Raw genomic sequence first — 53,744 nt, forward strand, 5'->3', positions numbered from 1 at the left:
AGTACTGATAAGGCCTCTGATGGGACAGACGACCAGAAGAGAGGCAAATGGATGATCAACAGATGGAAGAAGGAGATAGGAAGATGAAGACTATATAAGTAAAGCAAGTAAAGTAAAGAGGGGGGGAAAAAAGAAAGAAGGAGAACAAAAAGGCCTCCTCGGCCACAGGCCGAGGAGCATTCTCCCATTTGTAAAGAAACTCTTAGTATTTTTTATAAAGAAAGTTCATGCATGGTGATCGAGGGCCAGTGCCTAAACCTTTAACCCACTCTCTACAAATTTATTGTTTGGGCTTGATTGGGCTAAAAACCCATTCACACTCAAGGTCAATCCAAACTGAGTCCCTACATATGCCTTTAATGTACACATTAACATCTATTTTGAGAAAATTTTTATGAGGAATTGAAAAAACTGTCAAAACAGTTAATTACTTTTTATTTTTACATAAAAAATTTCTTAAAATGATTTGCTAATGTATACTTGAAGAGCACACATTAATAAATTGCGCGCGCGCGCGCACACACATGCACATATATATATATATATATATAAGTTCAAATCCTCTATCTCATTAATTGTGCTCTACTTCATGCTCCATCAATAAAATTTGGACAGTTAACATTTTTCATTAAATGAGATATCTCATTAAATGAGACAACCGGTTTCTCTTATTAAAGTCAGAGTTATCTTATTTAATGAGAGAGGTTAGTTGTCCAAGTTTTATTAATGGAGCATGAAGTGGAGTATAATTGATGATACAGAAGATTTCATATATATATATATATATATAGTGAAGTAAAGGGAGTAACTGCATGGTGCAATTATCTGAATCCATAAAATCCAAGCCCAATACCTATCGTTGCAATAAATATTTTCTGCAACCTTACAAGTACGTGGGCTCCACACATATGGGATGCACAGACTAATGAGAGGCCCATTCCAGGGGAGGTACTATTTCTTCACTAAAAATCTTATTTTATTTTTCATTATTTATCTAGGAGAAAAATTATGGATTTAGATCTCAGCCCTTAAATTAAAAAAAAAAAATCTTTTTTATTTTTAAAAAATCTGATCCAAGGATTGAAATTGAAAATTAAATTCTCAATTAATTATTATTTTAGCCCTAACGTTTTTCATGTATGTCAAATAATCTATAACGTTTTAAATGTGTTAATTTAGTGAGTGTTTAGATTCGTGTTTCCTTACATGTGTATTTTTATGCGTTTTTTTTTAATGCGTATGAACAGTAACCGCACTGTTCATGCATATGGATTTACTGTGCAGGAAACAAAGTGCATTGTTTATGCACTGTTTATACACTGTTCACGGCACTATTTATATATTTAAAAATTATTTTGCTACAGTATTTTCAGTTTTTAGTTTCTAGTTTCAATAAAAATAAGTTATATCTAAATAGACCCTTAGTCTTTAATCTTTCAATTATGTGTCAAAATAATCTCTATCATTAATAGCTAGATAAAAAATACTGACCCTAGAATGCATAATTCATAACTACATCTTGATTAAATTTGACACCATTTAGATAATCATGTTGATCTCGTCTAGTTCTTCAAGCTTCTCCAAATTCACATACACCGACACCAAGGCCTCCTCTACTTTCCAATGCCCTATAACTTAAAACATGCCGTTGTCGTTAGTACCCCACTCCTTACATGGCCCCACTCCTCCCCCTATCATCTACGCCACTGTCGCACCTTCCCCTACTTTTGCTACTCCCTTACTGTCACCAGGTTTCGTCTACATGGGTTTTAATTCTTTGGTTTAGTTTTATTTTCAATTCAAGCCATGTCGTGATCTACCTAGAATCCCGGGTGGCATAAAACTTTTTTTTTTTAATTATCACATTAGTTATGTGAGCATATTTTATCCACCACTTAAAAAGTAATGACTATTTTAATTTAATGTCAAAATGTTAGTGACTAAATTGACACATTAAAAATGTTTGGAACCATTTTAACATATAGGGCAAACATTAAGAACCTAAATGGTAATTAAATTGTTGAAGATTCACTCGAATGTATTTCGATTTCATTTGAAGTGAAAAAATTGATGAAGATTTCATATTTTCCTTTTCTTTTTTCCTCAACAAACTTAATTAATAAAATATCAAGTTGAATAAAGCAGATGGTTGTAAGGAAAATACTCTCCCACATAGTGTGTAAATTTTACACACTGTGTTATTATAGATTGAAAACATGATTTAAACCAAAGTTTTCAATTATATAAGTACATAGTGTGTAAAACCCACTGTGGAATAAACAATCCCCAAGGTTCTGGGTCCACAAAAGGTTCTCATGACAAGGATAAAGGAAAAGACCTAGTCAATCTAGAACCATTACACCCGAGCAAAATTAGCAAAAACCTACTAAGCCGAGGTAAGGTCCCACCCCATCATTCTTGACCCAAAAAGCTGCCGAAGGAGGAATAACCCAGAATGCAGTCGAAGAACCAAGAAGAGTAGCACACAATCAAAGCAATAGTAACCTCTGCATTAATTTAGTGTTCCGACCTAATACATGCCACATTTAATGATGAATAACTGATCTGAATAGTGTTATTAGACACCCCAAAAGACCATTGTCATCATAAAATTAGGGGAGGAGACATCTAATGGGACAAGGATATGCTGACATCTAGCCTGGTAATCCACTAAGGAGAAAGATGATCTGAGGGTATAAATAACATGTTCCCACTTACTAAAAGGGGGACTAAAAAGAGAGAGGAGGAGAGTTAGTCTAAAAAAGGGTTCTTGCTTAGGTTTATCTTACTTGTAATCTCGGTAGAAGTTCAGTTACACCCTGTGTGTGTGTGTGTGTGTGTGTGTGTGTGTGTCATTTCAATCCTTGATCTTACTTGTTCAGTCTTCCCATTGTGGATTACCCATTTATTAACAAATTAATTGTGATTATTAAATTTGTAGAACCTTCTTTGAGGTCTCAAGTGTGTAGAACACTCTATTTGTTTTACACATAGTGTGTAAAACATACAATGTGAAATAAACAACCCCCGAGGTTCTGGGTCCACAAAAGGTTCTCATGACAAGGATAAAGGAAAAGGCTCAATCAATCTGGATCCATTACACCCAAGCAAAGTTGGCGAAAACCTGCTAAGCCAAGGTAAGGTCCCACCTGATTATTCTTGACCTTAGAAAGTCGCCAAGGGAGGAATTGCCTAGAATGTAGCCAAGGAACTGGGAAGAGTGGCACACAATCCAAGCAATAGTCACCTCTGCATTAATTCAATGTTCCTACCTAATACATGTCGCACTTGATGATAAATAACTAATCTAAACAGTTTTATTAGACACCCTAAAAGACCATTTTCATCATAAAATTAGGGGAGGAGACACCCGATGGGACAAGAATTTGCCGACATCTAGCTTGATCATCCATTAAGGAGAAAGATGATCTGAGGATATAAATAACATGTTCCCACTTACTAAAAGGGGGACTAAAAAAAGAGAGGAGGAGAGTTAGTCTAAAATATTTATCTTGCTTATGTTTATCTTGCTTGTAATCTCAGCAAAAGTTCAGTTACGTCCTATATGTGTGTGTGTGTGTGTGTGCGCGCGCGCATTCTCATTTCAATCCTTGATCTTACTTATTTAGTCTTCCCATTGTGGATTACCCATTTATTAACAAATTAGTTGTGACGATTAAATTTGTAGAACCTTCCTTGAGGCCTAAAGTGTTTTTGACCCCCACAATTATTGCTGTTGTTGTTGTTATTGTTGTTGTGTATACGAAAGAAAATTTTAGAAAGAGAGGGACAGCTAGGAAGGAGAAAACCGCAAATTTATTTATTTTTATATGACGTAAAATTTATGGACAACTAACCCCACCAGCCAGAACCAGTTACCAAAAAACTCAAGGGTATTCACACCTAACGGACTAAGTAATTTATGCTCATGTCCAAGAGCATAAACTTAGTGAAAAACTGAAGATAAACCTTTAAACTTAGGATTTTTTAATGTTTCCATTAGGTTTTTAATTTCTATGAAGATCTTATAGAAACCTTGTTGTTCTTTGTATTTAAATCATCATCAACATTATAAAAAAGAAGGTTTAAAAGGCTTCAAGATTCGTTTTTGGGTGATACAAGAAAATCTAAAAGCCATTCAAGGTGAGAAGCTCTAAACATAATAAGGGTTGTTTAGATTATAATTCTATATGCTATTTTGACGATTTTTGGACATAGGGATTTATTCCAAGATGGATTAGGAATCAAGACATATAAAATAATCAAGGAACAATTAATATATTCTAGCAAAATCTTAAGGGAGGAATAAATTAAACTAGAAAACATATTATGTCTAAGAATCTGACAGATTTGACCTTTCTAGCTTGTACCCTATATAATGCAAGGAATTTAATTTCTCATTGATTTTTTTGGATATTTGTAGTTCGGATATTAAGGGTCTGTTTGTTTTGGCTTCCAATTACTTCCGAAAATGCTTTTCCATAAAACTTGAGTGTTTGGTTGAACCAGTAAATTCAGTCAACTGAAATGCTTTTCCCCTTTGACCGTAAAATAACCCAAAACACCCATAAAATCATTTCCGTTCATATTTTCACTTTAAATCATTTCTGGATCACAGACACCTATAGAGAGAGAGAGAGAGAGAGAGAGAGAGAGAGAGAGAGAGAGAGAAGAGGGAGTGGAGATTGTGACCCAACCCCCAGACGCGCCGGGGAGATCGTCCCGCCAAGATTGTCCTACCAAGATTGTCTCGTTGTCGATCGCAGCACCGTGCCGATCGCACTGGTCTTGTCGATTGCAGCATCGCGTCAATCAAGCAAAGATCAAACCTAGTCACCTCAAGCGCCTTCGCCGTTGCCTTCACCTTTGAACCCACACGCCTTCACCTCAAGCAAAGATCGCAGCACAGCACCGACCCACACACCTTCGCCTTTTGACTGGATTTGAATATTTTTTTGTTTGGGTTTTGTTTCTTTTGTGTTTGTGGACTGAGCAATGATATTATATATTTGTTTGAAAACTAAGAAAATGTGAGCAACAAGTAGAAAATGTGTTTTCTATAGTATTTTCAAGAATATAGCCAAACACCAAAAAATATTTTTCAAAGCATTTTTTGAAATGCAACCAAACAGCCTGAATACATTTTCCTTTCTCGAAAATAGCATTTTCGGAAAATATTTATTTTCCAGAAAATATTTTACATGAACCAAACACAGCCTAAAATTTCATTTTGGAAAATTTCGTGATTTCTCATAGTCAAAAAGGGGGTCAACTTTTAAGCAAAACTTGACAAAAGTGCTGGAATTTTCAGTACTAATTAGTGCACTACGTGAGATTTAGTTAACTCAATTGGTAAAGTCTTTGATAGTTGTATAAGAGATTTGGGGTTCAATCCCCACTTACACCAAAAGCCAATTGGTATCTTGGTCTGATGATAAAGAGGTATAATTAGGAATGGACGCCATAAGTTGAAACGCTCTCCCAAAAAAAAAAAAAAAAAATTAATGCATTATATTGATCCCTCATTTGATATGACTTATTGACTCGCAAATTGATTTAGGGATTAAAACTTTTCATGTGATAAGATTAAGCATATTAGATTAATACAGGAATATATCAAAATTTAGTTAGTTTCCTAAGGGGTTTAACCATTCATGAATATGAGTGAGTATAGTTGCGAATTCAAAATTGGCACCGTTGATTTCATCCTCCAACAAGGGCGAGCTCCAACGGAAAGAGAGTTTTCTTCATGGCTCCGATGAGCACAGTAAATTAGAGAGCTAAGCTAAGATGAGAGAGATGTTGGAATAAAATATGACTTTTTAAGTTTTAGATGTTGCTACAGTANGTGGGTTACACAGCTCTTTACAATGAGGTCATGGCTATGATGGTGGATGGGTATAACGAAGTCATGCTCGCAATTGCGTTTGACCATCTTTGTGAAAATGAGAAGACAGCACGGGGATTTATAACCAAGAATGCTAGGCTGAGAAAGCTGTGTTTGGATGGTTTTTTGTTCTTACAACTTTGACTTGTCTGTTTCATGTTAACTGTGATGGTAGCTTTAGGAATTAACTTTTGTTGTAGTACTAGTATTGACTTACCATTGTATTATATATGTAGTATTTTGTATTATTGGGACAATACAATTGCCCAAATTATGTATTTGTACTGTTCAGATACCACGAGTAGGTATCATTTTTGTACACCATGGAGGTGTAATACCAATGGTGAACGATTGATGTGGCTATTTTTATATAAATATTATAGGTATATTCAAATGATTAGTTTTGATGTTGAAGTGGATGATTATTTTTGTACTGTTACAGATATGTCTAACAATGCAGGTGCTTAAATTTGGATGATTATTTTTGATGTTGAAGTGGATGATTAGTTTTGTACTGTTAAAGGTTTGTCTAGGAAATGCAAGTGCTTGAATTTGTAAGGCATTTCATATTTTCCGAAAAATGATCCACAAACCAAACATGGGAATTGATTTTTTGTAAAAAATGAATTCAATTTGTAAGGTTGAAATTTATCAACCATCTTGTTGGTTTTATTTCGTGCCAATTTGCTTGTAATTTAGCACTTAGTAATCTTGTATTTAGGTAGGATTATTGTAAGGGTAGTGTGTAAGAAGATGTGAAGAAAAGCTTAAGTATGTGCAAGAAGGCAGAGTTTTGCGGCTAGGACTTGCGGCTGACTTGCGACTAGCAAGCCACCAAATGCAGGCACGTGAGATGCACACAGGGGAGCTGAAGGGTCGCGCTAGCTGTCGCACTACAGGACAAAAGTCCTAGGCTAGCCAGGCCATTACGTCGCGACTTGAACTCGCGATTTGGACAAGCCGCGAGGTTAAGCAGCCAATCAGCCTTGTTTGGCAAAAACTGTCTCTTTGTATTTCAAACACACACTACTATATATAGACCCTTATACTTACTAAATTGAGAGAGTTTCCAGGGAGAAAAATTGAGAGAGAAACCCTAGAGAAAAACAAGATTGCCTTATCCCCAATCTTCACTAAGAGACTCCTTAAATTCCTCTACTCTCTTCCTCTTCATTGTCATACATTTGAGAGGTTCTTTGCCAAATCCTTATCTCACCACACCCATGTCTGTGAGAATGTTCATTTGGTGCTAAGGGAAGCAGTTTGGAAGGAACCAATATACATTGGTTGATGCTATGGTATAGTAGCGGAATCCGGGAAGCTAAAAAAGAAACAGGTTCGGCGTAACCTTGTTAGAGCAAGAAACTTGGAGGGCTTAGGTACTTGGGTAGATTAGGCTTGGAGGGTCTTCTGCTGTTCATATATCCCAACTACATTCTTTAGTGGATTATTTACCACTTGGAGGATGGCGGTGAGGTTTTACGCCAAGGACTTCGGTTTCCTCTTCAATAACACATCGTGTATTGTTCGTGTGTTTGCATCTTCCTTCTCTTTATCTTTACTTTATATTTACTACTGTGAATGTGTTTATATTTGGCTTAGATTGTTTATCATTTCTGTTATAAGTTTGTTATCATATTCCGCACATTAATTGTTTGATATAAAGCTTGAATTGGTAATTTTGTAATTGAGGGTCCAAACGTTCAAAGGTGTTTTACACACATATTGAACTTTCACCATTTTTCGTAAAATGTTTGACCGAACCAAACATGGGAATTGATTTTCCGTAAAACGGAAAGCATTTTCCGTAAAATGTTTGAACGAACTAAACACCAGAATTGATTCTCTGTAAAATGAATTCCGAGGCAGCCAAACAGCCTGAATACATTTTCGTTTCTTAAAAATAGCATTTTCAAAAAATATTTATTTTCCAGAAAATATTTTACATGAACCAAACACAGCATAAAATCCCAAATAGGTGGATGTATTGCAAAAGGAATGTAACCAAAACAATATAAAGATCCATAAAAGGTAATGTCTACATGAAAAGTCTAGGAAAGGTAACGGATAACTAAAGTTAATAAATAAAAAGCCACAAAAGGGCAAGTGTTTCAAATTTAAGAGAAGGCAGAAGAAATACAACTTAATAAAAAAAATACAATTTACAGGAAAAGGAAGAACTACTGATTGATGGGGGGGAGGGGTTCTTCATCCCTTTCCTCCATAATCTGCACGTCGTCAGGTTGATGGGCACCACACTCGACGGATTGGATTTGGCCTTCAACAGGAACAAACTCACCGTCACCATGAGGATCATCAGCAAGGGCGTCATCAGCAAATAGCTTATCAGTGCTCTTGGAGCGAACGGTCTGGGCTGGGGTCTGGACCAGGAGATCAATAGAAACATGAGATAGGTCCAAGTCTGGAAAAGAAGCTTTAACTTGTCAAGGGTAGTCATCAAATCCGTCAGTGTAAGAGCCTTTGAGCTTTACTAGAAGAGCGTCAGAATCACGATACTCTCGTATCGCATCTTCCTTCACCTGATGGAGCCTATCCTTGGCATCACTGATCTCTTTTTCCTTATCTTCAAGGACTTGCCTCAACATCTCCATCTACTTCTCCAGCTCCCCCCTTTCTTGCTCTGAGTAAGCAAGTTTCTTCTCCTGGACCATCTTCTAGGCCTTTAACTCATTCAGCTCGTCCTCCGTCAACCTCACCTTCGCTGTAATATGGTCCAGCGCCATCTTGTGGTTTAGGCAACGACCCATCAACCCTTTCATCATTAGCATCGCCTGGAAGAAAAAGATGGGTTAGTAGTACCTAGGCAAGATGAAGGAAAGAAAAAGAGAAAAGGGACGGACACAATTACCTGCGCAATGCTAAAAAGACCCATCTCCCCTATTGCTTCTGTTGTGTGGTTGCTCAGGTCTTCATAGTCCTTAGATGTGATTATAGAAGAAAGCTACTCCAACGCATACTTAGAATCCTCGCAGAAGATGACGGGTGGTTTTTCAATGACGGGGACAGGGCCCGTCATAAGTCCTTTGCCCCTTCCTTGATCAAGCAGAGTGGCCGTCTTCTTGGTTTCAACTTTTATCCCACGACGGACTCGGGGCAACTTTGGGCTTTTTTGGAAGACGGTTAGTCTTCTTTGACGGTTTCCTTTTGGTCGACGGGTTTGCCAGACCCCTGCCTTTAGGCCCTTCTTTTGCGGTAGCTTTCTTTGCAGCAGCTTGTTGCTTGATGTAGGCCATTCTCTTGCTGCCTTCCATTTCTGTGCAAAGGTGGACGGATATCAGGAGTTAGAAAATGTAAAAACAAAGAAAGAAACCAGTATTGGGCAACGGACTTCCGTTGGCGAACTTGGTGGTCGTAGCGACGGGCTATTGCTGTGGGTTCTAGTCCGTCACAATACTAGTAGAGAGTATCTAAGTTGATTAACTTAGCCCATGTCCTCTCTGACAGCTTGGTTTTGTTAAATTTTTTTTCCAAAAAGCTCCACTATTCAAGAGAGACTTGTGGACAATCCTGAGTTGCAAAAGGAGATGATTAAAGTAACAAAAGGTTGAAATAATTTAAAACCTAAATATGGACAGATGCATACTAGATGGGGCATTATACCCCATGTTTTGTCGACGGGCATAAACTCTTGGTCACCAGGGTGACACATTCACTTGTCACCTTCTATAAAAAAATAGTGACTCTTCCAGTTCCTGTTAGAATTAGGGGTATCAAACACGAGCCTCAACAACGGGCTCCTGGGCACAAAATTATACGTGCCCTTGGACTGAACAATCTTAGTCAGACGGTAACAATGAAAAAAATCGTCCACTGTTAACCTATGCGCCTCGTCGGACATGGCCCCATACAAGACCTCCACACCAAGAAAAACCTTTTAGGTGTTTGGGGCGACTTGGGTGATAGCCAACCCCAAGTATTAAAGGAGGCGACAGTGGAGAGCGCTCAGGGGGAATCTGAGCCCTGCTTTTAGATTTGCTCATAGACTCTGACACCTTCGTAGTAACACTTCTCTAATTTGTAAGGTAGACGGAGGGGTATGTGGTCGGGTATCTAGTACTTCTCCCTAAGCATTTTGAAGTGACTCTTTGATGGTAGAAATGAAGTCGTTAACCATCCACAAGGGAAGCGTTATAAACTCTCTAAGTTCATCAGGACCTATAACGGATTGGGTTGGGGGTTTAGCACCAATTAGGCCATCAGTAGAATCACCGTCTAACTTATCCGTCTCCAAATCCTCATCCCTTATGGAAGGTGAGGTGGCCGACAGATTTCTTTCTTCACTCGAGGTGCTAGGGTTGTTCTAACCTAACGGGAACACCTCATCGTATCCCGCTCCCTCGCGGACACACGATTGGTTACTTAACGCATAGACATCTGTCATCTACATGTGAGGGTAAACCCTAAGACATTGACGGATCTACATAGACAATAAGTGTGCAAAGTCTAAAGAATGACAAATAGAATTCAACAGAAGGTAAAAAGTACTTACCAGTTGAAGATGAGCAACAGGAAAGGTGTAGATGACGAATGCACCAAGTAGACGGTATGCTGGTTTAATAAGGTAGATGGTAGCGCTTTGATTATGAATTCACTGCGGAAAGTAAAAAATGAGAAGTAAAAGAACATGTTTATATAGAGGGAACAATGTGAAAGAAGAAAGGATGCTTCGTTCCAAGAGATTGGCCACTATGGGAGTGACACGTGCCCCTACAACATTAATGAACCTAGGCTAGCCTGTCAATCTGTGCATATTTCTCAGGAGACAAGTCAAACCATCACTCCACGGGTCAATCTAAGGGAGGTGACGAACCCATGGAGTGAGGGGGCAACTGAAGAGTATAAAATTAGGGATGACAGATCCATTTAATCAGACTTGACGATACTAGATTAGTGGATGGTTAGTGTTTCTACATGGACGGATCCAAGATACATGGACACGAGGTGGACTGATCTCAAGGCCACGTGGCACCCACATGTTAAGTGGCCTCCAAGGAATCTTAAATGGAAACAACTTGCATCCCACGATTAACTCTAGTCAACAGAATCCCAACATGATAGAACCCAACATGGGAAGATCCCGTAATATACGCGCATTTATGATGATCTTTTCCCGTAAGGAAACACCTTCTTACGCAAGAAACGGAGGTCGATTCTACACTACTATAAAAACCCAAGATCCTCAAAAAATAAGGTACGCATAATTCACCACAGCTTTGCCACTCTAAAGTTGTGAAAACTTCTCTAACTTAACCTTCGGAGTTTTGGCCGGTACCACATTGGCACTCTCTCCTAAGGTCTTCTTTTTGTGTTGTGCAATTGTTGTCTTGATCGCGTGAGGATTGTGCAACTAATTGATGATTTTCGGCATCATCACTTGATATCAAAACATGACTAAGATTCTGTGATGGAAGAAGATTAATTACTTGAAAAATAGTTGATTTTGTTTTTTTTTTTTTTTTTTTTTTTTTTTTTTAATTTTTTTTGCAATTGTTTGACTTTTTTCCACCTTTTTACGTAATTGAATGTATATTTTGCGATTTTGGCTCTAATTCCTTTTTTGCTACTATACCATAGCATCAACCAATGTATATTGGTTCCTTCCAAACTGCTTCCCTTAGCACCAAATGAACATTCTCACAGACATGGGTGTGGTGAGATAAGGATTTGGCAAAGAACCTCTCAAATGTATGACAATGAAGAGGAAGAGAGTAGAGGAATTTAAGGAGTCTCTTAGTGAAGATTGGGGATAAGGCAATCTTGTTTTTCTCTAGGGTTTCTCTCTCAATTTATCTCCCTGGAAACTCTCTCAATTTAGTAAGTATAAGGGTCTATATATAGTAGTGTGTGTTTGAAATACAAAGAGACAGTTTTTGCCAAACAAGGCTGATTGGCGGCTTAACCTCGCGGCTTGTCCAAATCGCGAGTTCAAGTCGCGACGTAATGGCCTGGCTAGCCTAGGACTTTTGTCCTGTAGTGCGACAGCTAGCGCGACCCTTCAGCTCCCCTGTGTGCATCTCACGTGCCTGCATTTGGTGGCTTGCTAGTCGCAAGTCAGCCGCAAGTCCTAGCCGCAAAACTCTGCCTTCTTGCACATACTTAAGCTTTTCTTCACATCTTCTTACACACTACCCTTACAATAATCCTACCTAAATACAAGATTACTAAGTGCTAAATTTCAATCAAATTGGCACGAAATAAAACCAACAAGATGGTTGATAAATTTCAACCTTACAAATGGAATTCATTTTTTACAAAAAATCAATTCCCATGTTTGGTTTGTGGATCATTTTTCGGAAAATATGAAATGCCTTACAAATTCAAGCACTTGCATTTCCTAGACAAACCTTTAACAGTACAAAACTAATCATCCACTTCAACATCAAAAATAATCATCCAAATTTAAGCACCTGCATTGTTAGACATATCTGTAACAGTACAAAAATAATCATCCACTTCAACATCAAAACTAATCATTTGAATATACCTATAATATTTATATAAAAATAGCCACATCAATCGTTCACCATTGGTATTACACCTCCATGGTGTACAAAAATGATACCTACTCGTGGTATCTGAACAGTACAAATACATAATTTGGGCAATTGTATTGTCCCAATAATACAAAATACTACATATATAATACAATGGTAAGTCAATACTAGTACTACAACAAAAGTTAATTCCTAAAGCTACCATCACAGTTAACATGAAACAGACAAGTCAAAGTTGTAAGAACAAAAAACCATCCAAACACAGCTTTCTCAGCCTAGCATTCTTGGTTATAAATCCCCGTGCTGTCTTCTCATTTTCACAAAGATGGTCAAACGCAATTGCGAGCATGACTTCGTTATACCCATCCACCATCATAGCCATGACCTCATTGTAAAGAGCTGTGTAACCCACCAGGCCTCGGTTGATTTCTTTCAGAGCCACAGCTATTTCCTACAGCTGATCAGATAGATCAGTTAGCACACTATCATCAGCATTAGAAGGTGCACGCCTTCTTTTGCGGGACTTGGAAATTCCCGACCCAGTGATGGATAACTCAACTGCATTCTTCCCTTTCTCGACCACACCTTCCTCCACATTGTCTGCAACAAACTCAGCACTGTCCCCATTGTCTGGCTCATTCTCAATATCCACATAGGATTTAGAAAAGCCACCTATGGCTATGTCCTTCCCCACAACAATAGCTAATTCATCATACATCTCAATTTTTTTGTTTAGATATTCTGCATGCTTTCGATACGCCTGTAAGGGAGAAAGGAACGTATAATAACAATGTAATAATCACTTCACTCATAAATTCAATATTCAATTCAATATAAATGCCATTGAATGATTTAGGTCAATGATAAACAAAAAAATCTGTTAGGGAATAAGAGACATAACCCATCACATTGATAACTACACATTGATACCATCACAATACCATCACATTGCATTCTATTTACAATCAATATTTACACCATCACAGTACCAACACATTGATAACTGCACATTGATACCATCACAATACCATCACATTGCATTCTATTTCTGTATAATTGTAACACCAACAATAATTAAATTCTTAAATCAATAATTACAAAATAGATAATTAAAAAAAGTAAATAAATGAATAAATAAATAAATAAATAATTATATGAAGTAAATAATTATATAAATAAATAAACAAACAAATAAATAAATAAATATATATATATATATATATTTAGATCGGATCCTAGAGGGTGGGGTAGGAGGTTGGGTTGTTTATGGGTTTGAGGGAATGTGGATCGAAGGTCAGGTTTTGGTTGGAGGTGTGTGGATTAGACTGAGAAACTCACTCACTGTGGATTTTGGCTAGATGGGTTTGAGGGAATGTGGATCGGAGGTCAAGTTTTGGTCGGAGGTGTGTGGATCGGAAGTGTATTCATCGGACTGAGAAACTCACTCACCGTGGGTCGGATCGGGACTAAGAAATGGAAAGGAAACTCACCGTGGGTCGGATCGAGACTAAGAAATGGAAAAGAAACTCACCATGGGTCTACGTTTGGCACTCGTTAGATTGTGGGTGGAGTTGTGAGGAGTGCGCTACTGTAAGGAGTGTGTATGAGAGCTTGTGCTGCTATGAGAGAGCTCAAACAGTGTTGTGTGAGGAGTGGGAATGGTTTGAAGTGAAAATATGAACGGAAATGATTTTATGGGTGTTTTGGGTTATTTTACGGTCAAAGGGGAAAAGCATTTCAGTTGACTGAATTTACTGGTTCAACCAAACAATCAAGTTTTATGGAAAAGCATTTCTGAAAGTAATTTAAAGCCAAAACAAACACATCTTAATGTTTGCAAATGAATTCTTGTAATGAATCTGACCTTTTTGATGAATATGAGTTGTCCGTCCATTTTATGGGCTTTTCAATGGTAACCTGTCCACTTTGTGGAAAAAATATGAGTTATCCTTTTATTATGAACCTGTCCACCCAGTGAACTTTATGGATTTAAGAATTTGAGTTACCCGTTGGGGCGAGCCCAGCCATTGTATGGACTTACCATTGGGATGAGTCCTTTTGGGATGAGCCCGTCCTCTTTGGACTAATGATTTAAGTTACCCCTTTTGGGTTGTGTTCATCTTCTTTAGGCTTGCCATTTTAAATCACCCCCTTATGATGAACTCGTCCACTATATGAATTTCACAATTTCAAATCACCCCTTTGGGATGAACCTATCCACTTGGACTTAACACTTCAAATCACCCCCCTTTAGGATGAGCCCGTCCACTTGGACTTAATATTTCGAATCACCACTTTAGGATGAGACTCGTCCACTTTGTGGACTCGATAACTTGAATCTATCCATTTTATGGACGTATCATTAGTCATCCTTTAGGAACGAGACCTATCCACTTTGTGGACTCGATGACTTGAATCCGTCCATTTTATGGACTTGCCACTTTGTGGACTTGATAACTTGAATCCGTCCACTTTATGGACTTATCATTAGTTATCCTTTAGGAATGAAACTCGTCCACTTTGTGGACTTGATATTGTAGAAATGTAGATATAAAAACATGTGGCATTTCTAAATAACTCCTCTTATTATTATGGTAATTCATGTGTAAAAATTGTTCTTTAAAAGATAAAAAACCTGCTCTTGGGCTTAAAAGAAACTTTAGATAGTAAAAATTAAACTAAAAAGAAATAAATTGAAAATAAAGAGTGTCGTTGCTCGTCTACTGGTAGTACTTTTTTAGATGCTTTGTGTTCTATGAGTGATGCAACTTTTGCCCGTCCAGTGTCTCCAGGTGGTAGGTTACCTTCCTATGCCATAATGCAACTCTGTATGATCCCTCCTAATTAGGTCCTAGCTTCCTCTAGGAGGTGTCTTTTGTGGTGCCAATCACCTTTCTCAAGACAAGATCTCCAACCTGGAAGTCCCTATGCCTGACCTTAGAGATGTAGTGCTTCGCAATGAGATTCTGGTACTGTACTAATCTCTACTCAGTTATTGCTCTTACTTCATCCACTAGATCAAGCTACAGGTGCATAGCTTCATCATTCTTACTTTCGTCATGGTCATGGTTCCCTACCCTATAGCTTGTAAGTCCCACTTCAGCTGAGATGACTTCCTTGCTTCCGTATGCTAGTTGAAACGAGGTTTCCCCTGTAGGCATTCTCGCCGTTGTCCTATACGCCTACAGAACACTTGGTAGTTCGTTCGGCCATATACCCTTTACCCCCCGAGCCGAGTCTTGATGATTTTGAGCAAGGATCAGTTCGTGACTTTAACTTGTCATTGGCTTACGGGTGGGCGGGTGATAGGTAATAGTTCTTGATCCCTAGTTGTGAGCAAAAGTATCTGAATGTGTCGTTGTCGAACAGCTTCCCGTTGTTCGAGACCAGCACCCTAGGTATACCGTACTTGCAAATGATGTTCTTCCATACAAAGTTTCGCACATTCTTCTCCATGATGGTGGCCAGGGCTTCTGCTTCTACCCACTTGGTGAATAGTCAATGCTAACTACCAAGAACTTCAATTGTTTGACCACTGTTAGGAAGGACCCCATGATATCCAACCCCCATTGAGCGAATGGCCATGGGGCCGTCATTGGGGTGAGCTCCTCTGTTGGTTGCCTTATGAGGTTACCAAATCTCTGACACTTGTCACAAGCTTTGACGTATGCATGGGCATCCTTCTACATGGTTGGCCAGTAATACCTCGCCCAGACTAATTTATGCACCAATAATCGTGATCCAAAGTGATTTCCATAGACTCCTTCATGGACTTCTCTCATGACATAGTCTACCTCCTCAAGGACGAGGCACCTCAGGTATAGTCAGGAGAAGCCCTTATTGTATAGAACATCTTTAATCATAATGAAGTGAGCTGCTTGAACTTTCAACTTCCTTGCAGCCTCCTTGTCGTCTGGTAGCACTTCGTCCTTCAAGTAAAAGGCTATCGGTGTCGTCCAGTAGTTCTTTGAACCTATCTCTTATACACAGGCATCATCTATTAATGATAAGTTTTGAACAAAGGATAATACCTGACCAGGGATGAACACATGCTTTGCTAAAGTAGCTTTCGCAAGTCAATTGGCGTGCTCACTCTCCTCTCTTGGGATTTGTACAAAATTTACTTGGAGGTTGCTAACTCAATCCTTCACTTGCTCGAGGTACTTCTTCATTAGTTCATTCTTGCATTCATAGTCTCCATTAACCTTATTGGTTATTACTTGGGAATCGTAGTATATGACCAAATTTTCAACTCCTACTGCCTTGGCAAGGTCAAGCCTCGCTATCATGGTTTCGTACTCTACTTCGTTATTGGTCGTAGGGAAGTCTAGATAGATTATGCATTCGATCTTATCTCCTTCCGGGCTATAGAGTACTATGCCTACCTGACCTGCTTACCTATTAGAGGATCCGCCTATGTGGATGCTCCATTGTAGGACATCTTTTGCCCCCTGGCCTTCTACGAGAGTGAATTTTATGATGAAGTCAACTACCACTTACCCCTTTATAGTCATGCACGGTTGATACTGTATGTCGAGTTCACTCAACTCGACTGCACATAATGTCATATGTCCCGCAGCTTCTGGGCTACTCAGAGCTTTACGCAAGGGTTTATCTATCAGAACGACCACAGTGTGTGCTTGGAAATACGGCTTGAGCTTTCATGCCACAGTTACCAACATAAAAGCTAGCTTTTCCATCTGAGGGTACCTCTCTTCCGCTCCTCGGAGTGCTCAGCTCGTGAAGTATACGGTCTTTTGTACCCCATCCTCTTCTCTATCCAAAGCTATGCTGACAACGGCCAGGGAGACGGCAAGGTATAAGAACAGTTCTTCTCCTGGCTTAGATGGGCTTAGTAATGGCAGAGAAGAAAGATATGCCTTTAGATTTTCAAACGCTTGCCAGCATTCGGTCATCCACTCAAAAGACTTCCTCAATGTGCAAAAGAAAGGTAGGCATTTATCCGTTGCTCTTGAAACAAACCTGTTTAATGCAGCTACCTTGTCGTTCAAGCTTTGAACTTCCTTAACCGTCTTTGGTGAAGCTAACTCCATTATGGCTTGTATTTTTTCTAGGTTAACCTCAATACCCCTTTAGAATACCATGAATCCTAGGAACTTTCTTGCCGTTACCCCGAACACATACTTGTTTAGATTTAGTTTCATGTTGTACAACCACAAGGTGTCAAAGGTCTCTTGGAGGTCGCTCAAGTGTTCATCCTCCCGTATGCTTCTTACCAACATGTCGTCCATGTAAACTTGCACATTCCTTCCAATCTGATGCATGAACATCCTGTTCATCAGCCTTTAGTATGTGGCGCCCACATTCTTAAGTCCAAACGGCATCACTTTGTAGCAAAAGAGCCTATGGCTGGTGATAAATAAGGTCTTCTCTTGATCAGCCTCATTTAGTTTGATCTGGTTGTAACCATAGAACGCGTCCATGAAGTTTAGCAGTTGATATCTTGTGGTTGAGTCTACCAAGGTGTCAATCCGCGAGAGAGGATAGCTATCCTTAGGGCAGGCTCTGTTTAGGTCCGTGAAATCTACACACATCCTTCACTTTCTATTGGCTTTCTTGATCATCACCACGTTTTCCAGCCAATCGGAGTAGTACACTTCTCATATGAAGCTTGCTTCCCGTAATTTTTGAACCTCCTTAGCTATGGCTTTGTCTCGCTCCTATGCAAACACTCGCTTTTTCTACCGGATGGGAAAGAATGAGGGCAATACATTCAACTTGTGGGCTATAATCGATGGATCAATTCCTAGCATGTCCTCATGACTCCAGGCAAACATGTCCTGGTTTTCCCTTAGGAACGTTGTGAGTGCTTGACGTATTGGCCAGATAGCCAAAATGCCTATCTTTGTTGTTCGTTCAGGCCTAGAATCATCAAGAAGTACTTCTTCCAACCCTTCCACTGGTTTTGCTATCGTCCACTATTCTTCTATACACATAGTTTGTAAATGATCGTCCATCTCTAACATGGCAATGTAGCATTCACGTGCTGCCACTTGATACCCTCTTACTTCTCCTACTCCATACTCGGTGGGAAACTTGATTATCAAATGGTAGGTTGAGGTCACAACCTTCCATGAATTCAAAGTAGGACGACCTAATATGGCGTTATACGTAGATGAATAATCTACAACTAGGAATGTGACATCCTTAGTGATCTACTGAGGGTAATCTCCAACTGTCACTGATAGGATGACGGCTTCTCAGGGGTGCACCCTTGTTCCTCCAAATCCTACGAGCGATGCATTGGTTGGAATAAATCGTTCTCTCCCTATTCTCATCTGCTAGAATGCCAGATAGTACAGGATATCGGCAAAGCTCCCGTTGTCCACAAGGACTCGATGGGTGTTGTAATCCCCTACGTGTATGCTGACTACAAGTGCATTATCGTATGGGTGATGGAGACATCAGGCATCTTCCTCTATGAACCCAATTACGGGGTTGTTAATTCATGCCATCTTTAGGACACACCCCATCAGCTGGACGTTCTGAACCATCCATAGGTAGGTCTTACGTGCCTTCTTGGAAGAAGTGGAAGCCGCGCTGCCCCCTATAATCATCCTTATGTCTCTCAAAGGTGGCCTAAGGCGCTCGTTTTCTCTTCGGGCAAGCTGTCTTTGGGGTTGTTTTGTCCCTTCCTTACCAATAAACCTCTGTAACTTTCCTTGCCTGATTAAAGCTTCTATCTGTTGCTTTAAGTAATAGCATTCGGATGTGTCGTAGTCATGATCATGGTGGAAACAGCAATACTTGTCTCTAGACCTTTTGTTGGGGTCTTCCTTCAACTTGCTAGGGAATGTCAGGGCCCTTTGGTCTTTGATCTGCATCAGGACTTGATCGATCAAGGTGTTTAAGGAAGTGAAACTTGTGAACCTTCCAGTTGGGGGCTTGGTCTATCTTCCCTTCTATCTCCTGTCCTGGCCATCTTTCGCCCCCTGTCCTATCGTGATTCCTCTTGCCTTTCTCTCTTTTTAGGCTTTTCTTCGTGAGCCAACAGTGCATCTTCCGCGTTCATGTACTTAGTAGCCTTGTAGAGCACATCCGACATGGCTTTTGGGTCATTCTTATACAAGGAAAATAGAAACTTACCCTTCCACAGCCCATTCGTGAATGCCGCAACGAGTATCTTGTCATCAGCTTCATCGATTGAGAGTGCTTCCTTGTTAAAGCAGGCTATGTAAGATCTCAGTGTCTCATCCTTCGGTTGCTTAATACTTATTAGGCACGCTGTGGATTTCTTATAATTGTGTCTCTCGATAAAGTGTGAGGCAAACTGGGCGCTCAACTTCTTAAAGGTACCAATAGAATTGGGCATTAACCTGCTGAACCAAATCCTTATAGGGCCCTTCAGCGTAGTGCAGAAGGCCTTGCACATAATCTCGTCTGCCAGTCCTTGCAAGTGCTTCAAAGTCTTAAAGGACTTTAGGTGATCCAGGGAGTCTTTAGATCCATCGTAGCTTTCCACTTGAGGCATACAGAACTTTGGTGGTAGGGGGAACGTCGTGACGGATGTGGTAAATGGTGAATCAGTTTGGTAGACCAAGTCATTGAGGTCGCTAGACACCTGTCCTCTGAGGGCATTTTTCATGAAATCCATCCATTCCTTCATCATTTGCATCTCCGCGACTATGTGAGGGGGAGTCATATTTGTGGCAGATGGACGGCTGGTATCCTATCACTCTTGTCTACTTGGGGAATTACTGCCTTCCAGCCCCTCTTAATTCCTTCTTTCAATGTTGGTTCCTTCCTGGTCCTCCTTCTGGGTGTTAAGTGCTACATTCTTCTAGCACAGCTACTTCTCTAGGTCATAATTCTGCTTGGTGCGGCGTTCCACTACTGCTGCGAGGGTTTGAACTTTTCTTTGTAAGGCAGTGGTGTGCAGTTCGTCACCCTAATTGTTAGTGGTTGTTGCCATCGAACTAGTAAGTACCATGCAACTTTTTGTCCGGAAAGCGTAGTATGGCTTATCTCTGAGCCTTTCACACAGACAGCGCCAACTGATGATGTCAAAAATCATCAGTTAGTCGCACAATCCTCATGCAATCAAGACAACACCTGCACAACACAAAACAAGAAGACCTTAAGAGAAAGTACCGGTATGGTACCGGCCAAAGACCCTCCGAAGGTTAAGTTAGAGAACTTTTTCACAACTCTAGAGTGCTAGAGCTGGGGTGAATTATACGTACCTTATTTTCTAAGGGTCTTGGGTTTTTATAGTAGTGTAGAATCGACCTCCATTTCTTTGCATAGGAAGGTGTTCCCTTACGAGAAAAGATCATCATAAATGCGCATATATTATGGGATCCTTCCCATGTTGGGATTATATTCATGTTAGGATTCTGTTGACTAGGGTTAATCGTAGGACACAGGTTGTTTCCATTTAGGATTTCTTGGAGGCCACTTAAGTCATGTGGGTGCCATGTGGCCTTGAGATCCGTCCACCTCGTGTCCGTGTATCTTGGATCCATCCATGTAGAAACACTAACCGTCCACTAATCTAGTACCGTCAAGTCTGATTAAATGGATCTGTCATCCCTAATTTTATACTTTTCATCAAGAATTAATTTGTATCTCTCTTCAGATTAAAACTTGAACAAAAGCCCTCTTTATCTTTGCTTAGTCCGAAATTCTTATTGAGTGAAATTCTAAATTCTAACTCTGATGAAGACTGCAAAGAGCCATTGAACCAACCATGACTTGGGTTACTTTCTTTTGGTTTATATTAAGAGCTCTTGTTGCTTTTGGGAAGAGCAAAAAATGATGTAAACGTGTTGGACTAAAATGTGATGATTTTGGGCTGGCGGGAACAGATGGTGTGGGTAGGGTTGTCCACGGGTTAAGCCGAGTCGGTTTTCGACCCAGCCCAAACCCAACCCGTCGGCATCGGGTGGACAGAAGAGTGACTCGAAACCAGCCGCTGGCATCAATCCGTCAGGTCAGTTTTGGGTTCGGGTGGAGATCGGGTCATCGCCGAAGGTGCAAAATCGTCATAGGAGCTGCAAAATAGTCGCCGAAATCTGCAAATCATCGCCGGAATCTGTAAAAACTCACCAGATCTACATCAAAATCGCCGAAATCTACACTAAAATCGCTAAAATCTGCTGGGAATGGCCGGATCTAGTTAAATCTCACCAAATATGGTTGAGAACTTGCTAGATCTCCTCGGATTTGAGCGTGATTTTGCCGGATTTGTATATAACCTTCATCAGGTCAGGTGGCTCAGGTTTTGGAGAAGAAAACCCACCACTCTACCCATCGGTGTCGGGCCTTGAGCACAGAAACTCGAAACCGATTGATGGGAGCGTCGATTCGAGCTGAACTCGGGTGGAGATCAGGCAGATTCTAGTTGTTATTTATCCTCTCAAATTTAGCTAAAAAGGTACTGTTAACAAATTAAGAGCACATTTTACAATAAAAAATGAAATTGAGAAAAATGTGTGTAGCTCTGCCCCTGACTGCATGATTCACACTCCAAGCCGCTCTTTTGTTATTTGTCCTAATTAAATGGCCAACTTTCATCAGATTTCAATACAAAGTTCTCCTCATGGTAATCGTCTTAGTGTAGTTGTAGACACAACCCTTATTCTCATCTCTCATGCCAATTGTAAATGTCAAAACTTCTGTACACGCGCACATACAAAATAAATAAAAATAAAAAGATATCACTATCACTATCATGTATATGAATCGAGTACACCATTAGCCAGATATGTTTCAACAATGAACCAAAATGAAAATGTTATGGGAAATTTATGAAAAAACATTTATATATCGAGTACACCATTTTGTTTATTTACATCCAATCTCACTATTTGTATTAATATTTTCACTTTTCAAATGGATATTGTTTTAGTGGACTTTACAATTAGGTGTCGGATGGAAGTTGACAAAAGCACTGCATTGGATTTAATTAAACCTTTTTTTTTTTTTTTTTTGAGAAACCTTGTGTAAGGTTTAAATTAAACTGAATTGAAAACATATGCAAGTGTAATTTGTAATTTAACAAAAAAACAAAAAAACAAAAAACTTTAACCAAATAGTTAAGTCCATATTTGGAATGAACAAGAGAAAAAGTCTATATATGGTAATGTACACCAAAAGAATTCTTCTATTCCAATGCTATCCAAACGCTTAATTGACAAAAACAAATCTCAACAATATTTAAAAAATCTCATAATTTTTTTTTAAAAATATACTTTTAAATCCTTTGTTTTTTTTTTCAAAATGCACATTTTCAAAAACCCCAAACCTACGTCTAGTGCTTGCTTTATAATAATTTTTTCTTTAGATTTTTTTAGCTTATTGTCTTATATAAAACTTTTTAAAGTTTTACTCTTTCTAAATACAAATATAAGCTGCTCCTAATTGTGATTCTCGGCCCTTGCCCTCATCTTACAAGTGGTTATACTTGTTGAATGGCTATTGTATCAAGAATGTGCGATGGTTAGTTAATTTTATAAATGATAAGTGTTTTTTATTTATTTATTTTTTTTTTTTTTGTGAATTTTGTTGAAAATATGTATAGTTAATCTAAGCCAGGGGTAGTGCGATAAAATGAGAGACCACTTGGCTCCTCCCAATTGGACCCAAAAAGTGTAACTCTCGTACACAGAGCAACACACTAGCATAACTCCACACATAAGCCTCGCTCTCCGATCTCCACCCAGTAAACCTCACATCATTTCCACTTCACCAAATCCCACAGAGAAAAGAAAAAAAAAAATGACTGAAGCACAGATAAGGAAGAAGCCAGGGATGGCGAGCGTGAGGGACATGCCTGTCCTCCAAGACGGACCCCCACCGGGCGGGTTCGCTCCGGTCCGATACGCCCGTCGGATCTCCAGCAATGGTCCCAGCGCCATGGCTATCTTCCTCGTCGCCGTCGGTGCTTGGTCCTGGGGCATGTACCGGCTCGGCAAGGGCAACAAGATCCGAAGGTCCGCAATTTTTCTCAACCTAAAGAAACTGATTTCTGTTAGCTTTTGTTTTAGTTTATGGATTTTCTCATCTGGGTTTTCTCTATTTTTTGAAATAGGCTAATGGACATGTCTATTATGCGTACATCTTTGTTCTGTTGTTTATATTGGTGTTTTTGGATTTGTGGGTTTGATATTAAGATTCTTAGACCAAGAATGTGTCGATATCAAATGATGATTTGTTGTGAAAAGCAAAACCTGTTAGTGCTCTACTGAGTAAAATGCTGGGTTTCTTAGACATTTTTTGGTATATGATTTATTTTATAATGAGGATTTTCAGGCACATGAGAGAATAAATTATTAAGAAGATATCCAGATTGGCCATATAGAAAATTTTACACATTTAGATGCTTCAAATTTCAATCAATCAATATACCAAAATTAAATTGTGAAAAAAGATAAGAAGGTCCAAGTTGTGTGAGAAAAGGTTGGTAAATGAGGAAATACATCAAACAAATGACAAATATAATATTTTACAAGGCCAACAAAGCTCCCCTAGTATAGAACGCTTTGTTCATTGCCCAAGATAGCATCACGTCATGGTGTTCGTTATCAACTCTGTTTGTTTCGATGTTAATGTTTTCTAGAAAATGATTCATTTTCCAAAAAGCATTTTCTATAAAAAGTATCTCATTTTCCTATGTTTGGTAGCAACCTTAGATGAGTTGGAAAACTATCTCCTAACTTTCCTTATTTAGCCTGCTGTGAAATAGAGTTGTTTTCCAAAAAAAATTAGTGGAAAATAATCTCTAAAAAAAGCCATACTTTTTATGTTGACCAAATATAGTTTTTGTTTGACTCATTTTTTCTAATGCTACCAAACATTTGAAACGAATGGAGCGAATTCTCATCACAATTATCTACGAGTAATAAATAGCTGCATGTTATGATGCTTTAGCCCCACTTAAGCACCAGATGAAGTAAATCTTATTGTCTTACACAAGGAAAAGCAAGTGGAGAGTCAGTGAAGCAAAGTGATCATTGTAATGTTAAATTAATATAATTTTTATAAAGGATTAATAAGAAATAGCACAAATCAAAAGGTAAAATAATTTTCATCCTTGACCTCAAATTGTTCATTTGATTGGGTGTGCTCATTCCAACAAAAGAGCACTGTTTTGTTTTTTGTTCTCTATAAGAATCTTTTTGGAGTAGTTTTTAATGCAATCTGTTTTGATATATGCTGCCTCTGATTTGAATATTAGAACTATTGTGATGAAAAAAAAGTCTCAGGGTACCAAGCACAAGTGTGAGGATTCAAGCCTTGAGAGTGGGCTTTTCATGTAAAACATTGAAGCATAGGACCACACCCAGGCTACCCTTCCCAAGATCCACTTAATGACAATAAGTTTCTAGTAATGCCCATTTTTGTGGTGGGAAAAAAAATTCCATCACGTAAGGCCTAAGGGGGTCAAAGTTACACCTGTGTCATTGTTAATTTAGTAGCACTTGGCTTCCTCTAATTCTTTTCCCAGTTTAGCTTAGGGGTGATTAGGGTTGGTCAGGCTTGGGTTGGGGCTTAACCAGTCACTCGACCAACCCCTTCGGGTTGTGAACTCTCCCACTCATGGCCGTCCAGCAGATTGGACAGTTTCATCCACACCCAACCTTTAGGTGGCCAACTGGGTCTGGATCAGGTTATCGGGTATGACAGACCTCCATAACCAACAACCAAAAAAAATTTAAATTTGTACGAATTTCCTTTCAAATTTTCAATCCTTCATTCTCATCCGCCATCAGAAGTAAAAACATAGGTCCAGTGCCTATAAAAGATATAAATAGATTTAAGCCATATAAAAAAAAAAAATAATAATCATAATAAATAAAAAATAAAAACCCCATAATAATCTAAGGCAAGAGCTTAAGTTGTCCTCATTGAGGTGGAAGAAAGCCACGACCATAAGTCGCTGTTGCCCATTATCGTTGGGATCTCTGTCCAGATGAGAGCAAATGTGTTATCAATGGAAAAGAGAGTGACAGAAACTGTCGATAGAGAGGATAGAAGAGAGTGTGAGGTAAACGGTGGCGTTAAGGCTGTGTTGTTGCAAACTAAGTGAGATAGAAAAAGAAGAGAGTGAGAGGCAGAGAGAGTCGCAGGAGGGAGAGAGAGAACACTAATCTGATTGAGGAGAAATGAGGGGGAAAAAAGAAGAAGGTTAAGGCTATCCAGGTAGGGTTGGATTTCCAGCCTAAAACTACAAGCCCTGTCAACATAAATCTCACTTAGCATTATATTATCAGTGGGTTTGGTAACTTGGGTTTGTTGGGTGAGATTTTGCTTCATCCAATATCTGACCTGAAATCCATAAATTTTAAATTTCTTAAGCAAAAATCTGCCAGACGCACCATTTTTTGAATCTGCCTTGGAACCTTTGAGTTGGGTGGGTGGGTCAGGTTCTTTGGGTCCTTGAGCACTAGTTAAGCTCATCTTGTAATCCAAAACTCCCCATAAAGTCAAAACGATAACGTTTATATTTTCTTTTAAGAAATTTGATCACATCCAATCTCTCCAATGGAAAGAAGCATATGAAGCTCTAGAAACAAGTTACATGCAAGTAGCAAGCCAATTAATTATGTAGTCTAAGGCCTTATAAGTTTGGATTTAGATGGGTGAGGGTCAGCCAACTATGGTGATTGTTCTATTGAAACTATGGAGGGGACACTTAAGTAAATATATTAGTACTGAAATTACTCATCAAAAAAAAAATATATTAGTACTGAAATTTGGTCGTCTATGATGTTGTGTATATTATGGTGTCTTTGGAAAGAAAGGATGATGGCTGTAAATTACTAGAAATAAGGCTAAAGCTATTGTTCTTAAGGTCTCTTTTGAATTCACACTCTTCCTCAAATTTGTTGTTCTTTGATCTTTTGAATCTTAGATGCTAGTTTTCTTTTAGGTTATTTATCTTGTATACATCCTAAGTACTATGTTTATGTCTCTCATTGCACTTTTTTTAAATGAGACTTGTTACTTATTGACAAAATATTTCTTCACTGCCAATATTGTGGGGTCTTGCAGATTAGGAGTAGGTGAGCATGGTTCATTAATAGCTTTTACTCATGGGGAGTAACAAACATGAAATGGCTTGATTTTTAACTTCTTTATGAACCAGAAAGTTGATAAGATTGAGTAGACTTTTTGTCCTGGAGAGCAAGATGATTTATATCAATGAACCATAGGATTGGGAAATCCAACTCCGATAATTTCCATTGTAGTACTCCATTGAATCTCTGGTTTTTTTTTAATCATACTTACAGCAAGTTTCAACTGTCTTAATATGCAATGAGAAAGGTATGTCATCTTTAGAAACAATTCCCATTGCTGTATTACATAAAATTCACACACCCCCCCCCCTCCCCCCTTTATATATATATATATATAGATATTAGTTTGGGGTTTGGATTGGAAGTGTGAATTTTTAGTAGCTGGACTATATAATGTCTTTCTATATATCTTGTCATATATGATATATTTGGTTATCCTGTATACCATTCCTGTTCTATTGACTGATATTGTGAAAAACAATTAATGATACATGTAATGGGCCAACACTTGCTACGTTTGCCCATTACATGTAATTGTTTTAAGGTGAAAAACAATTAATGATACATGTAACTGTTCATTTTGTAGGGCACTTAAAGAAGAAAAATATGCTGCTCGGACAGCCATACTGCCTCTTATTCAAGCTGAGGAAGACGAAAGGTAAACAGATAACATATTTAACACTCCTCTTCCATCACCCATGCCTTATTATTAAATCATTCAACTTTAGAATACTGAATTCTGTTGGTCTACCTTCTATAGATTTGTCAAAGAGTGGAAGAAGTATCTTGAGTATGAGGCAGAAGTAATGAAAAATGTGCCTGGTTGGAAAGTTGGCGAAAGTGTGTACCACTCTGGGAGATGGGTGCCCCCATCAACAGGCGAGCTCCGTTCTGAGGTCTGGTGATACCATTCTAACTGCAGTTATTTATGTGGTGGTTGGTTAATCATCAAGAGTTGGTTGTTTTCTCTTCATGCAAGTTTCTTATATTACTCCGTCTCAGGCCCTGTTGAAGTGAAAATAAAAATGTATTTGATACTTTTCAAAACCTGCTTTGCAAATGCTACTACAACAATTATTGTTTAATGTTACTCCCAAGTTGTTTTCTACTCTTTATATTCGCCTTAAAATTTGGACTTGAAGGAACAGTATCAGAAGCGTCAACATATATTATGGTAATGTCATGGAAATGGAAAACCAACTCGTCACTCTATGCTTTGATTTGCAGTTGTGGCTATTCGAGAGCGATGTATATTTGGGTAAAGAAAATTCTAGATGGACTAGCCAGCCAGATAGTTCAATGCCAATATACTTAGTAGTAGGGGGAAAAACCTACATCATCTTGTCATTGCATGTAGCATTGATGTGTCCATTACTTCCAATATCAGTGAAATAGCTTCACTAGTAATATTTTAAAATGTTTGCATGATCTATGTTGAAATTATCTTTGATTATACGTTCCAAGTAGTCTAATTGAATCTTACGCTAGTACAAAGGATCATGAAATCTTTCCATGTATAGTTGCAGATGTAAAAGTGAAATTAAAGAGCCCGTCTGGATAGGCGTTTGTGCAGAACAAATGCATGTTTTTGGAAGAAAAATAATGTGTTTGGCCTCACATTTTCAGCAAAATACGATTTCCAAAACACCAAGAAATCACGTTTTAGAACCATGCCTCCAACTAGCTTTTTATGAAAATGCTAGTTTCAATTTCATCACTCAAAAGCAACACAAATGTTTTAGGGGTCTCAATACCTTAAATACCCTCAAGTATTTGCTTAATTAGAAATTTATCAACCCATAAAAGTCTCACCAGTGTCTCATCTGACTCTCCAGCGCTTGCAACTTCTTGGCACAAGTTGTTTTGCTAGAACGAAGATCATTTGACACACACTAGAAGTTAGAATGAGTTCAATGGTGAACTCTGCAAATTATTTGGTTGAGAAGAGACTCGCTGCTCTTTCTCTCTCACTCTATTTGGTTTCTTCACTTTTTAGAATTTTTACTTCTCTTTTTTGTGGTTGATATTGATTAGCAACATATATAATACTATTACTTTATTTAGTTGTCATTAACTCTATAGTGAGGATAGTATAAAAAATAAAAATAAAAAGCTTTGTAGTGGGGCACAGCCACACAGGGGAAGTGACGGTACTGGATAACTTTGTTAACATGTAGCATGGACTACATTTAAAATAACAGTATATCATTATCATCAACATTAAGTCTTTTTTGGTAATTTGCACCCACAACAAAAAATTTATAGTTTTCAAACTACAATTTTTACAAGTTTTAACAAACGTTTAATTGTAGCTTTCAAAATTGTGTTTTCAAAACGCATGTTTTAAAAAATACTAGTTTTTAAAACGTACATTTTGAAACAGCTTATCCAAACAGACCTTATAACTAATCAATGAGTAAAGGAATTCTTTTGGCAATATGACGAGTTTAACTCCTTGAATTTAAGAATTTTTACTTTATTTGGATCATATGAAGCTGAAAAAATGATTCTATGCCTGTACTCCTTGTTGGGTTTATGATAATCAAGATGCAAATAATATTGTTTTTTACTTTGACATTATTTCTCTTAACAATATAGTAAAGGGCAATTTGTGGGAAGATTTTATGGGCTTTATTTTCGGTTGGGCTATTTTCAGCTGAGATTACTTTTGTCAGTTAGGCTAGGGCTCAATTTGGGTAAAAACAAGCTCAAGACCAAGCCCCATCCCCACCCAACCCAATCGTCTAACCATTCCATCTCTTTATTTATTTTCATCCTCTTTTCTCTTCATTTTTCACCGTTCTACATTTGGGAATTACTTTTTTGCACTCTCTATAGAGCGGACATAAAAGATAAACTCTCTCTTTCAAATTGCTCTATCACAAAATTCAATGAGAGTTCTTCTCAAAAAAAAAAAAAAAGAAGAAGAAGAGAGAGAGTGAGGAGACATAATTTTCAAATAAGCATTCAAGAGGCATATTGAAATACTAAAAACATTCTTTTTTTATTAATTATTTATCTATAGAAAGATAGTGGAAGAAAGGAGGGGGCTCTGAATCACAACCATAAGCCATCACAAAAGGTGCCCCTACTACTAAACTATTACTTAAGCTATGTTTAGAAGTTTGGATGGAGAGGAAAGCAGAGGGGAATAATTATCCTTTATCTTATTTGGATGTTTTTAAAATTAAGTAAAGGGGAAGGGAAATAATTAATTTCTCCTCTGGTTTGGATGTTTTAAAAATTAGAACGAAAATGAGAGAAAATGATTAAATATATTTAAATTAACAATTCAACCCTTATTTGAAAATAAACTAGCAATATTGGTCCATGGTATTCAAGGGTCATGTACAATGCATATAGAAGTATGTGGCAGCAAAAAGAAAGCAACATGTATTTAAGAGTTAGTTGATAATACACAATTATCGGGTGAACCTTAAATATTTGCCCCTTTCTTTTTTCTATCACGTACCCCTACATTCGGTAATTGCTACATACTAGTACACAGCAAAACTTTTCTCTCATATTGCAACGTCCACGCATTTAAAAAACAACCCACGCATGCATGTCCACCGAACCAAGGGAAGCTCAAGCAAACTCAAACGTTCAAATTGCCTTTGTGCGATTTGCACAACTTCTTCAGTTACTGCATAATCCCATTTTTTTAGGAGCATAATATATACAAATCGTATCACTATTTCTTAAGCTATAAGGCTACTAAAGGTGAAAAAGAAAAGAAAAAGAGAAGGAATTAAACTCTTAAAACATTGACAAGAGCTTATACAAATTTTGTTTCTTCAGGCCTTCTTCTGCTTGATTGGTGACATAAAGAGAAATCGAAAGATCAAAGCTAAACATAAAAATGTTCCCAAGCGTTATGCCGATTGTTCACAAATGCCCAGCCTAAGGCGCTGGCAGGATTCATGGAAGGCCCTGTACAACCAGACCCCACAACAACCAATCCCTCAATTGCTATAGTGATAATACTACTTACAAAAGATCATCAATTGCTCATAAACAAAATAGATTTTCATTATAAAGATTTTTGGAAGATGGCTTTGCAGCCTAGTGAAATCAAGGAGGAGGTGGCTTTGGATGTGAGCAAGTGAAAGGGAAAGAATAAGAAAGATGGGGGAGGCTTGGTGTTGAGTTAGCACTTTCAAGTTCTTTGGCAGCTTATTGTCTTTAAAATCAAAAGTTGATTTCTCATCCAAAAAATCAAACTCACATAGTATACACAATCAATCAAGCAATTTATCAAACACATTGTGAGCAACTCTTCCAAACTTTAAAATTCTAGGACAAAAAACCATCAGGTCAGAACTCACAATTTCTACATAATCCATAAACCAAATATGTGTAGTATACATACCTCAAGCCACAAACCAACTAGAGATTGAAAAAATCCAGCAAAAAAAAATAAAAGCCAAGAGAAATAAAGATAGAGTTTATCTCTGAAAGAGAGCTAGGTCTGAGAAAGTAGAGTGAGAAAGCAACGTCAGAGAGAAGAGCAAGAGAGCAGCATGTCAGAGAAGAGAGAGAGAGGGGTAGAGAACATAAAAGAGATTTGAGAGAAATTTTTACGTGTATATTTTATAATTGCTATAAATGGTGATGGGCAAAGTAGGTAATTCAAAATGTTTAATTAGCTCTAGAATCACTTTCATTTACTCCTCTTTCAAAACTCTCCATTTTGAGGGAATTAAAAATAAGGGATTAGAAGTTCTAAGAAGCTCCCTAAGTCCCTCCAAATCCCCCCCCCCCCTCTCTCTCTCTTCCCTTAAAAAATATCCAAATAGGGTAAATTAAATCATTCTTCTTCCTTCCCTTCCACTCTCCTCTACTCTCTCTTAATCCAAACAAAGCATTAATCCTAAAAGATTAAAAGCCGCTATTAAAAAAATGGGTATTAATCAATTTGTCTTTAGCTTAAAAATAAATTTTATTATCTAATATTTCTTTTGTAAATTGTTGAATTTTTTTTGTTTTCTTTTCTTTTTTCACTAAATTAAAGACCTCTCTTTCACAAATGTATAAGTCCCACATACTATGAAAAGGGAGATTGTTATGGAACCATAGGTAAAACTCACATTTGAAAAACGGCTTGAGAGAGGGTGCTTAAGAGCTTATAAACACATGGTTAAACTTACACTTAATTCATGTGAGACATTAGGATCATAACATACCACTATGTTCTGCAATCGATGTCCATGATGGCTCACTCTATTAACATTGACCTAATGGTAGCCATTTCTCTTTTTGGAGGCTTCGACGACACACTCTATCGACAATGGTCGATGGTAGCCCTTTCTCCTTTTGGAGGTTCCACTCACCTATAAGTTATTTTAATTTAACCTCTAGGTCACCCCCTCTGAGATCCAATCACAAAGCCACAACTCATTTGATCTCATACTTAATGAGCTACATCTGATTACTCGACTTGGTGGTTGGTTCCGTTATCAAATGATACAAACTCATGGGTAGAACTCATCTTTGAAAACCGACTTGCAAGGAAAGAGTGCGTAAGAGCTAATAAACACATGATTAAGCTTACACTTAATCCATGTGGGGCTAACCTGATGGTAGTCCTTTCTCATTTTAGTGGCGATGGTAGTCCTTTCTCTTTTTAATGGCTCCATTCACCTGTTAGTTATTTTAATCTAGCCTCTAGATCGCCTCCTCTAAGATCTGACCACAAAACTGCAACTCATTAGATCCCATACTCAATGAGTTACACCGATTACTCGACATGGTGGTTGGCTCTGATATCAAATTATACAAACCCATGGGTAGTACTCATTCTTGAAAACCAACATAAACCGACTTGCAAGGAGAAAATGCTCAAGTGCTTATAAATACATGGTTAAACTTATATATTTAATCCATGTAGGACACTAGGATCATAACATAAAATCTAGCCTCTAAGTTGTCCCTTTCGAGATTTGACTACAAAACTGCAACTCATTTGATTTCATACTTAATGAGCTACTTTCGATTACTTGACGTGGTGGTTGGCTCTGCCAAATGATACAAACCCCTTGGTATAAGTCACCCTTGAAAATTGACTTAAACCGGCTTGTAAAGAGGAGTGCCCAAGAGCTTATAAACATATGGTTAAGCTTACACTTAATCCACATAGGACACCAGGTTTATAACATACCACCACACTCCGCAACCGACATCCATGACAACTCACGCTATTGACACTGACCCAATGGTAACCCTTTCTCTTTTTTTGGCAGCTCCACTCACCTATCAGTTATTTTAATCTAGCCTCCAAGTCACCCCTTCCAAGATCCGACCACAAAATCGCAACTCATTTAATCACATACTCAATAAGCTATATTCGATTACTCGACGTGGTGGTTGGTTTTAATACTAAATGTTACAAACCCATTGGTAGAACTTACTCTTAAAAATCAGCTTCCAAGGGGAGGGTGCTTAAGAGCTTATAAATACATGGTTAAACTTACACTTAATCTATATGGAACACTAGGATCATAATAGAAATCTCATGAACCAGATTCATAAAATAAAAACTGTTTCTTAGAGCCTTTTTTTTCTTTTCTTTTTTAAAACAAGGTTGTTCAAAGCTATTCAAGCAACCGAAGAGTTGCATTTTAAAAATATTTGAAAGTTTGTAGGTTTTTCATTATGCCTTTAAGATGATTGTGTAACTTATGTCTTTAAACTTTGATTAATGTTAGGTATGTTACAAATTTTTTATTACATTATAAAACTCATTCAACAAAAAGGAAAAAAAAAAAAAAGTTATTGAGACATTCATATTTATTATGCTATTAAAGTCAACAAATCACATTCATTGATTCATTAGGTTGTAAAACAAAAAATATATATATATTATTTTTAGCATTTTGCTATATATTAGGTACAAGAACAATAGCCTTATCATCCCAATATACACAACAAAAACGGATCTGGATCCTCTCCATTTCCCTTTGAAATGGAGGGTGTCCAGTACATGGATAGGATTTGTTTGAAAATTATCGAGGGCCAAAAACGTGCCACGTCATTTAAAATGTTAAAAACTTAACTCAACAAATTCAAATGCTGATTAAACCAATGTTAACTCAACATATTATTTTCTCTCAGCTGAAATTTCAAAGTTCAAACTCTCATCTCCGTTTCTCAAAAAAAAAAAAAAAACTCTCATCTCCAAGGATTTTCGTTCTCCATCTCACGGTCCTCACTGTCGCCGGTGCCACCAGCCATTGTGCTATTCTTTTCTCTCACCAGCCCGTCTGAAATTTCAAAGTTCAAACTCTCATCTCCAAGGATTTTCTCTCTCCATCCCACGGCCCTCACCGTCGCCGGTGCCAGCAACCATCATGCCAAGCCACCGTTGTTGCGCGGGCTATGTCTCACACCAACCTAGCATCATCAAAAAGTGTCGTCCACTTGCAGGCATAGGCACTACCCAATAAGTTTTCTCTCTCTGCCTGGTCTCATCTGCCAGAAGTTGCTTTGTGATAGTGCTTTCTTCGGGTTTTTAATTTTCTTGGGGTTTTTTATTTTCTTTTGAATTGGGATTAGTTTATACCTAAACATAGTGCCCTGCCGTCACTGTTGCTTTGTTTTGCTTTGTGATTGTGCTCTCTTGGGGCTTTTGATTTTCTTTTGAATTGGGATTAGTTTATATGCTTAAAATTTTTATATATTATCTCTATGTGTGTGTGTTTTATGCTGTGGTTATTAGAATGTTTGGTTCCATTTTTTTGGTTTGTGCGTATTTTTTTGGGTTTCACTGTTATGTAAATGTTTGTGCTTTTGCATGAATTTTGATTTTATTTTTAATTGTTCACTTTATTATGAAAGGTTTTAGGTTTTCCCTGTCATGCCATTGATTGTAGAATTGGGTGTGTGTAAATTATCCTTTAAATCTGCAATAAGGTGAGCAGAAAAAATATTCTTTATAAGGTGTAAATTATATGCCATGGTGAAGGTTTCTGTATTCATTCACTTTTGCTTAATACAGGATGTTATGAGTGGTGGACAAAAAGATCGAAACAGGTTGCCATGTTGGAGTTTGATCGCATTCGGAAGTCAATGAGTGTTATTGTCCGGGAGCCAACTGGGCAAAACCAACTTCTTGTCAAGGTGAGTGTTATATTGCCGTCTTACTGGTTTTTGTCAAAAGGATGATGTCTAATGTATAGCCCGTCTCCAAATTTCTTTTACAACTTGGTTTTGAATTTTGTTATTGCTATTGGTAAAATGAGAAAAAAATTAAATGGTGTCTTTAATCTTTTCCTTCCAGTTAAGTATTGGTGGGTTGATTTCATTCATAGGAAGTATTGACTAGATAATTGACTTGTTATATTGTATGTTGTAACATATTATACTGATTGGACAAACAATAGAAATGTGTAAATGCTATGAAGCGATTTTATCAAAGAGTGCAACAGGAATTTAGTAAAATTTGAGGTGACTAGCCACCTAGAACATGAGGGAGAGAATAGACAAAACTTGGGTTTTATTCTTCTTGTGTTCCATTCCTTCCTTCACATTACATAAATAATACAAATAATGGAAAAACTATCCTAACAAATAGAAACTAACTCCAATCAAATACAAATTTCAAACAATGTCATCCTAATATACTGCTTATTAATCCTCATATGCTGTTCCATATTTGTTCAAAGTCAATTTACCTCTATTGTGAATGTCTCTTTGTTTTCCCTGTTATGCCACTGATCACTTTGTAAATGTCTCTTTGTTTTCCCTATCATGCCAATGTTTAGATTTTTGTTTACTAGCTGCTAGCTGCTGATATACACTAGCTTTTAGGGTGAGGCAGATGAATTTTAGATTTTCAAAAATCTGAACTGTTGAGAACCCTTTTGTGGTTGGTATTTGAACTTTAAAGCTCTTATAGGAAGAATAATTGAATTTTTTGACCCTTTTTTGTGCCTCTCTTTTTGTGGTTGTTAATTTTGCTTGTATGTTTCATTGATCCTAATTATCAGTAATTTGGAAGGGCCTTTGGAGCTATGATACATCCCAAAGCTTTGATACCAAAAGAACTTACATAACAAAGAAGCATCATACATTCATACCAAGAGATGGGGAAAGTTTTTTAACACGAGGCAAGTCGAAGTGGTCAAGCTAAGATTGAAAATTGTAGACTTTGGATGGAATGTATAATCAAGAAGCAAAAGGTGGAATGTATAGTCAAGCAAAAAGCACACCAATTGTAGAAGTTTCATGTTATTATAATCAAAGTGTTTATTTCAATGGAATTCTTGTTATGTGATCAAAGTGTACATTTTAATAAAAAAAATTTAATTTGATGGCATGGATTATTAAGGAATTTTATTGTTTTTTTTTTTCTTTTTCTGCTGTACATAATGCATATGATTTTTATTTTTATAAAAAATGAGTTGAAAAGGATCATTTTGATAAATCTATTTACAAGAGTGACGCTTGCAAGTTCTAGGGGATCAGATTAGAGATTACCTTTGTTTGTATGCCTGAAAATGAGGGATTATATTTTGAATGAGTATCCTTAATTTGTTATTGCCTACAACAAAAATATTACTTATAAAAAGTAGAGTTTTAGTAGATTCAGCATAGGGGGAGTTCGTAGCTTCTTCATTGAGTCCAAATCCTTTAAATTAGTTTTAGAGGAAGGGGGCCGTTACTTCTTGCTAAGGATCTTTGAGAGGGGCAGATTCTTTATGAGATTAGTTTTCATGGGTAAGAATGCAGCAATATGGCTGATGAATAACATTGAAGACTTTATTGTTGGGAAGAGTTCTAAGCAGTTTTTCATTTTTAGAGATGGGGACACTGCCTTTACTCTCCAAAGGAGCTTCAACTCTTTTGGTCAATTCTTGCTACTGACTGAACTCAAAGTGGGTGGATGTAGGAGGTCAGTTATTATCCCTGAAGGCAAAGAGAAGTTTGGTTGGAGGGCCTTTGGCCTTGAACTAAGAAAGCTGCTGAATCCTTCCCATTATGCGTTGGCTGGTTTTGGTCCTCCAAGTTTTTTTCCTCAGGTGCAGAGGTATAACTTGGAAGCCCAAAACTCTAGAACTTTTGCTGAAGTTGTGCAAGGCTTCCATGGAAGAACAGAGGTTAGCAAGCACATTAAGCAGCTGGATGAAAAGAAGGGGGTGACTCTGAGACTTCAAGGTGCCAAAGTGGGGGTTTTTCCGGTGGGTAAGGCTGATAAGATGGAGGTGGTGAGAAGGGACAGGAGGAAGCAGAGCATTAATGTGGAGGCAGAGGTTGGTGAGCAATATCTGGTAGACAGGAGGTTACGTTTCCCAAGCTCCAGTTTAAATTCAAAAGATTATGAAAAGATGAAGAAGAGTGATGCTAGGAGATATGGCTGGTCAGGAAGAGGTCTTATCGTGGAGGTTGATGTGATAGGGAGGAGGTGGGTTTCCTGGGACAGAAACAAAGTGGGAGAAATGAATTTCAGAGGGGAATCACGTGCACTGGCGTCGGACTGCAATATAAGAGGTACTAAGGCCCTAAAATGGGTTGCAAGGGAAACCAAACAGGCTGAACAAGTCTTGGGCCTTACCACAAGCCCATTGCTGCCCGACCCAGGTGTGGGTTATTTTAATTGCTCTGGCCCAAGTCAGTTTAAAGAGGGAGAGAGCTCTCGGTCAGGAGAAGAGAGACCAACTCAGAGCCTGATGAAGGAGGCGAGCTCTATGGCTTGTTCCTAGTGCTCCGATCTTGAGCCGGTGGTGCTGGGCCGAGGTTCTCAGCCTCCGACGGTGGCCGGCGGCCCATCTTTTGCCTGAAACAGCTCCGATGAGCCCTCTTTTTCACCAGGTAAGTCTGAGCTGACGTTTTCGAGGTCACCAGTGGATTTTCTCTCTTCTTTTCTCTTCCTCTCTGGCTTCTTTTTGTGCTTTTCGAGGGCTGGGTTTGTGGACACACCCATGAAGGCTGTGGGTGATGCCCCTGGGGAGGGAGTTTTGGTGGTGGAAGAATTGGAAGACTCAGAAATGGGTTCGGGTGTGTTTCACACGAAGGCAGTGGGTGAGGTCAGCGGGGAGGGAGCATTGGTGGTGGAAGAGTTAAACAATTCTGATTTGGGTTTGGGTGTGATACCCACGAAGGCAGTGGGTAATGCCCCTAGGGAGAGTGCTTTGGTGGTGGAAGAGTTGAATAATTCAGATATGGGTTTGGGAGGAGAGGATAGCTTATCAATTCCTCTGAGGTCTATCACTCCCTTTGGGCTGCCTTTGGCAGCTGAGTTGGATTGTGATTATGAGGCATTGGAATGTGTGGATACGTTAGATATTTCTAGTTGGGTGAAGAACAGACTTCCTGGTTTTAGTAAGCTGGTGGGGCTTCCTCTGAGTCGACATGAGAAGTTATGTATTGCTCTGTTACAAAAGATTGAGAAGGAGACGGAGGATGTCAAAGTGTTGAACAGGAAAGCTGCAATTCCTAGAAAAGCTCTCATTAAAAAGAATAGAGGGAAGAGAGAGTTGAGGAACTTGCAATCTTCGGTTAACTATGATGGCAAGTAGAGTGTAGGTTGCTGAACTATTTCATCAATTGGGATTTTCATGTCTTTATGAATTTAAAAATTCTTTCTTAGAATGTTAGGGGTTTGAATGATTGTCAGAAATGGTCAGTTGTGAAAAATTTATTGCGTGAGTGGAAGTGTGATGTAATTTGCCTTCAAGAGACCAAGCTATCTGGCTTGGACAGACAAATGGTTGGCAGCCTGTGGAGCTGTCCCTTTGTGGATTGGGTGGTTTTAGATGCTGTCCAAACGGCGGGTAGGGTTTTGTTGATGTGGGATAGGAGGGTATTGGAGAGGTTGGACTTTCTTCTGGGTTCCTTTTCTGTGTCTGTTCTGTGGAAAGGGGTGGGGGATGGCTTTACCTGGGCGTGTTATGGGGTTTATGGCCCAATTGATAATAATGCGAGAGGACTCATGTGGGACGAGTTGGTTGGTACTCACCAATATTGGAACGTTCCTTGGTGTTGCATTGGGGATTTTAATATTGTTCGTTTCCCAAGTGAACGGTCGGGTAACTCCCGTCTTACTCCGGCTATGGAACTTTTTTTGGAGTTCATTGAGGATCTTAATTTGATTGATTTGCCTTTAGAGGGAGGGAGTTTTACCTGGTCTAGCAGCTCCGATCAGCCTTCGATGTCTAGGATAGACAGAGTGTTGGTGTCTCACGATTGGGAAGAGCAATACCCGGATGTGATCCAACGGATTTTACCTCGTCATGTTTCAGATCATTTCCCAATTCTGGTGGAGGTAGGGGGAATGGCGAGGGGGAAAAGTCCGTTTAGGTTTGAGAATATGTGGTTAAAGACGGACGGGTTCATTGATAGAGTTCACTCTTGGTGGAATCGGCATTCTTTCTCTGGTACTACTAGCTTTGTGTTTGCCAAAAAATTGAAGGCCTTAAAAGAAGATATCATTCAGTGGAACCGGTCGGAGTTTGGTCATGTCAGACGCAAAAAGTCCCAATTATTAGAGGCTTTGAAATTGCTTGATGCCAAGGAAGGGGAGTTTGGCCTCTCTAATGCAGAGTTATGCGAGAGAATTGTGGTGAGATCCGAAGTAGAGAGTCTTCTCTCTTTGGAAGAAATCTCATGGAGACAGAAATCAAGAATGTTATGGATTAAAGAAGGAGATAATAATACTAAATTCTTCCATAAGATGGCTAATTCCCGTAGAAGGTTTAACCATCTAAGAATTTTGGAGGTGGATGGGGTGGTGTATGAGGAGTCGTCTGAGGTGGCTGCTCAAGTGGTTCAATTTTATAAAAATTTGTATCAGGAGACAAAGGAGTGGAGGCCTTTTGCGGAATGTTTGGAGTTCGATCAGATAGATGGGTCGGAGAGGTGCTGGCTTGAAAGGAGGTTTGAGAAGGAGGAGATTCTTTTAGCTGTTAATGAGTTGGCTGGGGATACAGCCCCAGGTCCAGATGGTTTTTCCATGGACTTCTTTCACCATTGCTGGAGAATGGTGGAAAGAGATGTTCTAGCAGTTTTTGAGGAGTTCTATCTCCACAGTAAGTTTGAGAAATCTCTGAACGCTACTTTCATAGCCTTAATTCCTAAGAAGAATGATGCTTCCAATATCCGAGATTTCAGGTCTATTAGCTTGGTGGGGAGCTTGTACAAGATCTTGTCTAAGGTTTTGGCAAATCGCTTGAAGACGGTTTTAGACCAACTGATCTCTGAGTCCCAGAATAGTTTTGTGGGAGGTAGACAAATTCTTGACTCAGTTCTCATTGCTAATGAGTGTGTTGATAGCCGTGTTAAGAGTAAGACTCCAAGGGTTATTTGTAAGCTTGATATCGAGAAAGCTTATGACCACGTGAATTGGGAGACTTTATTAGATCTCTTGAAGAGAATGGGCTTTGGAGAGAAATGGTGTAGATGGATCCGGACTTGTATTTCAACTGTTCATTTCTCTATTTTGGTTAATGAAACTCCAGCTGACTTCTTTAGGAGCACGAGGGGTTTGAGACAAGGGGACCCGCTATCTCCTATGTTGTTTCTGGTTATTATGGAGGTTTTAAGCAGAATGCTGAAAAGAGTTGAAGGTGCTAGTTTGATCAGGGGTTTTAAGGCAGATCGTAGACGGGGTGAAGGGGAATGTGTCTCTCATCTTCTGTTTGCGGATGACATTATTCTTTTTTGTGATGCGGAAGAGGATCAGATCCTTCACATTCGGATGCTTCTCCTTTGTTTTCAGGTTGTGACAGGTTTGAAGGTTAATGTCCTGAAAAGCGAGATGGTTCCAATAGGAGAGGTTAATAATGTGCATGCCTTGGCAGAGATTCTGGGTTGTAGGATTGGGACTTTGCCTATGACCTATCTAGGTATGCCGCTAGGGGCTCCTCATAAGTCTCCCTCTATTTGGAATCCTATTTTGGAGAAAATTAAGTGTAAGCTGGCTGGGTGGAAGAAGCTGTATTTGTCGAAAGGTGGAAAGACTGACGTTACTTAAGAGTACGCTATCTAGCCTTCCTACTTATTATTTGTCTCTTTTTACCATTCCATCGCATGTGGCGAATAAGATTGAGAAGATGCAAAGGGACTTCTTGTGGGGGGATTCGAAGGCTCACTTGGTGGGGTGGGATAAGGTGTGTGCTCCTAAGGCGAACGGTGGTCTGGGTGTTAGGAAAATAACCACTTTCAACAAAGCCAAAATGGTTATGGCGGTTTGGGGTTGAGGAGACTCGTCTCTGGAGGAGGGTTGTAGTTTCGAAGTTTGGGGAAGAGTGGGGGGGTTAGTCTTCTAAGCTGGGTAGGGGTGCCTATGGGTGCAGTTTATGGAGAAGTATTTGAAAAGGTTGGGAGGTGTTTAGTAAATGCATTCAGTTTGAAGTAGGGGTGGGGGATAGAGTGAAGTTTTGGACAGATAGGTGGTGTGGGGACTTACCACTCCATCGATCCTTCCCATTAGTGTATGGGATTGCTTCTAATAGAGAGGCATTAGTGGCCTTGTCTCTCGAAAGGTTGGGGATGGAGGCTCAGAGAAGCTGGAATGTTCGCTTGCTAAGGGATCCTAATGATTGGGAGATGGGTGAGGTGGATGAATTCCTCCGTACCTTGGGTTCTAATTTGCCTCGTTCTGAGCTTGGAGACCGTATGAGGTGGATGTTGACAAAGAAGGGGGATTTTGACATCTGCTCTTTCTACAACAAGCTTCGTTGTCCTTTGCCTATTATCTTTCCTTGGAAAGGTATTTGGAAGGTTAAGGCTCCTCCGCGCGCCTCTTTCTTTGTTTGGACTGCAACTTGGGAGAAGATTCTTACAGGAGACATTCTGAGGTGTAGAGGAGTGGCTTTTGTTGACCGGTGCATTATGTGTCGTAGTAATGGGGAGACGGTGAATCATCTACTTCTTCATTATGAAAAAGCTTATCTGCTGTGGAGCTTGGTTTTTAGAACTTTTGGGATCTCTTGGGTTCTGCCAAGATCGGTTGCAGATACGCTTTTTGGTTGGTGGAATTGGTTTGGAAAGCATTCTTCTAGCATTTGGAATTTAGCTCCTTTGTGCCTTAAGTGGTGTATCTGGAGGGAGCGGAATTGGAGAACTTTTGAGGATACGGACAAATCCGATAATCAGTTGCTCGCTTTCTTTAGTGGTTCTCTTTTTGATTGGACTAGGGCTTGGGGAATCACCTCTAGTGACTCTCTCCCTTTGTTCCTTAATTCTCTGCTCTATACTTAGTTCTTATGTTGGCTTTTGTTTGTTTTGTTGTTTTTTCTTGTTGTTTGTTTCCTTCTCTGTACTCCTTGCTCTACCTTTTGTTTTTCATGAGGTAGCTCTTTGAATATACATCTTTTTACTTATCAAAAAAAAAAAAAATGAGTTGAAGACTAGAAGCAGCCTAGCAGCCCAACTGTAAAAAGGTTTGAAGAGAAGGGTATAAGTGTTATTGATAAAGTCAAGTGCAAGCTTTGTTATGCAAAGTTTCATGTACCAAATTTTGCTCGTTATCAAGAAAAGGTTTTGAAAGGTTTTGAAGTATTCCATGCCTCGTTGAAGACAATGTATCTTGAACTGAGCAACTTTAAAATTCAATTCTAGTAAAGATTCACATTTGATATATTCTAGCTTGTAGGACAACTTGGAGTCTTGGACTATTATTTGCACATTTTGTATCAAGTTTTTGGATAGTTTTTGTAGTTGGCTTTTGAAGATGCTTAAATATGTTGGTTTTCATATGTACATATTTTTAGCAGTACTCACTCGTGTATAATAGTGCTGATGCACTTTTACGTTAACATTCAAAGCTATTAAATCACCCTTTTACATTAATATTTAGAGCTCTTAAAACATTGCAACTGGTGCGTACTTGTGTATAACATATTTTCCTATTTTTGTGTTCTTTTAAAGAAATCATAAACTAAAGGAATATGTAACATTCACATCACTATGAATTCATAAGGCATCATCAACAATAAAGTAAATTGCTTCAAGTTGAAGAGTTCATAAGGCATCATCAACCATAAAGTAAATTGCTTCAAGTTGAATAATTGATGGCCCGTTACAATCAAAATTTGATCCAAAAAAGAACAAATTTTATTAAAATGTACATTTTGATTACAAAGGCCATAATAACAAGAGTTCTATGGAAATAAACACTTTGATAACAATGTCAGCCACTTCCACACTTGACTATACATTCCATCCAAAGTCTACAATTTTCAATCTTAGCTTGATCACTTTGACGTGCCTCGTGTTAAACAACTTGCCCCATTTCTTGGTATGAATGTATGATGCTTCTTTGTTATGTAAGTTCTTTTAGTATCGAAGCTTTGGGATGTATCATAGCTCCAAAGGCACTGCAAGAAAAAAATGATGTTGTAACAACTCATGTACATAGAAATCAAAAAATTAAAAAACCATAACCCTCTAAAACCTGACAAATGTTTCAGACTCACCCCCCATTTATAGGAATAAATCTAGTCCTGCAAGATGAGTTTGTTCAACAAGTTTGCACTGCTTCTAGCATAAGCCACCAACCTTTTAAGTTCCTTTTGAGTAAAACAGTTTCCATGTGTCAATAACCAAAAGGTAAGTCCTAATTCTGATAAAAGTTTGATATAGCTGATGGAGATATTTCAGAAGGAAAATCCAACAAAACAAAACAAAAATTTCTAACCTCCTCTCATAACTTAAACTACATAAGACAAAAACCTCGAGCCCTCCACTCAGTTATAGTGAAATACTTCTGCATAACATGTTTGAGGAAATCTCTTGAATTTTCAGATACCCAAAAAAAAAAAAATATATATATATATATATATATATATCAAGTCTAGGCTTCAAAGCTTTAATTTTAAAAAAAAAAAAATATATATATATATATATATATATATCAAGTCTAGGCTTCAAAGCTTTAATTTTTTTAATATATATATTTTTTCCATTTTCTTACCAACCAAACAGTGCTTCACTTATGAATTTCTCACTCATCAAGCATGATTTATATAAATCTAGTCAAACATAGCTCCTCACACCCGATTCCAGAACTAATCAAATATTATTCTATGAAAGCCTATTTATGCCCTTTTTTCCCCTTCATTTTCATACCATCCAAATAGAGCTTCCACTCGCTGATTTTCTCACCTATCAAAGCATGATTCATATAAATCAAATCAAACACAAATTCCTCACACCCAATTCCACAAATAACAAATAATTTTGATATAAACCCCATTTATATGCTCTTCTAAAACCCTAATTAAAATACACCAAATCCCTAATAATGAGTTACCAAATCAACATGAACACAGAATAAACTATATGAACAATTAAAAAAAGTATAAATAAACTGATATGATTAATAAATCAAACAAATTAAGTTAAATTTTAAAAAAATTAATGATAATTTTAGTTATTTAATCATATATAATATACCTGAGAAGGAGAGGCTTGAATCGCTAGCTCATTGCCTACACGATGATGAGACATAGCCCGCGCAACAACAGTGGCTTGGCATGATGTCTGGTGGCACCGGCGACGATGAGGGCCGTGGGAAGGAGAGAGAAAATCCTTGGAGATGAGAGTTTGAACTTTGAAATTTCAGATGGGCTAGTGAGAGAAAAGAATAGCACAATGGCTAGTGGCACTGGCGACGGTGAGGACCGTGGGATGGAGAAAGAAAATCCTTTGGAGATGAGAGTTTGAACATTGAAATTTCAGGTGAGAGAAGAATATGCTGAGTTAATAACCGGTTGAGTTAAACCCCAGTTAAGTGCGTTAACTCCAGTTTAAGTGTGGTGTTTACATTTTAAATGACGTGGATCATTTTTGAGCGTGGATCATTTTCAAAGAAATCCTCACCGTGCACTAGAGCCTCTCCATTTCAAAGGGAAATGGAGAGGATCCGGATCCAACAAAAACCTTTCAACCTATAAACTAGAAAACAGTATTCTCTTAACTTTTATAGTGATATAAAATTAAAAATAGTATTAGTCAAGTGTTTCTTTACGCAAAAAACCCTAATAACAAGCTAGAGAAACAATAAACTACACAAATCGGCGTAATGAGAAACCCCAAATACTAGAAAGGGTAGGCAAAGAGTAGCAATAAGATACACAAAATCAATCTGATGAGAAAGTAGACCCCAATACTTGAAAGGGTAGGCAAGCAGAACTCGCAACAATTATGATATATTGAATGCAATCGACTACTAAAAAACAGGTTTTCTTATTCGAATTAAAACAAAAATAGAATGCGCCAAGAAAGATCACAAATGCCTGCCAACATCTCTAGATCGATGCTTTTAAGCCAACAATGTGATAAAGTTGCTCATTCTATCATTGTAGCTCAACCCAACATATATTTAATCAACGCTTAAAACAAATATAAATACAGAATGGAGAGGGGGAAGAGCTAGTAATGATGTCATCGAAGTAGAAACTAGGAAGCTTGACAAAACCATATATTGATTAAACAAGAACTCATTTGTATGTATTACAACAGAAAAAGGAAGCAACTCAACTTTTGATTCCGTAAACTTCAAGCTTTTGGCATGGATAAAAAAGAAAGAGTAGAGAGGGAAAAGAGGTTGTACAAGAAGCAACAAGAAGCACCGAGATTTGTAGGTGTAGACTAAGAACCTTTTCTCCACGAATCAAGAAGCACATCAATAAACAAAGGACATACAACTATCTAACAAAGACAAACCAATAAAAAATGAAATCTCCCAAAAAAATTTACCTTCGAGATTTGGCTTTATCATTTCTTCTACTCAAAAGTGCATTAGAAGCATATCTAACCCCTATGGAGTACACATAACTTACTCTCTTTTTTTCTATAGTTCAAACTTTGAATAGACACACTTAATTATTTTACCATTTCAATTGTTACAACTAGGCAACCAACTGAAAGATCCAGCATGCTTCAAGTATATCTAGAAGCTTTTCCTTTTTATCGATATTTTAGCGTAATTTCAAATAGAACTATGCCTTTCTTATGAAGGTGTTTGCACAAAGGTTTCACCAAACCCAAGAAACAAAGGGAATGATTTATAATTCAAATGGCTAAAATGAAGGGGGGAAAAGAACTTAAAAGGAAATTGAAAGCATGCACAAGTTTAGAGGGAATGATTTATAATTTACCATAAAAAATAAAAATAAAAAATTTGTAACATGCCTACGGAGTTTATTGATGACTACCATTTATAAACTAGTTTAGTACCTTATTTAACTGAAAGTAGACATGTGCTAGAGCGCCTTGGGAATATGGATAGTTCCTCAAAAACACTTCTGTTCAACTTAGAATGATGATGAACTTCGATTCTCACTGCCTTCAAGACTCTTGCCTCCTTTAGAATAAATTTTACAAAATCCACTTCATGTTTTAATCCTTTATATCCTCGAAAGTAAAATGTTGTAAGGTGTGATAACAAAGAATTAGGATCATTTGGTGGCTCAGTCCAGAATAATTTCTGTGTACGAGCTTTAGCAATCTGATGATGACACGACACATGGTTATGGTACTTCATGACAACAGATAAATAATTTAAATTTAGGGAAAAGTATATAAAAAAATAAAATAAAATAAAAGAAATCCTTTGATTAACTAAACTAACCTTATCAACTAAAACAACTCGTAGATTAGGAGCCCGTAGGAGCAACGCCTCTAGCACACTCAAGTTATGCCCATTATATTTGAAAACCAGGCAGACCAAATTCTGGAACCTGGTAGGACAAATCGAACCATAGCTGCGTTGACACTGCAGGAAGAGAGATTTTAAGCACAACAACATATATAAAAGCTTGTAACAATGGTTAGAACAAAAAAGAAATAAGGGTGAAATTACCTCAAAATCAAAGTACTCAAGAGATGGGGTGTCTATTTTGAGTTTGTTATTTAAATAGGAGACACTCAATCTTTTCAAAGTAGGTACACAAATTTTAAATTTGAATTCCTTGTAATCATCTATTTTCAAGGTCAAATCTTCAAGGACTGGGCAAAAAGAGAGGAGTGTCACGAAAGAGTCGCAATTTGCGAAAGTAATACTTTCAAGACGCAGTATCTTCAGTGTGTTGAGTTGAAAGGATGATGAAGACGAAGGATCGAGAACAATGTGCCCTTCTATTTTCAGAACCGCTAATTTGTTGCAATAGAATATGCTATGTGGCAACTTCCAAAAGCAGTCAGTAGGAGTAGGAGTAGGAGTAGGAAAATTGATAATCTGGAGATCAAGTTCCTGGAGGTTAAGAGCAGAAGTAGTAAAGGTGGAAATCCATCTGTCAAGACGTTTCTGATGATATAACTTGTATTTCAAGCGAAAATTTCGGAGGTACTTTGCTTTGTGTTTAGCCAAAACCTGGGACACATAGCATTCAAAGTTGATAATCGAACCAACTTTATCACACTCAAACTTTGGAAAACTGTCAGTGTCGAGGTTGAGTTTTGGGACGTAAGTCCAGAGGAGTTTCCACCTACTTGACAACCTGCTTGTTTGGATGGCCTGTTTGGTTCCGAGGAGTGAAAGGATGTGAATGAGAAGACAATCCGGAAGATCACTGATCCTATCCGCACCCATTGTTTCTTCTCTGCAATAGAGTTTCTGGCGTTTCGATTTAGAGGAGTTGGCCATGAAGGTAAGTAAGATGAAGAAGAAGAAGTATTTGTTGGGTTAAAGTGAAGGATTTGAAGTTACCCGAAAAACAAGTACTTCTTTTGGGATTGGGAATCTAAAGTCACGGAGAGGCAGTGATTTTTGGTTTTTGGTTTGAATTTCCTGAGAGAGAGAGAGATATAAAGGATTTGAAAGTCGGTGCAAAACCCTTTTTTTTTTGGGGGGGGAGAAAGTCGGTTCAAAACTTTTGTATGGGGAAGGGTTGTGAAGGAACAGATTCGTGAGGCAGAGCCGAAGAAGGAGAATTTACTGATGCCCTATTTCGCTGAAACGCCGAGTTTTTGTTTTGCTTGTTATTTATTTATTTAGAGTAATTCTTAGGTTTCTCTCCTAGCACAGTAGACGGTGCTCACTCGTCAATGTTCGACCCAACCCACGAATACGACACGAACTCGACACAAATTTTTTCGAGTTAGGGTTGGACCTTAATGGGTTTGGGTCATAAACAGGTCAACCCGAAAGCGACACAATAAGAAACGTGTCATAAGCAGATCAACCCGCATAACTCGCAATAGACATGTTTAACACGCTAATTTATTTATGTCAACCCGAAATGACTCATTTAACAACTGTAAGGGGGTGGGCCTTGATGGAGATGTTGGGCAAATTCCTGCCGCTCCAAGCCCAAGTTGTTTCTGGTTGAGGAGTCGGGACCGGCCCAATTGGAGCACACCTTGGCCTGGCTTGTGCACAATCTTTGCCGCGTCTGCCAAAGTCTATTTAAGAGCCCACAACAGGCAGAGTTATTGTTAACAAGTTATGGCAGGCAGACGTAATATAGAAAAGCGTAAAGAAAATGCAGTCTCTATTTCTGCCGCAATAAACAAGATAAATAACTTAAAAGGTCTCGCTTTTAAAGAATAACACTTAAACAAAGGATTAGAGCGGGATTAATAGAGTAAAAAAGAATGAGTCTGCCAGACTAAGTATTACCGCAGGATTCCAACCACGGAAGGGAAAACCACTCCCTCAACGCAAGTAACTTCACTTGATGAAATTAATTGCTTTGAGAGGACGATCCCAAATGGTATGTGCCCAGGTATAGACTTGTATTTCCTATTGAGGACAAGGCTATTGAGGGAGAGAGGAGGGTTAACCCATTTAGGTGCATGCCTGCCATAAACACTCTGTTTTTCTTTTCTCTCTTAGAATTCCTTTCTCTCTGTTTTCTTTCTTCCAATTCTTTTCTCTCTGTTTTCTCTATGACTTCTCTTTTTCGCCTCCCTTTTGCACACAGCCACGGGTTCCTTATATAGGGCCTGCCGTGGCCGATTTTACTGTTCTAGCCTTCCTATGACTCTGTTCTGTTATCGTAGCATTTTGCCATCCACTTACCGAGTCAAAGTGGTTTAGATCCACCATTGACCTGTGGCTTTCAGACAATGAAGGTTCCTTTTCTACTTCGTCCAGTGTGTCCTCTCTTTCACTTGGTCTCTCATGGCATGCACCCAGCGGTTCTTACCCACCCTTACCTCTTTTGGGTGGCATGTCATCCTAGCAGGACTGTGCCCACCGAAAGAGTCTGGGCAAGAAACGCAAAACGGGTTCCCGCTCCTCTCCCCACCGCCAGACCGTGCCCTCACCCATGACGTCACCTTTTCCCATAGTGGCTGGGTATAGGCTGGTGATGCTTGAGTCGTTCACATGCATTACCTTATTGATGTTTCATTCGTTTGCCGAGGTCTGAAAATGGGTGCGCATATCCTGCCGTGCACTTTTTTGGCATTTTCTGGTGTGGATTGTTTTTCCGGCAGGCCAACGCCCATGTGTTGTCCCTTTCTTTAGAGGGTTGAGCTCTGTAGTGGGCTTCCCTTTAGTTTGGGCATTTCGCTTTATGGCTTTGTGCCTCCTGCCATGCCAAGTTGCTATTCCCTTTAGTTTGGGCCTGCCGTGTGCTTTCCCTCCCAGTATACTTACTGGATTCCTCTTCTTATTTCTTGTGGGCTCCAACGTCTCTTTTTTCTTGTGGGCATCATTAGCCCATTTTGGTTTTGTTTCACACATGGATTTCTTTACTAACTCACTTTAGGCTTCCTTGGCCCAATTTTCTCTATAAACTTTATCCTTTGGGCTCATAGGTTCTCCATTTGCCTGTTACTCTCTTTTTTTTCTTATTGCAGTGGGCCTACTATGGCCCTTTCTTTCTTTTCCCTCATCCTTTCCATGGATTTGTTTCTTTTCTCTTTCCGGGCCTATTCAAGCCCATTTGCTTCTTCTGGACCCATCTCATGGACCCTTGAACCATCCATATGCCTTCTTTTTTCTTTTTGGTGTTTCTTTCAGTTCGCCCGCAACTCTGGGCCTTGGGCCTGCTGGGCTTCATAAAAAAAATGAGCCTCAACAACAACTCGTATAATAAATAAATATTTATTTTATTTTAGATTTGTCAAATACCTTTTATATCCAACATATATTTTAAATTTAAAAAGAAAAGTGAGTAATTACAAAAATTTACAAGGGATATAATTGAAAATTGAAACTTTAAAGACCCTAGAACTAATAATACTTTTTTTTTTTTGGCATAAAACTTGCACAGATGAAATTGGATGAGCTTGTGGAAGATGTTATGAATTTGGCCATCAACAAAGAATATATAGATGGTAATCGTGGTCATAGTCAGGATTAGTCTACTGTTTGCTCAAATTCTTTCAATATTAATATTTAGCATTTGGCGAGTTCTAAGGATATTATATTTTTGTTGAACTATGTTATTTTATTTTTGTTAAATGTTGTTATTTTGAATTTGGGTTAAAGTATATGCACTTCTTTTGGAGTGTAAAGAACTTATTTCTAAATGAATGTTATATTTTTGTTGAACTATATTATTTTGAATGTGGGTTGAAGACTTGAAGTGTATGCACTGCTTTTTGGGATGTAAAAAAACTTATTTCTAGATAGATGTTATATTTAATATTATGCAGGTTGAAATTGGTTGTGTTACATTTGTGTCAACACAACATGACTTGTTTATTAAGCGTGTCAAATGGGTTAGGTTAGGTCAACTCACCTTATTAACAGGTCGGGTTAAGGTTGAAGGATCATGACACGATTATTAAATGAGTCAGGTTAGGGTTGAGCCATTTAGTCAAATACCCCTACCTCGACACGACACGAACCCGACACGCTAACCCAAATTGACACCCCTACTCTCCATAAATTCATAGTAGGATCTACTCAATAAATTCATGGTGAGGTCTATTATGAATTTGAGAGAAAGGAGTACTACTTTACTAAACTCTGCTAGGGATGGAAATTTTGCCTCACTTTGCTTGACCCGCCTTGCTTCATCTCGCGCAAGTTATCCCCTCCCCGCAAAGGTGGTGGGACGAAAATAGGGTGAGATTTTAGCTCCGTACCATGGAGCAGAGTGCAGATAAGTTTAGACTTTTTAGATCCACCCTGCCCCGCCTCACTCCGCATTGAAAATGGTTAAATTGTAAAATCTTCATACTCTAAAACCTTACTATTTAAACAAACACACATACATTAACCTACGTTGATAGACATTTTCGTAATCTACTGATAAACATCTAACCTATATTGAACTTTGTACTCAATGTAATTTTTTATTTGGCTAGCATATACATTCATTGTTTCATTTTATTCATGTAAATTTTTTTGTCTTTCCCATTATTCTATATTATCTTTGTTGGAGATATGTAGAATTTTACGGGTTGGGGCGGGGCTTCACAAGGCTCCAAAGGGTGGGAATGGGGCAAGAAAATTTTTCCCGTCGTGTGGGGTAGGGTAGAGGTGAAGACCCTATCCTTCAGCCCGCTCCACCCCATTGCCATTCTTGTACTCTGGGAGTACCTAAGTATTTTTCATTTATTTATCACTAGTTTGTAGCCCCATGCATATGCTCAGGTACAATTAAAAACAATCACAATATATCGTTCAAATTATATATATTTTTTTTTGAAAAGAGGTTCAAATTATACATAGTATTAGCTTTTTTTTTTTTTTTTAAACCATACATTTCTAAAATATGTAATCCAAAGAGTAATATATATATATATATATATATATTTAGAATTTAATTGGCTTTAAATTTTTCGGTTTTTTTACTCAATAATTCACTTGCCACAAAAATTAAAAATTTAGATGAACATGTAGCAAAAAATTAGACTCCAATTGAAATCCAATTTAGAATCTAATTAGATTTGGACTCTTCGATTTTTACACTTAATAATTCACTTGGCACAAAATAAAAAATTAAATAGGACACATGACACAAAATTGATAATCTAATTAAAATCTAATTGGATTTTCTCTGAGTTTTGGCTATATATATATATATATATTCTAGTCCCACAGGTATAAATTTTGTATTTCTTTTTTTTTTTTCTTTTTTTAAGGAAATACATTTTTGGTTTCTACATTTCAACCACCTTCCCATTTTGGTCCCTAGTTTTCTATTTTACCACTTTTAGTCCCAAAAAGAATGGGGAAAAAAAAAGTTACATTTCGGTCCCTACCGTCATCTCACTAACAAAAATTAACTTTCGTGGTAAACAGAGTGCACAGTTAGCACACAAAACACCTATGTAGCCATTAAAATAATAATAATAAATTCTAAACTTAAGATTTTTAATAAATAAAATAATTAAAATAAGATATTCTTTATATTCTTTTCTTTTCATCATTTTTTTGGTCATGTTCTTCACCGGAGTTCTTCCCCAAATATCATGTTCTCAATTTTAATTTTAATTGAAAACAATAACCCATTTATCCAACACCTTTCTCTCGCTAACTCATCTTCAAATACAAGTCTCTACCTTTGTTTCTTTTTCTTTTTCTCTCTCTCAAATCGGTGTCTCTCTCTTAGATCAGTGGGTCTCTCTCTTTAATCTCTCTATCTCTCAACTTGGTGGTGGAGATCACGGTGGAGATAGGTGGTGGTGAATTCCGATGGTGGGTTTTTTTGGGTTGTGATTTTTGTTGATATGAGTTTATGGGTTTGTGGCAAATATGATTTTTTGTTTCGAAGTTGGATCTGATTTTGTGTTTCGACGGATTGGTGGGTTTCTAACTGGGAGATTGGTGTTGATTTTGTGAACAAAAAGGATGCAGATCTGTTAATTTTGGTCAATGTACGTTGGGTTTAAATTTCTTGTATGCAAATCTGTTGATATTAATTGGTTGATTATTGTTTGATCCAACTTTTGAATTTTGATGTGTTTGGTTACAAAGAAAGTACAAGAAAAAAAAAAAATAAGGATTAATTTGCCATGAACATGATCAATAATGTTTTGGGGAAGAACATAAAGAACATGAACATGTTCTTCCAAAAAATTAATGAAAAGAAAAAAAAATTATTTTAATTTATTTTTAAATAAATCATAAGTTTAGATTTTTTTTTTTTTTTTTTTTTAAGAAACAACTTTAGAATTTTGTCTAAATTGTTCTTCTAAAGTAGCTTTTCAACAACAACACATACACAACTTTCTCAACATTAAGCGAAAAGAAACTCACATATTAAAGTGAGGAGGAGGCAAGAAAACTTGGGTGGGTTTTGCTCCCTGAAACAAAATAGAGGATATATAAAATTAGAGAGATTCCATCAAATAAGGAATTTTGAGTTGAATCACCTTAGGATTTTTTATCAACTTAGAAATTTTCAGTCACTGAAGAGAAAGAGAAATAAACAAATCCCTAATCACATGATATTATATTGTAACTCTTTAACATGTGCTTTTGTAATGTAGCTCACTAATATTTCATATAGTTTATTAAGATAATTTCAATACTATTAATAAGATATCTTCTTTCTTTTACATACAATTTTTTATTAATCCATGCATCGCATGAGAATATTGCTTGTTAATGAAAAAAAAAAAAACAATGTTTCATTATCTTCCTCTAAAAAAAAGTTACTAATTTTACATTTTAACTTCGTATCTTGGTTGCAAATGGATCAATAATTGGAAGTTGGAACATTGGGCTTGGATCATTAGTTTTACTATTTTCCCCTAAATTTTGTCTATAATTTATCAATGTGATATTATTTTACAAAATATAAGACATTTATCATGATCACTTTCTTCACTTTCATACCTTTATTTTTTGATAAGCCCAATCTATTTTTTAGAATCATCTTAATAAATATAATGAGTCCTATGAGAGTCATTTGGTACAATCACAACTTTTACTATCCAAATTTTATTATATAATAATATATAATTTGGTTACAATTTTTCCAAATCCAATATACAAATATATAATTCCATTGACCACTAGCTGTTGTAAGTTACGAGGCCATAACCTCAAGATATGTTTTTGTTAGATTATTTGCATCCTATATATGAAAGGGCAACATTATAGTGATTTTTTTTTTAACCACATAGTGATTTAGCAAGATAAGCATAGGAGAAAACGAGGAGTAAATATTTTTGGGACACTGACTTGATTTATTATTAACAATTTTTAGCTACATGTGAAAGGAAAATTGCCTTACACCTTATCATTTATATTGCTAAATCATCCCAATTATGTTTCCCATCATCAAGGGAGTCAATTTTGTATTATATCAAGTAGCTAGTATTGTTGGAATTTTTCATACTAAAACCTATGCCGGTATAGAAACACATTTGTTTACTATCGGTTTAAATACCGGCCATACCAAGTCATTTCAGCGATACCGAGGCATATATTGGATTTTGGCTGAAAAA

General features: G+C 37.8%; 3 protein-coding genes and 1 long non-coding RNA gene across 9 annotated transcripts; 3 read left to right on the forward strand and 1 right to left on the reverse strand.

Annotated features, from left to right (window-relative positions):
• Positions 1-23,041: 23,041 nt before the first annotated feature.
• Positions 23,042-27,552, forward strand: LOC112000163 (NADH dehydrogenase [ubiquinone] 1 alpha subcomplex subunit 13-B). Its single transcript, XM_024032270.2, has 3 exons — positions 23,042-23,357; positions 27,031-27,102; positions 27,205-27,552. Exons 1-3 carry the CDS (start codon positions 23,143-23,145, stop codon positions 27,347-27,349), a joined length of 432 nt encoding a protein of 143 aa, XP_023888038.1. The 5' UTR covers positions 23,042-23,142; the 3' UTR covers positions 27,350-27,552.
• Positions 27,553-33,361: 5,809 nt separating this feature from the next.
• Positions 33,362-35,775, forward strand: LOC112000164 (uncharacterized). Of its 3 annotated transcripts, none has more exons than XR_002881689.2 (3): positions 33,526-34,355; positions 34,441-34,562; positions 35,432-35,775. It is a non-coding gene; the product is annotated as an uncharacterized LOC112000164 (long non-coding RNA). The 3 variants fall into 3 exon arrangements; XR_010630279.1 differs by having other exon boundaries at positions 33,532-33,869; XR_002881688.2 differs by having other exon boundaries at positions 33,362-34,562.
• A 5,156-nt stretch (positions 35,776-40,931) lies between these two features.
• Positions 40,932-41,642, forward strand: LOC136068995 (uncharacterized). Its single transcript, XM_065777008.1, has one exon. It carries the CDS (start codon positions 40,932-40,934, stop codon positions 41,640-41,642), a length of 711 nt encoding a protein of 236 aa, XP_065633080.1.
• Positions 41,643-42,328: 686 nt separating this feature from the next.
• Positions 42,329-47,313, reverse strand: LOC112000156 (putative FBD-associated F-box protein At5g56820). 4 transcript variants are annotated; one of them, XM_065776954.1, is made up of 4 exons: positions 46,249-47,313; positions 46,018-46,161; positions 45,624-45,894; positions 42,329-42,760 (listed from the first exon to the last, which is right to left on the reverse strand). In XM_065776954.1, the coding sequence occupies exons 1-3, from the start codon at positions 47,029-47,031 to the stop codon at positions 45,625-45,627; spliced, it is 1,197 nt and encodes a 398-aa protein (XP_065633026.1). In that variant the 5' UTR covers positions 47,032-47,313; the 3' UTR covers positions 42,329-42,760; position 45,624. The 4 variants fall into 4 exon arrangements, 1 of the variants encoding a protein (XP_065633026.1); XR_010630281.1 differs by lacking the exons at positions 45,624-45,894; positions 46,018-46,161; positions 46,249-47,313 and adding exons at positions 42,860-42,952; positions 43,081-43,233; XR_010630280.1 differs by lacking the exons at positions 45,624-45,894; positions 46,018-46,161; positions 46,249-47,313 and adding exons at positions 42,860-42,952; positions 43,839-44,655 and having other exon boundaries at positions 42,354-42,760.
• Between the last annotated feature and the right edge of the window lie 6,431 nt (positions 47,314-53,744).

Source organism: Quercus suber, unplaced genomic scaffold (genome assembly GCF_002906115.3).
Source record: "Quercus suber isolate HL8 unplaced genomic scaffold, Cork oak 2.0 scaffold_146, whole genome shotgun sequence".
In the NCBI taxonomy this organism is placed as follows: Eukaryota; Viridiplantae; Streptophyta; class Magnoliopsida; order Fagales; family Fagaceae; genus Quercus; species Quercus suber.

Coding starts and splice junctions, on each gene's coding strand:
- LOC112000156 (XM_065776954.1), bottom strand. CDS start 47,031: ATGGCCAACTCCTCTAAATCGAAACGCCAGAAACTCTATTGCAGAGAA. Junction 46,162..46,248: donor TTGAGTACTTTGATTTTGAG/GTAATTTCACCC, acceptor CTCTTCCTGCAG/TGTCAACGCAGCTATGGTTC. Junction 45,895..46,017: donor GAGTTGTTTTAGTTGATAAG/GTTAGTTTAGTT, acceptor TGTCATCATCAG/ATTGCTAAAGCTCGTACACA.
- LOC136068995 (XM_065777008.1), top strand. CDS start 40,932: ATGGAGGCTCAGAGAAGCTGGAATGTTCGCTTGCTAAGGGATCCTAAT.
- LOC112000163 (XM_024032270.2), top strand. CDS start 23,143: ATGACTGAAGCACAGATAAGGAAGAAGCCAGGGATGGCGAGCGTGAGG. Junction 23,358..27,030: donor AAGGGCAACAAGATCCGAAG/GTCCGCAATTTT, acceptor TTCATTTTGTAG/GGCACTTAAAGAAGAAAAAT. Junction 27,103..27,204: donor CAAGCTGAGGAAGACGAAAG/GTAAACAGATAA, acceptor TACCTTCTATAG/ATTTGTCAAAGAGTGGAAGA.